This window comes from Coffea arabica, chromosome 9c (genome assembly GCF_036785885.1).
Source record: "Coffea arabica cultivar ET-39 chromosome 9c, Coffea Arabica ET-39 HiFi, whole genome shotgun sequence".
Taxonomy (NCBI): domain Eukaryota; kingdom Viridiplantae; phylum Streptophyta; class Magnoliopsida; order Gentianales; family Rubiaceae; genus Coffea; species Coffea arabica.
Genome location: NC_092326.1, coordinates 714,848 through 786,936, shown reverse-complemented (window position 1 = coordinate 786,936; position 72,089 = coordinate 714,848). Strand labels below are relative to the sequence as shown.

The following is a 72,089-nucleotide window of genomic DNA, read 5'->3' as shown; positions in this document are numbered from 1 at the left end:
TTTACTTTTACAACTTATTGTTTCCTGGAATTCTGCTTGTGAATTGTAGGTTTGTGGCCATTTGTTCCTTCGTTTTTTGTCTTGGAAGGTTCTTCGTCCTTTCTTTGATTTATTGATTGATTTTGTGAGATTCCGACGTTACTTCCGCCACGTAATTTTTTGTGCTAATAAAAGTTAAAACAATACATTAAAGCCAACCACTATGCACAGGGTAAAATACCTTTTGCCCCCTGTAGTTTGATATTTTACCACATAAATTGTGATGATTTTAAAATTCATATATAACCCTCTCATAATTTGGATTAAAGTGTCACCATGAGTTTTTTCGTTAAAATTAATGGTGAATAGGGAAAAGTCAAAACTAAACTAATAAATGAACAAATTTACCCTTTGATTACTTCTTTTTTCCCCTTAAAAATAAAAAAGAAGAAATTGAAACAACAAAAAGAGATAAATAATAAATATAAGATACCATTAAAGATTTGGTTTGAAAACCTATAATGATAGTTGTAGTGAAAAAAATATTTCGTAATAAAGCCTCTTGGAAAGCCTTATCCCATGCTTGCCATGTTTCACAAGAAAGTGCCGACAAAATAATTTGAACAACAATGCAGTGAGCTAAACATAAAAGTAAGAACCAAATAGTTACAAGACCATTTTAAAGCACTCAACCCAATATCTTTTGTTATGTTAACACTTAGAAGATGATTTTCCATCCATGTTAAACACGAGTAATTCATTTTCAAGGTTTCCATGCAATGGTGTGATGCATAGTTTTCAATCCCATCACGCATATGCAATAAAGAAGGAATCAAAACCTGCAAGTCATGGAAAACAAAGATGAAACTATAATCAGTAAGTGTAAGATGAAACTTGGAAATGGGCAAGTTGCAACAGTAAATAACCACTTGTTTATTACAAAATTGGTAAAGAGGAAAAAGCCATGTGTATTTACCACTATGACTGCCTCTTTTAACTTATCACTAAACATAGAATATTGTAGAAGGTATCAGCCCAATCCTTCCCATAATAGGAAGACTATGATTCTTCCCGGAACCAACGTAGTTTAGCCTTCAATTTTATGGGTTTCCATTTCGGCAATGCTCTTCGGGATTGCAGCCTCTATTGTAGCCATTTACTGGTTTTCCTGGTCTACAATTTTCTTTGTTCTGTCCGTTGCACGGAGTTCTATCTGCATTCATAGCACCATTTGAGATTGAATCATTCGCATATGAAGATGGTGCACTCACCAAAAGCGCAACAATGCAAAGCAAAAGGATTTTATTGCAAGATTTCACCATCTCGAATGAACAACGAGATGGTCTTTTTGACTTGCAATATCAAAATCCTCTAAGCTTTTTGGGTTCGAGTTGAATGTTGCTCGTTATAGGCTTATATAGTGGTAAAAGGTTAAATTATATAACGACTTTGCTTGTTTTGTGGAATAATTTGAGAGGGTCAGAATCACATTCTAGAAATAGAAAGTAAACATGAAGTATTTGTCACTGGAACCACCTCCTTCATAGGGAATTGAATACGTAGCCTACAATAAGAAATTTCTTCCACATTTACTATCAGTAACAAAAATTTGCAATATTTCCTGCACAATTACTATCAATAATCAGGATAACCAAACCCAAAAATTTTACAAACATAATTATTGATTAGACTTAAATGAGACGAACTTGAGAATTTAAGGGGTAAAGATCTAAAATTAAAGTTTTAAGATACAAACTGTCCAAAAGTAATACTGAATGTTCAAAATGATACAAGTTTAAGAGTGCAAAATAGAGTTCGTCCTAGAGCTTTCAAAGAAACATATTGAATTTTAGTTATATCTCTCTGTTAATACAACGCAAATAACTTTCAAGTCACTGTTGATCTCTTTTTTGTAACAATCGTACTAGCATGCAATAAATATCAAAAAGCATAGAATTAGTCCCAAATGAATCGATAGAAAAGGTATCATTCTAGAAACTAATCAAATAAGATTTTGGGTAGAAACGATTTATAGTAAGCATAGAGTGTATAGAGTTCACATCTGTACTTTTATATCTGTCAATTGTATCGAAGCACACAGAGATTTGGAAAATATGAGGTTGTTAGTTTCTGCACTTGAACAATGTCGTGGGTATTATATCAATCCTTGCCATAATCCAGAACCTTGTTTTTTTTCCCAAACATACGAGTAGTGCAGCCTTAAATCTTTATCTGGAGGTCCTGATCAGCAACAAAAATTAGGGTCTTATCTCAGTACAAACGCCAACAAAAAGAAAAATCAAAGTATAAGAAAAGAAGCTGCATACAAATTTGTACTAGATCATTGAGACCAAATGACCTCGTATTTGTTGTTCATCATTCGAATTGTTAAAATAGAAATTAACAGGAGTAACAAATAGCAATATACCAAAAAAACATGGCAAAAGCAAAATTTAGTATTAACTGTGCATTATAAGTTTATAACTACATCCATCATAATAAGATTTCATAACAATACTACGTTTAACTAAATATATCTTGAAGTTACCCGAAACTGAGCAAATTTCAACATATGCTTGGATCTTGCAACATTGCCTTCGTGTGACAATGAGAAGGCAGTAACTCGAACTTGATATAGTGCCATGCTTTGCTACAAAAATAAGGTAAATATGTTAAGCGAAAAAAATTTCTTATTTTTGAAGATAAGTGTAGTGATAATAGCATTGTAACCTTCAAAAACCCAGCAAAAGGATTCACTTTTTTAACGTTTCGAACTTTACAGGAATTAAATCAGGCACGAACCATGGTCACGCTCGTGAGGCCAAGAACACACATGCAGGCACATAGCTCAGGTAACAAGCCCAAGAAACAATTCAAGTAATAATTTGAAAGTAATTAATAATGCCAACAAAATGTAACCAAAAACAATTCAAGGATATGGTAGCTCTCGGGAGCTAAGTTCCACATTTTGCCGATGCCATTCGTATATCTCCCCACGATGACTCTCCGTCAACCGGGTCGATATTTCATATACGTAGTTCACCACTTACTTCTTATCCGTCCACCATATACCGCTTCGGGCCCGCACGACATTTATAAGGCGATACTTCACGAGTATGCCAAGCAAGATCTCTCAATAGATCAAGCTTATCATGTGAATCTCATGACTCACCTAGGTTCCCGACCAAGCCCATGCCGGCTCGAGTTCCAAGGTCAGCCTATGAGTTTGGGCGTCCCTCATGTATCATGTAAGTGTCGAGGAAATTCACTCCAACGACGTATGCAGTCATAGCATACTATGTCATGTATTCAAGCATTTGACAGGTTTAAACATGCATTTCAGGTCATATAAACCAAGCAAAGCATGTTAGGCATGAGTCATTTGTTTCAAATGAGAACAAGTGCGATTAAGTACACACTCGACTCCTTTTTTTTTCAAAACCAAATAGGCTAAGCATGTAATCAGGTAAGTCAAGCATGAATCAATTCTATAGAGTTCAAGTAGTCATACACTTGACACTCACCAAGATATGCAAGCAAGTAGGTTGGATTGAGAGTTCAAACTTTCACGGTAGGGTCCTCTTGGAGGTCCTCGTGCGTGCCTGAGTATCGAATAGTAGACAATTTCTATAAGTCCCCAAGTGGCGAGAAAGATTGAACACGAGTAGGGTTCAGAAATATTTTGAAAATTTCGGTTAAGCTTGTCTTTGAAGTTGGATTCTCAAAAGGGTGCAGGACTCGAGTAAAATTGGATTATTATTCTCGAAATTATTGGATGGAAATGAGTACGTGTGAATAAATCTCGAAACGAGTGACCGAAATTGAAAGTAGACTGGTCACGTCACAATCCGGCCGGATTTCTGGCCAGATTGGAGGCAGTAGCCATTCTCATTTTTTTCAAATCCCAACTACAATCTGGCCGCCTATCTGGCCAGAAACTGGCCGGATTCAAGGCCGGATTCTAGAAGAATGCTTCCCGCGCGGATTTCTTTTGAAATTCCAGAATTTTCGATTTTTGGTAAAATCTTTGAAAAATCATAACTTCTTTTCTACTAGTCAAACATTTATAAACTTGGTACCGTTGGAATCGTCTTTGAAAGTACTAAATGTTCTTAGAAGACACTATTCCATGAATCTAAATGGAAAGTATTCAAAAATGAGCTTAAAATTGCTGTTCTAGATCACCCAGGATTGAGCCGGGGTTGGTTTTTCGCTAACTTTGGAAATTCGGCAGAATTCACCCGTTGCAAACCAATCCTTGAAGTTTATAGCTCAATTAGAGGTGTAAGTAAGGTTTAGGACAGAACAAGCGGATCGAGAATCGGAGTTTCGAGCACCAAGATATGGTAACTCAAAGTTGGGAAAAATTCAAGACCGTTGAACAATTTCCAGATTTGGGTTTCCGACTTTGGACCTTTAGTTAAGTGTTGAAACAGACTTGGATTGGTACCAAATTTTGTAGTATAGTATTCCAATATGAAGGGTATTTCTCTATCAAATTTTGTAGAAAAATACCTTCGGGAAGGTGGTTAACCAATCAACCAAAGTTTAGAAATACTAAGGCAAAACTGCCTTTAACTCCCTTTCTCTCCGTTTCCAAACATTCGGCTAAGGAAAACCTCCAAACATGGTTCATTTGTGCAAGAAAAGTCTAAGAAACATTCATGGTACATTTGGTAGGTGTTTAGCACCAAGAAATTCATTTAGTAAGACCACAACAAGTCTCACATCAAATCTGTCTAAATCCAAGGTTTTCAAGAACAAGGCAGTCACAGTATTTTGATCATAACTCACTCAATTTAACTCAAATTTGAGCATGGTGGATAGTGTTAGAAACTACATTCATAGAGCTATAATTTCACAGAAGAAATTTTTTTAAGATTCAGCATGCAACTGGCTCGAAATTAAGCCTAAAGTTGCAGCATCATCAAATCATTCCAGCAGAACAGAGAAACAGGGCAGCCTTCTTAAAACGATTGGTTTGACTCACGCACTTGGAACCAAAATGTGCATTTTATACCGTTGGAAAGGTGGAAACGTCTAGTATCAAATGCCACTGACGGCACTTGATTTTGACATCGGAGCACAGAGTTATGGATGAAATACGAACACTGGTCTGGTCATTACGAAAACAGTTTCCAGATTAGTAGCTTTGGGAAATAAATTCATTTGACCAATCAAAACTCAATATTTTCCAATGAAATTTTTTACACAACTAATAAAACATATAAACATCATATTCAAGCCATTAGATCATCAAAAATTGGCCTTAAAATAACCGGACAGGCAGGGGTAAAATCAAAAATTTCTATCCCATGAGTTCCTTGAGGTTTCTACTAATTAAACTCCATTAATCCACCATTTCAAACACTAAATCAACATTATAAACAGCATCAATCACCATATCAGCCATCAAGACAGAGGTGGGAGTTCATAGAGCCCACCTTCCATTTTTTTTCCAACATCAACAACAACCCATAAGAAATTAAGAGTTAAAAGATATACTAGAACTTCCAAAAATTGAAGTTAGAAGGCTAAATTAAAACTTACTCTAGTTGATGTCTCACTTTTCACTAATCAAGCTTTTAAGAAAATAATTCTTGAAATGAAACGCTTTAAAAATATAACGAAACTATAAAACCATGTACTTAGGTCTAATAAGGTTAGAAAATATTATTCGTAGCAAAAATTCAAATAAATAATTAATTAAGCCAAAATTAGGGATTTTAAAATAATCAAATTTTCGAGTCCTCACATCCTTTCCCCCTTATGAAATTTCGTCCTCGAAATTTACCTTGATTGACGAACAGGTTTGGATACTTTTCTCGAATTGCTTTTTCGACCTCTCAAGTTGCTTCCTCCAACCCATGATCCTTCCAGAGAACCTTTACTAATGGTATATGTTTATTTCTCAATTCCTTTACCTTCCTATCCAGAAGCTTAACCGGTTTCTCCTCATAGGTCAATGTCTCATCAATCTCAATATTCTCTGGTTGTAAGACATGTGATGGGTCCGGATGATACTTCTTAAGTATAGATACATGAAATATATTATGGATTCGAGATAAACTCGGTGGTAATTCCAACTTATAGGCTACACTCCCTACACGTTGGATAATCTGGTAAGATCCTACAAACCTTGGCTGCAACTTCTTTCCTTTTCCAGACATCAACCTTGCTTTCAAAGGTGTAATCTTGAGAAATACCAAATTTCCAACAGTAAACTCCAAATCCTTTCTTCGATTATCGGCATAACTCTTTTGGCGACTCTGGGCAGCCTGAATTCTCTGGTGTACCAATTTTATCTTTTCATTGGCTTCCTCAATCCAAGATACTGTGGTCGGGTCTAAAATCTTCCGTTCACCTATTTCGTCCCAACAAATTGAAGACCTACATTTCCGACCATAAAGTGCCTCATACGGGGCCATCTGAATAGAAGAGTGGAAACTATTGTTGTAGGCAAATTCCACTAAAGTCAAAAACTTACTCCAATTTTCTCCAAAGTCCAGAACACAAGTCCTTAACATGTCCTCAAGTGTTTGAATTGTCCTCTCCGACTATCCATCAATCTGGGGATGATAAGTGGTACTAAAGTTCAACTTAATCCCCAATACCTCTTGAATCTTTTGCCAGAACCTCGAAACAAATTTCGGATCCCTGTCGGACACGATACTCACAGGTATTCCATGCAACCTAATGATCTCATCCAAATACAACCTGGTCAATTTCTCCAATGGGTACTTCATGTTAATCGGCAGGAAATGGGCCGACTTGGTCAATCTATCCACTATTACCCAAATAGCATCATGGCCTCTCTGTATCCTTGGTAATCGCGACACAAAATCCATAGTGATATTCTCTCATTTCCACTCAGGTATTTCTAGAGGTTGCAAAAGTCCTGATGGTTTATGATATTCGGCTTTAACCTGTTGACAAATTAAACATGTTTGGACAAATTGGGCAATTTCCTTTTTCATGTTCTCCCACCAATACAGACTCTTTAAGTCTTGGTACATTTTATTCCCTCCTGGATGTACCGTAAACTTTGATCGGTGTGCATCTTCTAAGATTTCCTTTCTAAGCCCTTCATCTTTTGGCATAATTACCCGATTCCGAAACCTCAATATTCCATCTGACCCCAAATTAAATCTGTCTTGTCTTCCAATTTTCCCCTTTCCGCCCATTTTTGCACTTCCGTGTCCTTTTCTTGAAATTCCTTAATGCGTTCCAATAAAGTGAAAGTTACTATAATATTCCCCAAAATTACCTTCCTTGGTTCCAATCAAGGATTCCAGTAACTCACTTCTTCCAATAATTGAAACTCCTTAATCATCAATCCAACCATTTATACTTGACGACTCAAGGCATCGGCCACTACATTAGCTTTCCCTGGATGGTACTTGATAGTGCAATCATAGTCCTCCAAAAATTTCATGTGAGGACTCGCAAAATTTACTTATTTAATCTCCTATTTCTAGCTTATTTAATTATTTATTTGGTCTTTTACTCCGAATATTATTTTCTAAACTCTTGAGACCTAATTACATGGAAATATAGTTTCATTATATTTTTAAAATGACTTGCTTCAAAAATTAATTTTCGGAAGCTCGTTTAGTGGAAATAGTGAACACGTCTTTGGAAATCTAGATCGATTGAGAGTATAATAGGTTTGAAATATTGGAGACATGTACAATGGACCTAAATTAGGCATTTTAATGTTTAGATACTCAAGTGATAGTTATTAGTACTATCGTTATAAGAATTTTTCAGAAATTTCATCTTATCGCGCATAAATTGGAAGTGCGCGTTTTTACGCGCGCGATTTAATTTAGGAACTTTAGACCTTTATTTTGGGACAATTGAGAGTGAATAATATTTATATGAATATAAGTGCATTAGAGGTTTAGTGCACTAGTGAACCAAACGCGCGAGAAATCGAGCCCTAATCGCGCCAAACGCACCCTAATGTGAGTTGACTAATGGGTGATTTGAGGCCACAAGTTAGTGTCTTCTTTTGGAAGCTTAGAAATCTGATCACACTCTCTCTCTTGCTCCCTCATCTGGCCGAACAACAAGCAAGAAAAACAGCTCAAGAGTTCTTCAAATTCCTCCATCAAATCTTCACCAAATCTTCTCTAATTCACTTCAAATTTCACCCACACTTAGTATAACACTTGAGGAGTATTTTGTGCTGCAAAAGGGAGCTGAAAAGTCACGGTTTTCTGGAGCAAAGAGTGACCAAAATTTCTGATCTAGTCATCCAAGAAGGTAGCAAATCATCCAACCCATAGATCTTAGTTTTTGTAAGATATATTGCACATATAAGGTTATATAATCATGTGGGTAGTCTTGTTTATGGTATAAAATGTGAAAGTGGGCTCTATGAACTCCCACTCTTGGGTTGTTGCTGATTTGATGATTGATGGTGGATATATTGTTGGTTTAGTGGTTAAAATGATGGATTAATGGTGTGTAATTGATAGAAACTTCATTGGGTGCAAGAAGCAAAAGTTTCCGATTTTGCCCCTGCCTTGTCCGACCATTTTGTGCACAATTTTGAGGTTCTAATGACTTGATTATGTTGTTTACATGTTATTGTGAGTGTGTACAAAATTTCATTGAAAAATAACATGATTTGGTTGGTCAAATGAGTTGATTTCCAAAGTTAGCAAAACTGAAAAATGAATCCCGTATTGCCCAGGCAGTCATTTTGTATCGGCTATAACTCTTTACTCCGACGTTGAAATCAAGTGCTGTTTGCGGCATTGGAAACTAGACATTCCCAGCTTTCCATTGGTACCAATTTCACGTTCTGGTTCCACTTGAGTGAGTCACACCATTCGATTCAAAATCACTGTCCTGTTTCGTTTCTCTCCAGGAGACAGGACAGGACTTGTATCTTGATGCTCAAAAACGAGCTGTTTGTGGATATAATTTAAAAATGGTTTCTTCTGATAAAATTCAACTTTATGAGAGAGCTTTCCAACGCCATCAACCACGATCAATTCCAAGTTTAATTGAGTGAGTTGTGGCCATATTTCAAAACTGATGCAGTGAGTAAAAATCCTCTTTTGACTAGTTGAATGGCCTAGCTTGATTTGGGACTTGTTGTTTTGGAAACTTTGATGTCCAACATCTACCAAACTTTATATTAGATGTTCCTTGGACTTTGTTTTACAAATAAACCAGATTTGGGTTGGTTGCATTGGACAAAATGTTTAAAAAGAAAGAAGAGCTAGAAGACAGTCTTGCCTTGGGAAATTTCTTGAACTTTGATGGTTTAGTTAACTACCTTCTCGTGTGAATTTTCAAATGAAATTTGATAGAGGAGTGCTCCTCATATGGAGGTTTAATTGTACAAAATTTGGTGATATTCTAAGACCATTTTGATATGCAAATGATGCCCCGAAATTGCTCTTCGAATCTGGAAAACTTTTTCTTTTCTCTTAGCCGATTAGCCAATCTTGACTTGGGACTTGTCATTCGAAATTCTTGGTATAAATCACCTACCAAATACAGCTTGGATGTTTCTTAGGCATTATCTACGCAAATGAACCATATTTGAGAGGTTTTTAGTGGCCAAATGTTTGAGAAACGGAAAACAAAGGTACGAGGCAGATTGCCTTGGAAATTCTTGAAAACTTCAACACTTTGTTAATTGTATTTTCGTGCTAGATTTTGCTTGAAAATTTGCAGAGGAATAACCCCTATATGGTAGTGTAATACTGCTAAATTTGGTGCCATTCCAAGTCCGTTTCAGTATTCAACCAACGTCCCAAAGTTCATGTTTAAATCTGGAAATTCTTGATCGAGGAGGAAATTTTAGCCAACTTTGAGCTGCTATATCTTGGCGCTCAAAACTTTGATTCTTGTTCCGTTTCTTTTGTTTTAAACTTTGATTGTAGCTCTAATTGAGTTCTAAATTTCGGAGGCTAGTTCGTATTGTGTGAATTTTGCTGGATTTTCAAAGTTGGTCAAAAACCAACCCCGAAACTGTCATAATGGTCCCAAGCAGCAACTTTGAGTCAATTTTTGAATATCTTCCGTTTGGAATCATGGAAAAGTATCTTCTAGGAACTTTTAGTGCTTTTGAAGAAGTTTCCAACGGTATCAAGCTTTCTAATTATGGACCTACATAGTGCGAGATACGATTTTTCTAAATTGACACCCAAAGCTGAAATTTGCCAATTTCTTAGAAAATGAGATTTTGGAAACTTGCCTTCTTTTCTCGATACCGATTGAACATTTTGAACTCGATTTCATGGAAAATGTTAGTCTCTCTCTTTAGACTTTAAAACTTTACTCTTGAACCTCGATTTACGAGTAATTGAGGTTCATTTTCATAAGATTTCCTTAGATTGCAGTAGCGTACAATCTTCCTCGATAATTAGAGATTCGTAGTGATATTGAGTGGTACTTGATTATTGTTTACTCAGGCACTCGAGGGAATCTCCAAGAGGAACTCGGAGCGGACACCTAAACGCTTGTTTGAAAACTACTCGCTTGTTTTGACTAGGTGAGTGTTCCATATAGGAATACGTAATTGAATAAGTCTAGAACATGCTTATTTCATGATTATTAAGTGTTAAGTGCTATGTGTTAAGTATTTACCATACTCATGCCTATTTAAGGAATGTATACTTGCATTGTATATCTACATGAATTGGTTAAATGATTAACCATATCAAATGACCATATGAACTCGATACATGCTTAACTTGCTAGATTGTTTATTTAGCCTACTTGATTTTGAGAAATGGAGTCGAGTGTGTAATTTATCGCACTCGTTCTCTTTTGAGATGAATAACTCATGCTTGGAAATGCTCGAATAACATGACTTGGTATGCTAATGTTGCATACGTCGTTGGAGTGAATCTCCTCGACTCTCACATGGTAAAAATGGGATAACGGCTAATGATGGCCTATTCATATGACAAATGCCTGTCAATTAACCGTCACTACTTAACCGTCAACCGTTAACCGTGAACCGTTAACCGTGAACCGTTTACCAACTACATGACTACTTGATTACTTGACTATTTGCTCACATGATTTCCAATCTACATGACTATTCGATATCCGTGAATTACATGCTCCCATGAAATCAACTTGTATTGCTTACGTGCTTACGTGGTAAGTATCTACTTGATTACTTGATTATCATGAATCACATGTTATATGAAGCTGTCCATCATTATTAGGCGAGTGTGTACTTTACCTCACTCGACCTACTCAAATGATGAATTTTACCTTTTGTCGAATTACTTGGTTACCTGTGCATGTTGTAAGCTCTAAGCTGAACTTGGGCCCTGCCCTTGATTACTGACCTACTCGAGCCAGGACTGGGCTCGGTCGGGTAGGTTGGAACCCTGGGCCACCGTTTCGGTATACTCGAGTATTACCACTGGAGGGATAAGGCGATGGCCAGACCGTACCGTGGGGATCTGGAAGTCATAAGGTGCAGATGACCAACAGAGTTCCACTGGAACACCGTATCCTACAGTATATATTTACCTTGTGTCATGATAATTGTTTCATGCTAAAATGCCAACATGAAATCCTGAGCCATGCCTGTGTTATGCTCCATACCTGTTACCTGTCCAATGTACTTATATCATGATACCTGTTTCATGTTAATGCTCCATACCTGTAACATGCTTAATTACTCGCACCTGTAATAAGCTCCAATCACTCGTGAACTATACATGTCAATGTCTTGAACCATGATAACTGTCTCATGATAAATGTCTCAAATTACCCGTACAATGATTATCACCTCATGATAACACGACATTGTGTAACATTGAACCATGCATATGATATGCCCAACTTACTTGATTTATTTGAACTGTTAGAGTGTCTTGGAACCTCACTGGGCTGCGTAGCTCATCCCACGTTGTGATTTTCTTTTACAGGGTTCGAGACCAAGGGTGCTCGTGAGTAGTACTAGAATATTTTCTTTTGAAGACTTTAAGTTATATTATAACAGATGGCTATTGTACCATTTTTCGTTGGCTTGTATTTAAGCTTGAAAGTTACATAATTGTAAGTGTGAGATATTTGAAATACTTTAATTATGTATTGAAGTTACTTAAGGTATTTCGGGCTTTTGAATGATGGATTGTAGTGAGTCCTGACGAGAGTTGGGCAGGCGTCCCGCGGATACCCTTTGGTTCGCCTTAGGGAGAAGTGGGGGTGTTACATTCCATCCATCTACGTTGCCTCAAATTCAGCTCCTTTTGAGAAAATAAGTACTTAAGGCTTTTGTGATCTGTAAAAACCTCAAATGTTACTCCATACAAATAATGTCTCCATTTCTTCAAAACAAAGACCACAGCCGCTAACTCCAAATCATAAGTCGGGTAATTCCATTCCTGCGGTTTCAATTTCCTAGAGGCATATACTATTACTTTGCCATTTTGCATTAAAACACATCTTAATCCTTCCTTAGAAGCATCTATGTAAACCACAAAACTATCTTTTCCGTTTGGCAAAGCTAACACAGGTGCCCTTGTTAATCATCTTTTCAATTCCTGAAAACTTTCCTCACACCTAGGACTCCATATAAACTTCCCATTTTTCTTGGTCAATTCAGTCATGGGTCCAGCAATTTTCGAAAAATCCTGAATGAATCTCCGGTAATACCCTGCTAATCCAATAAAACTCCGAACCTCGGTAGGATTTTCCGGTCGTTTTCATTTTGAAACAGCTTCAACTTTAGCTGGATCCACTTTAATCCCATCCTTAGAAATTATGTGTCCCAAGAAAGTCACTTCTTTTAACCAAAACTCACACTTGCTAAACTTAGCATACAATTGGTGCTCCTTTAAGGTCTGCAAAACAACCCTCAAGTGTTTCTCATGGTCTTTCACATTCTTAGAATACACCAATATGTCATCAATAAAGACCACCACAAATTGATCTAGATAAGGTTTAAAGACCCTATGCATTAAATCCATAAAAGCAGCAGGAGCATTCGTTAACCCAAATGGTATCACGGCAAATTCAAAATGCCCATATCTCGAGTTAAAAGCAGTCTTGGGTATGTCCTTCTCTAAAATCCTCAACTGATAATAACCCGGTCTCAAATCCAACTTAGAGAATACTACAGCCCCTTGTAATTGGTCAAACAGCTCGTCAATGTGGGGCAGTGGGTATTTATTCTTAGTTCTAACATCATTCAAGCCTCTATAGTCTATACATAACCTCAAACTCCCGTCCTTTTTCTTAACAAACAAAACTGAGGCTCCCCACGGAGAATCACTCTCTTTTATAAAACCCCTTTCTAGCAAATCTTGCAGTTGCAATTTTAACTCCTTTAATTCCGCTGGATCCATTCGATATGGCGTCCTAGAAATAGGAGTTACTCCCGGAATTACATCGATCTTAAAGGCTATTTCCCGTTCCGAGGGTAGGGACTCCAATTTTTCAGGAAAAATATCAGGAAAGTCTTCCACTACAGGCATGTCCTCCAAATTCACCTTATCACTAGGGGTGTTAATAAGAAAAGCCAAATATCCTTGAACTCCTTTACTTAACAACTTTCTAACCCGAATTCCTGAAATAAGTGCAGACGAAGCTAATTTATCATTTACATCCAGTTTTAGGGTTGCTTCTCCTGGAATACGTAACTCCATAACTCTCGTCCTACAGTTTAGTTGAGCATTATAACGGGCTAACCAATCCATCCCTAAGATTACATCGTATCCCTTAATCATCAATCCCATCAAATCAGCCGATAATTTTCGTTCTCCAATCTAGACTTCACAATCTTGATACACCAAATTAGCAATTAGACTTTGATCCCCAGTAGGCGTTTTAACCTCTAGATCATATGGTAACTTAATTGGCTTCAAATCTATCCCACTCATGAAATTAGGGTTTACAAAAGAATGTGTAGCACCTGAATCAATTAAAACCCTAGCTAAACGGTGAAAGATTGGAATTGTACATTCTACCACCTCAGTTGCCTCAGGAAATTGTTGATAATCCAGTGCATAAACCTTGGCCGGTACTTTCGGTTGACTCCCTCCGGCATTGGTTTGCTTAGAAGCTGACTTTTCTGGTCTTTAGATATCACCTCCCGTCTTCATTTTATTTGGACAGTTCGCGAGCTGATGCTCGGTACTACCGCAAGCCAGGCACTTCCCAGACTTCTTCCAACAGTCATTTTCAGAATGGTTGGTTTCCCGCAGTAACCACACGAAACTTGAAAGGTCACCGCTGAACCACTAGAAGGCGCCTTTCTTGCCTGTGTCAGTCCACTATGACCTCCTCTAGATAAAACTCCTCTCGAAGGTCCAGCAGTCCTTGGTCCTCCCACTCCTTTTTCCATTTTGAAAGGCTGCACACTTTTACTAGCTTGTCCAGAAGCATGGCTAGAAAAGTTTCTCTTTCCACTATGGAAGTCTCTCACTTGAAATCTTGCACTCTCAGCCCTTTGTGCCTTCTCTAAAGCTTCAGTAAACGTAGAGATTTGGGTTGCGGCCAGACCCTCTTGTATCTCCACATTAAGTCCCTGAACAAACCGTCTAATCCTTTTTCGCTCATTGGTCACCAGTTCGGGAGCGTACTTTGAAAGTTTAGTAAATTTTCCTTCATACTCCGCTACACTAAGAGTTCCCTGTTTCAGTTTAATAAATTCATCCTCCCTCTTCTCTTGGAATAAGGGCGGAAGAAACTTTTCATTAAATTCCCTTGTGAAATTCTCCCAAATCCAAGGGGTTTGAATCCTCTCCCATTTTCCTTTTATCAGATCCCACTAAGCAAGGGCTACGCCCTCAAATTGGAAAGCAGCGAAATTCACTCGCCTATCTTCGGTGTAGTCTAAAGCAGCGAATATGTTAGTCATCCTCTCCAACTAATTCTCCGCCACCTCAGGATCAGGTTCGCCAAGAAACTTAGGCGGGTTAAATTTCAAGAATCTCTCTAAGACTCTATTCTCTCCTCTTTCTTGACCCCCAGGTTGGTTGAATGGCCCAGGGTCTTGTCTATCAGCCAAGCGCTCTAGGATACCAGTCATCCTATTAATGGCAGTAGCCACTTGATTACCCTCAATATTTTCCTAACCTTGGATCGGTGCAGTTGACGATCCCTGGTAACCCCTTTGAGGTTGGGCCTATCTAATCCCTCGCCCACGACCTCGACCATGGTCTCGACCACGGCCTCGACCACCTCTTAGTCCTTCCATAACCTAGGCGTGCTTAGTGCAAGAAATAAATAAATTATGCAATGCATAACAAAAAGCAGGGACCAATCAAGAAAACATTGGAATTAACAATAATTTACATTCATTAACATATCAAGTTCATACAATTAGCAAATTATGGGGTAGTCACAAAAAATATAGCACACAAGTGCCATAAGAGTACTTTTAGTCACAGAAGACTAAAGTAAAAGCAAGTGCTTCCAAAATAAGCCACACAGTCATGCAAAATACAATGGCCTCAGCACTTAACATCACCTCTGCTAATTCTAGCTATACTAGTCAAAAGAGTCAAAAGAGTGGTCAAACTGCCTAGACCTAGTCCACAGTAGGTCTATCAGGAGGAATTTCCTTCTCAGGATCCTCCTCCTCAGGACTAGGAGCTACCTCCATTGCATCCTCCACTAGCCTAGTGGTATCAACTACGATATCGGAAGCCCGACTACGGACCTCCTCTCTCAACCTAGTAAGCTGAGCCCTAGTGCTCCGAAGCTCCTCATTAACCACAGCAGACGTAGCTACCTCGCCCTGAAGTACCTCCTCGATCTCGGCGATCCTCTCGCCCTGGGCGCTAACCATCTGTCAAAACTCATCCACCTCAGCCTGAAGATCCCTATTACGATCCACTAGCTGACGACGCTCGTCGTCCAGAGCAAGCACAAGGTAGTTCGGGTAAGCAAAGGTAACCCTACAAGCACATTGGGGGTATCGAGTAGCAGGCGAGTAGCGTACACGAGCTCCCCCACCTAAAGCTCGATAGTAGATAGGCTTAGGAGGCACTACATGACCATTCGCATGGCCATTCCCGTTAGCTGCCGGAATTCCATTTCCGTTTTCCATCCCTGCAAAATAATAGCACCTTTAGGGTTAGAAATTTAAATCACTATTTAGTTCGGATATCCTGTAATGCATGCTTACCTAATCACTAATTCGTCTCCAAATATCACTCTAGGTAAAACTAACTTAGCTGCTAGTTCTCCCCGAGTATCATTTTAGGTATGACTAAGTCATCCCATATCGAGTCTTAAGGGTAGAGTATCTAATATGTCCCCCATATAGATCTCTAACCTAGCGCTCTGATACCAATTGTGACGCCCCCACTTCTCCCTAAGGCGAATCAAAGGGTATCCGCGAGACGCCTGCCTAACTCTCGCCAGGACTCAAGCAATTCCGTTCAAGCTTATTACCGGACCACACAATACGAGTCAATAACTTAGATACAATAAATGCGCAAGCGTTCAAGTTTAATAAAAGTCATCCGTTATCCAACTCGCACATCGGGTGTTCAACAACCATCATAAATCCCAAATGTACATCATGCCCCAAAAGTTACATTCGGATTCCAAAAATACAACCCAAAAGCCAGGACATAGTCAAAAGTAATTGAAACCCTAAACAAAAGCGTACCAAGAAGGTTTCTTCGATACCTCGTCAAGTTCAATCTTGTTAAGGAAAACAAATCTACAGGGTGAACAAAACGCTCTTGAGGCCAAGAACACACATGCAGGCACATAGCTCAGGTAACAAGTCCAAGTAACAATTCAAGTAATAATTTGAAAGTAATTAATAATGCCAACAAAATGTAACAAAAAACAATTCAAGGATATGGTAGCTCTCGGGAGCTAAGTTCCACATTTTGCCAATGTCATTCGTATATCTCCCCGCGATGACTCTCCGTCAACCGAGTAGATATTTCATATCCGTAGTTCACCACTTACTTCTTATCCGTCCACCATACACCGCTTCGGGCCCGCACGACATTTATAAGGCGATACTTCACGAGTATGCCAAGCAAGATCTCTCAATAGATCAAGCTTATCATGTAAATCTCATGGCTCATCGAGGTTCCCAACCAAACCCATGCCGGCTCGAGTTCCAAGGTCAGCCTATGAGTTTGGGCGTCCCCCATGTATCATGTAAGTGTTGCGGAGATTCACTCCAACGACGTATGCAGTCATAGCATACTATGTCATGTATTCAAGCATTTGACAGGTTTAAACATGCATTTCAGGTCATATAAACCAGGCAAAGCATGTTAGGTATGAGTCATTTGTTTCAAATGAGAACGAGTGCGATTAAGTACACACTCGACTCCTTTTTTTTTCAAAACCAAATAGGCTAAGCATGTAATCAGGTAAGTCAAGCATGAATCAAGTCTATAGAGTTCAAGTAGTCATACACTTGACATTCACCAAGATATGCAAGCAAATAGGTTGGATTGAGAGTTCAAACTTTTACAGTAGGGTCCCCTTGGAGGTCGTCGTGCGTGCCTGAGTATCGAATAGTAGACAATTTCTATAAGTCCCCAAGTGGCGAGAAAGATTGAACATGAGTAGGGTTCAGAAATATTTTGAAAATTTCGGTTAAGCTTGTCTTTGAAGTTGGATTCTCAAAAGGGTGCAGGACTCGAGTAAAATTGGATTATTATTCTCGAAATCATTGGATGGAAACGAGTACGTGCGAATAAATCTCGAAACGAGTGACCGAAATTGAAAGTGGACTGGCCACGTCACAATCCGGTCGGAACCTGGCCGGATATCCGGCCGGATTTCTGGCCGGATTGGAGGCAGTAGCCATCCTCATTTTTTTCAAATCCCAACTACAATCCGGCTGCCTATCTGGCTAGAAACTGGCCGGATTCAAGGCCGGATTCTAGAAGAATGCTTCCCGCACGGATTTCTTTTGAAATTCCAGAATTTTCGATTTTTGGTAAAATCTTTGAAAAATCATAACTTCTTTTCTACTAGTAAAAAATTTATAAACTTGGTACCGTTGGAATCGTTTTTGAAGGTACTAAATGTTCTTAGAAGACACTGTTCCATGAATCTAAATGGAAAGTATTAAAAAATGAGTTTAAAGTTGCTGTTCTAGATCACCCAGAATTGAGCCGGGGTTGGTTTTTCGCTAATTTTGGAAATTCGGCAGAATTCACCCGTTACAAACCAGTCCTTGAAGTTTATAGCTCAATTAGAGGTGCAAGTAAGGTTTAGGACAAAACAAGCGGATCGAGAATCGGAGTTTCGAGCACCAAGATATGGTAGCTCAAAGTTGGGAAAAATTCAAGACTGTTGAACAATTTCCAGATTTGGGTTTCCGACTTTGGACCTTTAGTTATGTGTCGAAACGGACTTGGATTGGTACCAAATTTTGCAATATAGTACTCCTATATGAAGGGTATTTCTCTATCAAAGTTTGTGGAAAAATACCTTCGGGAAGGTGGTTAACCAATCAACCAAAGTTTTGAAATACTAAGGCAAAACTGCCTTTAACTCCCTTTCTCTCCGTTTCCAAACATTCGGCTAAGGAAAACCTCCAAACATGGTTCATTTGTGCAAAAAAAGTCTAAGAAACATTCATGGTACATTTGGTAGGTGTTTTGCACCAAGAAATTCATTTAGTAAGACCACAACAAGTCTCACATCAAATCTGTCTAAATCCAAGGTTTTCAAGAATAAGGCAGTCACCGTATTTTCATCATAACTCACTCAATTTAACTCGAATTTGAGCACAGTTGATAGTGTTATAAACTACATTCATAGGGATATAATTTCACAGAAGAAATTGTTTTAAGATTCAGCATGCAACTGGCTCGAAATTAAGCCTAAAATTGCAGCATCATCAAATCATTCCAGCAGAACAGAGAAACAGGGCAGCCTTCTTAAAACAATTGGTTTGACTCACACACTTGGAACCAAAATGTGGATTTTATACCTTTGGAAATATGGGAACGTCTAGTTTCAAATGCCGCTGATAGCACTTGATTTTGATATCGGAGCACAGAGTTATGGATGAAATACGAACACTGGCCTGGTCATTACGAAAACAATTTCCAGATTACTAGCTTTGGAAAATAAATTCATTTGACCAACCAAAACTCAATATTTTCCAATGAAAATTTTTACACAACTAATACCACATATAAAAATCATATTCAAGCCATTAGATCATCAAAATTTGGCCTTAAAATAACCGGACAGGCAGGGGCAAAATCGGAAATTTCTATCCCATGAGTTCCTTGAGGTTTCTACTAATTAAACTCCATTAATACACCATTTCAAACACTAAATCAACATTATAAACCGCATCAATCACCATATCAGCCATCAAGACAGAGGTGGGAGTTCATAGAGCCCACCTTCCATTTTTTTCCAACATCAACCACAACTCATAAGAAATTAAGAGCTAAAAGATATACTAGAACTTCCAAAAATTGAAGTTAGAAGGCTAAATTAAAGCTTACTCTAGTTGATGTGTGACGCTCCCACTTCTCCCTAAGGCGAACCAAAGGGTATCTGCGGGACGCCTGCCCAACTCTCGCCAGGACTCACTACAATCCATCATTCAAAAGCTCGAAATACTTTAAGTAACTTCAATACATAATTAAAGTACTTCAAATATCTCACACTTACAATTATACAGCTTTCAAGCTTAAATACAACCCAACGGAAAAGGGTACAATAGCCATCCGTTATAATATAACTTAAAATCTTCAAAAGAAAGCAATATAGTACTACTCATGAGCACCCTTGGTCTCGAGCCCTGTAAAAGAAAACCACAACTTGGGATGAGCTACACAGCCCAGTGAGGTTCCAAGACACTCTAACAGTTCAAATAAATCAAGTAGATTGGGCATATCATATGCATGGTTCAAGACATTGGCATGTATAGTTCACGAGTGATTGGAGCTTATTACAGGCATAGCTCAGGATTTCATATTGGCATTTTAGCATGAAACAATTATCATGATACCAAGTAAACATATACTGTAGGATACGGTGTTCCAGTGGAACTCTGTCGGTCATCTGCACTTTATGACTTCCAGATCCCCACGGTACGGTCTGGCCATCGCCTTATCCCTCCAATGGTAATACTCGAGTATACCGAAACGGTGGCCCAGGGTTCCAACCTACCCGACCGAGCCCAGTCCTGGCTCGAGTAGGTCGGTAACTAAGGGCAGGGCCCAAGTTCAGCTTAGAGCTTACAACATGCACAGGTAACCAAGTAATTCGACAAAAGGTAAAATTCATCATTAGAGTAGGTCGAGTGAGGTAAAGTACACACTCGCCTAATAATGATGGACAGCTTCATATAACACGTGATTCATGATAATCAAGTAATCAAGTAGGTACTTAGCACGTAAGCACGTAAGCAATACAAGTTGATTTCATGGGAGCATGTAATTCACGGATATTGAATAGTCATGTAGATTGAAAATCATGTGAGCAAATAGTCAAGTAATCAAGTAGTCATGTGGTTGGTAAACGATTCACGGTTAACGGTTAAGTAGTGACGGTTAATTGACAGGCATTTGTCATATGAATAGGCCATCATTGGCCATTATCCCATTTTTACCATGTGAGAGTCGAGGAGATTCACTCCAACGACGTATGCAACCTTAGCATATCAAGTCATGTTATTCGAGCATTTCCAAGCATGAGTTATTCATCTCAAAAGAGAACGAGTGCGATAAAATACACACTCGACTCCATTTCTCAAAATCAAGTAGGCTAAGTAAATAATCTAGCAAGTTAAGCATGTATCGAGTTCATATGGTCATTTGATATGGTTAATCATTTAACCAATTCATGTAGATATACAATGCAAGTATACATTCCTTAAATAGGCATGAGTATGGTAAATACTTAACACATAGCACTTAACACTTAATAATCATGAAATAAGCATGTCCTAGACTTATTCAATTACGTATTTCTATATGGAACACTCACCTAGTCAAAACAAGCGAGTAGTTTTCAAACAAGCGTTTAGGTGTCCGCTCCGAGTTCCTCTTGGAGATTCCCTCGAGTGCCTGAGTAAACAATAATCAAGTACCACTCAATATCACTACGAATCTCTAATTATCGAGGAAGATTGTACGCTACTGCAATCTAAGGAAATCTTATGATAATGAACCTCAATTACTCGTAAATCGAGGTTCAAGAGTAAAGTTTTAAAGTCTAAAGAGAGAGACTAACATTTTCCATGAAATCGAGTTCAAGATGTTCAATCGGTATCGAGAAAAGAAGGCAAGTTTCCAAAATCTCATTTTCTAAGAAATTGAAAAATTTCAGCTTTGGTGTCAATTTAGAAAAATCGTATCTTGCACTATGTAGGTCCATATTTAGAAAGCTTGATACCGTTGGAAACTTCTTCAAAAGCGCTAAAAGTTCTTAGAAGATACTTTTCCATGATTCAAATGGAAGATACTCAAAAATTGACTCAAAGTTGCTGCTTGGGACCATTATGACAGTTTCGGGGTTGGTTTTTGACCAACTTTGAAAATCCAGCAAAATTCACACAATACGAACTAGCTTCCGAAATTTAGAACTCAATTAGAGCTACAATCAAAGTTTAAAACAAAACAAACGGAACAAGAATCAAAGTTTTGAGCGCCAAGATATAGCAGCTCAAAGTTGGCTAAAATTTCCTCCTCGATCAAGAATTTCCAGATTTAAACATGAACTTTGGGACGTTGGTTGAACACTGAAACGGACTTGGAATGGCACCAAATTTAGCAGTATTACACTACCATATAGGGGTTATTCCTCTGCAAATTTTCAAACAAAATCTAGAACGAAGAGTCAATTAACAAAACTGTTGAAGTTTTCAAGAATTTCCAAGGCAATCTGCCTCGTACCTTTGTTTTCCCTTTCTCAAACATTTGGCCACTAAAAACCTCTCAAATATGGTTCATTTGCGTAGATAATGCCTAAGAAACATCCAAGCTGTATTTGGTAGGTGATTTATACCAAAAATTTCGAATGACAAGTCCCAAGTCAAGATTGGCTAATCGGCTAAGAGAAAAGGAAAAGTTTTCCAGATTCGAAGAGCAATTTCGGGGCATCATTTGCATATCAAAATGGTCTTAGAATATCACCAAATTTTTCACAATTAAACCTCCATATGAGGACCACTCCTCTATCAAATTTCATTTGAAAATTCACACGTGAAGGTAGTTAACTAAACCATCAAAGTTCAAGAAATTTCCCAAGGCAAAACTGTCTTCTAGCTCTTCTTTCTTTTTAAACATTTTTAAACACTTTGTTTATTTATAAAACAAAGTCCAAGGAACATCTAATATAAAGTTTGGTAGATGTTGGACCTCAAAGTTTCCAAAACAACAAGTCCCAAATCATTGTTAGTTACAAAACTGTCCAAGTGGAAAATTCTATCACTGTAGCAGTTTCAAACTTTGGCCACAACTCACTCAATTCAACTTGGAATTGGGCGTGGTTGATGGCGTTGGAAAGATCTCTTATAAAGCTGAATTTTATCAGAAGAAACAATTTTCAAATTCTATCCACAAACAGCTAGTTTTTGAGCATCAAGATACAAGTCCTGTCCTGTCTCCTGGAGAGAAACGAAACAGGACAGTGATTTTCAGTCGAATGGTGTGACTCACTCAAGTGGAACCAGAATGTAAAATTGGTACCAATGGAAAGCTGGGAATGTCTAGTTTCCAATGCCACAAACGACACTTGATTTCGACATCGGAGCAAAGAGTTATAGCCGATACAAAATGACTGCCTGGGCAATACGGGATTCATTTTCCAGTTTTGCTAACTTTGGAAATCAACTCATTTGACCAACCAAATCATGTTATTTTTCAATGAAATTTTGTACACACTCACAATAACATGTAAACAACATAATCAAGTCATTAGAACTTCAAAATTGTGCACAAAATGGTCGGACAAGGCAGGGGTAAAACGGTCACTTTTGCTCCAAGCACCTCCTTTGATTTTCTACCAACAATACAACATTAATCCACTAATTTAAGCACTAAACCACCATTAATTTCATCATCAAGCATGATATCAGTCCCCAAGACAAAGGTGGGAGTTCATAGAGCCCACCCATTTCATTTTACACCATAAACAAAGCTACCCACATGATTATATAACCTTATATGTGCAATATATCTTACAAAAACTAAGATCTATGGGTTGGATGATTTGCTACCTTCTTGGATGACTAGATCAGAAATTTTTGGTCACTTTGAGCCTCAAGAAAACCGTGGAAATGAAGCTCCTCTCCTTGCCTAGATGAATCTCCAAGTTGTTGTGAGTTTGTGGTAGAAATTTCAAGTGATTTGGTGCAAGTTTGAGAAGTGAATGAAGAAGGAATTTTGGTCTCCTTCTCTTGGTGTTGCACGGCTGGTTTGAGAAGGAAAAGAGTCAGAAATTGAGGCAAGTATGTGGAGAGTTTTAATCTAGTGTGATGCGCCCATGTGAAACTAAAATGTGTGGCTCTCATTGATTCAAAGGTCAACTCTTTTTCCCGCGCGTTTCGTGTTCGATTCCTCTCGAATTTGTTTCACTAGTGCACTAAATCTCTAATACACTTATATTCATATAAATATTATTCACTCTCAATCGTCCCAAAATAAGGGTCTAAAGTTCCTAAATTAAATCGCGTGCGTAAAAACGCGTACTTCCAATTTATGCGCGATAAGACGAAATTTCTGAAAAATTCTTATAACGATAGTACTAATAACTATCACTTGAGTATTTAAACATTAAAATGCCTAATTTAGGTCCATTGTACATGTCTCCAATATTTCAAACCTATTGTACTCTCAATCGATCAAGATTTCCAAAGACGTGTTCACTATTTTCACTAAACGAGCTTCCGGAAATTAATTTTTGAAACAAGTCATTTTAAAAATATAAAGAAACTATATTTCCATGTAATTAAGTCTCAAGAGCTTAGAAAATAATATTCGGGGTAAAATCCCAAATAAATAATTAAATAAGCTAGAAATAGGAGATTAAATAAGTAAATTTTGCGAGTCCTCACATGATGTCTCAGTCAGAGATTCGGTCCCTCGTTGCTCCTAAGTGAGCCGTGAAAATCCTCCCCTTTTTAGCTAGACGTGAACTCCAAGGCTTAGGCTAAGTAGTGCTAAATTTTGAGAAGATTTGGTGGTGATTTGAGTGAGTTTTGTAGAGGAAATGGTGAAGAGCTGCAGTTGTTCCTTTGCAGTCAGCTATCCGTTCATGGCAGCTAGGAGAAATGAAATGTTGGTCTAATTCCTTTGCGTACAAATGAAGCTTGACGTCTAATATTTTAAGGCCACAAAAGTCAACCGTAATTGGTGCACATACGCGCGCGTTTTGTGCTCGATTTCTCTTAAGTTTATTGCACTAGTGCACTAAACCTCTTAGGCACTTACATTCATATAAAAATTATTCATTCTTAATTATCCCAAAATAATGGTTCAAAGTCCCTCAATTAAGCGCGTATGTGAAAACACGTATTTCCAATTTAGGCGCGATAAAATAAAACTTTCGAGAAATTCTTATAACGATCGTACCACTAACTATCACTTGAGTACTTAAACCTAAATTTGCCTATTTTAAGACCATTGAATATGTCTCAAATTTTCTCAATTGGCTAAAGTTTTCAGACACGTTTTCACTTTTCACTAATCAAGCTTTTAAGAAAACAATTCTTGAAATGAGAGGCTTTAAAAATATAACGAAACTATAAAATCATGTACTTAGGTCTAATAAGGTTAGAAAATATTATTCGTAGCAAAAATTCAAATAAATAATTAATTAAGCCAAAATTAGGGATTTTAAAATAATCGAATTTTCGAGTCCTCACATTTCCTACACAATTACTATCAATAATCAGGATAACCAAACCCAAAAATTTTACAAACATAATTATTGATTAGACTTAAATGAGACAAACTTGAGAATTTAAGGGGTAAAGATCTAAAATTAAAATTTTAAGATACAAACTGTCCAAAAGTAATACTGAATGTGCAAAATGATACAAGTTTAAGAGTGCAAAATAGAGTTCGTCCTAGAGCTTTCAAAGAAACATATTGAATTTTAGTTATATCTCTCTGTTAATACAACGCAAATAACCTTCAAGTCACTGTTGATCTCTTTTTTGTAACAATCGTACTAGCATGCAATAAAAATCAAAAAGCAAAGAATTAGTCCCAAATGAATCAACAGAAAAGGTATCATTCTAGAAACTAATCAAATAAGATTTTGGGTAGAAACGATTTATAGTGGTGGATTACGATGTTAATAGAACTCAAGCATAGAGGGTATAGAGTTCACATCTGTACTTTTATATCTGTCAATCGTATCGAAGTACACAGAGATTTGGAAAATATGAGGTTGTTAGTTTCTGCACTTGAACAATGTCGTGGGTATTATATCAATCCTTGCCATAATCCAGAACCTTGTTTTTTTTTCCAACATACATGTAGTGCAGCCTTAAATCTTTATCTGGAGGTCCTGATCAGCAACAAAAATTAGGGCCTTATCTCAGTACAAACACCAACAAAAAGAAAAATCAAAGTATAAGAAAAGAAGCTGCATACAAATTTGTACCAGATCATTGAGACCAAATGACATCGTATTTTTTGTTCATCATTCGAATTGTTAAAATAGAAATTAACCGGAGTAACAAATAGCAATATACCAAAAAAACATGGCAAAAGCAAAATTTAGTATTAACTGGGCATTATAAGTTTATAACTACATCTATCATAATAAGATTTCATATCAATACTACGTTTAACTAAATACATCTTGGAGTTACCCGAAACTAAGCAAATTTCAACATATGCTTGGATCTTGCAACATTGCCTTTGTGTGACAAGGAGAAGGTAGTAACTCAAACATGATATAGTGCCACGCTTTGCTACAAAAATAAGGTAAATATGTAAAGCGAAAAAATTTTCTTATATTTGAAGATAACATATGCTTGGATCTTGCAACATTGCCTTTGTGTGACAAGGAGAAGGCAGTAACTCGAACATGATATAGTGCCATGCTTTGCTACAAAAATAAGGTAAATATGTTAAGCGAAAAAATTTTCTTATATTTGAAGATATGTGTAGTGATAATAGAATTGTAACCTTCAAAAACCCAGCAAAAGGATTCACTTTTTTAACGTCTCGAACTTTACAGGAATTAAATCAGGCACGTACCATGGTCACAGCTACAAATTATCCATAATATTACATCAAAGTTAATCACTAAAAAGTTTTGTGGTAATTTCTATGCCACTACGGACTTGAAAACAAAAACATATAGAAAAACAAAAAAGTGGGCGTCATACTGGTAAAATCTTGTATGTTTCCCTTGGCATAGGATTTGCGAAAATAGAGAAAAAACATTATTACTACATAACATCAAAGATGGAATGTAATGTACTAAACTCTCACTAGTTTATTAATAAATTTAAGTAGTGCAAAGGTTGGCTGACTACTTACAGAGCGAAGAATGTCTCAACTACAATTTCGGCAATCTAAAATTAGCTTTATGCACAGTTAATATGAAATCTGTGCATATGTATATGACTGATTGCGTATTTGCTATATATTTAAAAAGTCATTGGAGACCATATATTTAATCACAGTATATATCACGTATCGCATATCACAACTAACTTTATAAATACTCTACCTTACTTGAACACAATTTTAACTCCTGCAATATTATGGGAGAATAAAATTTGTATAATAATAATATCAAACAATCAATCATGGCATACACTATATAACATATATTAAACTTCACAATTATTTTTCACACTCCCCCTTTATATTTAATGATTTAACATTCACACTTCTATATTTCATTTTTACACTTGATCACCATTGAGATTGGTATGTGTGCACATAAATGTATTGCTCTATGCTTACTATTACGTTTACATGCACTTTTTTAATGAATTGCTCATTTCCTTTATCAGCCTCACCTAATGACCGATCACTAACAATTGCTAGAATCTGATTCAAATGGACACCGAAAGTTGTTGGCAAAAAAATTAAACCAAGCTATTTAGGATTTTAATAGTTTTAGAAGTTGATTTGTTATTTGGTAACTGGATTAGAATTTGTGTCAAAGTTGGTTTTGGAAATATAGTTGGGTTGTGTTTAAAAATTTGTATTGGAATAGGTGTTACGGTTTTATGGGTCTATTTAAAGACTTGATTCTGACTTTTGTTATTGGAGGAATTGTGATTTTTGAATTATCAAATTATTTCCTCTCCAGCATAATACTTTGCCATCCTCCATCCGTAAGGGTGATTAGACAATTGAGGGTACGAAACTTTGTTGTTATATTTTTACTTTTACAACTTATTGTTTCCGGGAATTCTGCTTGTGAATTGTAGATTTGTGGCCATTTGATCCTTCGTTTTTTGTCTTGGAAGGTTATTCGTCCTTTCTTTGATTTATTGATTGATTTTGTGAGATTCCGAGGTTACTTCCGCCACATAATTTTTTGTGCTAATAAAAGTTAAAACAATACATTGAAGCCAACCACTATCCACAGGGTAAAATACCTTTTGCCCCCTGTAGTTTGATATTTTACCACATAAATTGTGATGATTTTAAAATTCATATATAACCCTCTCATAATTTGGATTAAAGTGTCACCACGAGTTTTTTCGTTAAAATTAATGGTGAATAGGGAAAAGTCAAAACTAAACTAATAAATGAACAAATTTACCCTTTGATTACTTCTTTTTTCCCCCTAAAAATAAAAAAGAAGAAATTTAAACAAAAAAAAGAGATAAATAATAAATGTAAGATACCATTAAAGATTTGGTTTGAAAACCTATAATGATAGTTGTAGTGAAAAAATATTTCGTAATAAAGCCTCTTGGAAAGCCTTATCCCATGCTTGCCATGTTTCACAAGAAAGTGCCGACAAAATAATTTGAACAACAATGCAGTGAGCTAAACATAAAAGTAAGAACCAAATAGTTACAAGACCATTTTAAAGCACTCAACCCAATATCTTTTGTTATGTTAACACTTAGAAGATGATTTTCCATCCATGTTAAACACGAGTAATTCATTTTCCAGGTTTCCATGCAATGGTGTGATGCATAGTTTTCAATCCCATCACGCATATGCAATAAAGAAGGAATCAAAACTTGCAAGTCATGGAAAACAAAGATTAAACTATAATCCGTAAGTGTAAGATGAAAATTGGAAATGGGCAAGTTGCAACAGTAAATAACCACTTGTTTATTACAAAATTGGTAAAGAGGAAAAAGCCATGTGTATTTACCACTATGACTGCCTCTTTTAACTTATCACTAAACATAGAATACTGTAGAAGGTATCAGCCCAATCCTTCCCATAATAGGAAGACTATGATTCTTCCCGGAACCAACGTAGTTTAGCCTTCAATTTTATGGGTTTCCAGTTCGGCAATGCTCTTCGGGATTGCAGCCTCTATTGTAGCCATTTACTGGTTTTCCTGGTCTACAATTTTCTTTGTTCTGCCCGTTGCATGCAGTTCCATCTGCATTCATAGCACCATTTGAGATTGAATTATTAGCATATGAAGATGGCGCACTCACCAAAAGCGCAACAATGCAAAGCAAAAGGATATTATTGCAAGACTTCACCATCTCGAATGAACAACGAGATGGTCTTTTTGACTTGCAATATCAAAATCCTCTAAGCTTTTTGGGTTCGAGTTGAATGTTGCTCGTGATAGGCTTATATAGTGGTAAAAGGTTAAATTATATAACGACTTTGCTTGTTTTGTGGAATAATTTGGGAGGGTCAGAATCACATTCTAGAAATAGAAAGTAAACATGAAGTATTTGTCACTGGAACCACCTCCTTCGTAGGGAATTGAATATGTAGCCTACAATAAGAAATTTCTTCCACATTTACTATCAGTAACAAAAATTTGCAATATTTCCTGCACAATTACTATCAATAATCCGGATAACCAAACCCAAAAATTTTACAAACATAATTATTGATTAGATTTAAATGAGACGAACTTGAGAATTTAAGGGGTAAAGATCTAAAATTAAAATTTTAAGATACAAACTTTCCAAAAGTAATACTGAATGTGCAAAATGATACAAGTTTAAGAGTGCAAAATAGAGTTCGTCCCAGAGCTTTCAAAGAAACATATTGAATTTTAGTTATATCTCTCTGTTAATACAACGCAAATAACCTTCAAGTCACTGTTGATCTCTTTTTTATAACAATCGTACTAGCATGCAATAAATATCAAAAAGCAAAGAATTAGTCCCAAATGAATCAACAGAAAAGGTATCATTCTAGAAACTAATCAAATAAGATTTTGGGTAGAAACGATTTATAGTGGAGGATTACGATGTTAATAGAACTCAAGCATAGAGGGTATAGAGTTCACATCTGTACTTTTATATCAGTCAATCGTATCGAAGTACACAGAGATTTGGAAAATATGAGGTTGTTAGTTTCTGCACTTGAACAATGTCGTGGGTATTATATCAATCCTTGCCATAATCCAGAACCTTGTTTTTTTTTCCAAACATACATGTAGTGCAGCCTTAAATCTTTATCTGGAGGTCCTGATCAGCAACAAAAATTAGGGCCTTATCTCAGTACAAACGCCAACAAAAAAAAAATCAAAGTATAAGAAAAGAATTGGCGTACAAATTTGTACCAGATCATTGAGGCCAAATGACATCGTATTTGTTGTTCATCATTCGAATTGTTAAAATAGAAATTAACAGGAGTGACAAATTGCAATATACCAAAAAAACATGGCAAAAGCAAAATTTAGTATTAACTGTGCATTATAAGTTTAAAACTACATCTATCATAATAAGATTTTATATCAATACTACGTTTAACTAAATACATCTTGAAGTTATCCGAAACTAAGCAAATTTCAACATATGCTTGGATCTTGCAACATTGCCTTCGTGTGACAAGGAGAAGGCAGTAACTCGAACATGATATAGTGCCATGCTTTGCTTCAAAAATAAGGTAAATATGTTAAGCGAAAAAATTTTCTTATATTTGAAGATATGTGTAGTGATAATAGAATTGTAACCTTCAAAAACCCAGCAAAAGGATTCACTTTTTTAACGTCTCGAACTTTACTGGAATTAAATCAGGCACGTACCACGGTCACAACCACAAATTATCCATAATATTACATCAAAGTTAATCACTAAAAAGTTTTGTGGTAATTTCTATGCCACTACGGACTTGAAAACAAAAACATATAGAAAAACAAAAAAGTGGGCGTCATACTGGTAAAATCTTGTATGTTTCCCTTGGCATAGGATTTGCGAAAATAGAGAAAAAACATTATTACTACATAACATCAAAGATGGAATGTAATGTACTAAACTCTCACTAGTTTATTAATAAATTTAAGTAGTGCAAAGGTTGGCTGACTACTTACAGAGCGAAGAATGTCTCAACTACAATTTCGGCAATCTAAAATTAGCTTTATGCACAGTTAATATGAAATCTGTGCATATGTATATGACTGATTGCGTATTTGCTATATATTTAAAAAGTCATTGGAGACCATATATTTAATCACAGTATATATCACGTATCGCATATCACAACTAACTTTATAAATACTCTACCTTACTTGAACACAATTTTAACTCCTGCAATATTATGGGAGAATAAAATTTGTATAATAATAATATCAAACAATCAATCATGGCATACACTATATAACATATATTAAACTTCACAATTATTTTTCACACTCCCCCTTTATATTTAATGATTTAACATTCACACTTCTATATTTCATTTTTACACTTGATCACCATTGAGATTGGTATGTGTGCACATAAATGTATTGCTCTATGCTTACTATTACGTTTACATGCACTTTTTTAATGAATTGCTCATTTCCTTTATCAGCCTCACCTAATGACCGATCACTAACAATTGCTAGAATCTGATTCAAATGGACACCGAAAGTTGTTGGCAAAAAAATTAAACCAAGCTATTTAGGATTTTAATAGTTTTAGAAGTTGATTTGTTATTTGGTAACTGGATTAGAATTTGTGTCAAAGTTGGTTTTGGAAATATAGTTGGGTTGTGTTTAAAAATTTGTATTGGAATAGGTGTTACGGTTTTATGGGTCTATTTAAAGACTTGATTCTGACTTTTGTTATTGGAGGAATTGTGATTTTTGAATTATCAAATTATTTCCTCTCCAGCATAATACTTTGCCATCCTCCATCCGTAAGGGTGATTAGACAATTGAGGGTACGAAACTTTGTTGTTATATTTTTACTTTTACAACTTATTGTTTCCGGGAATTCTGCTTGTGAATTGTAGATTTGTGGCCATTTGATCCTTCGTTTTTTGTCTTGGAAGGTTATTCGTCCTTTCTTTGATTTATTGATTGATTTTGTGAGATTCCGAGGTTACTTCCGCCACATAATTTTTTGTGCTAATAAAAGTTAAAACAATACATTGAAGCCAACCACTATCCACAGGGTAAAATACCTTTTGCCCCCTGTAGTTTGATATTTTACCACATAAATTGTGATGATTTTAAAATTCATATATAACCCTCTCATAATTTGGATTAAAGTGTCACCACGAGTTTTTTCGTTAAAATTAATGGTGAATAGGGAAAAGTCAAAACTAAACTAATAAATGAACAAATTTACCCTTTGATTACTTCTTTTTTCCCCCTAAAAATAAAAAAGAAGAAATTGAAACAAAAAAAAGAGATAAATAATAAATATAAGATACCATTAAAGATTTGGTTTGAAAACCTATAATGATAGTTGTAGTGAAAAAATATTTCGTAATAAAGCCTCTTGGAAAGCCTTATCCCATGCTTGCCATGTTTCACAAGAAAGTGCCGACAAAATAATTTGAACAACAATGCAGTGAGCTAAACATAAAAGTAAGAACCAAATAGTTACAAGACCATTTTAAAGCACTCAACCCAATATCTTTTGTTATGTTAACACTTAGAAGATGATTTTCCATCTATGTTAAACACGAGTAATTCATTTTCGAGGTTTCCATGCAATGGTGTGATGCATAGTTTTAAATCCCATCACGCATATGCAATAAAGAAGGAATCAAAACTTGCAAGTCATGGAAAACAAAGATGAAATTATAATCCGTAAGTGTAAGATGAAACTTGGAAATGGGCAGGTTGCAACAGTAAATAACCACTTGTTTATTACAAAATTGGTAAAGAGGAAAAAGCCATGTGTATTTACCACTATGACAGCCTCTTTTAACTTATCACTAAACATAGAATACTGTAGAAGGTATCAGCCCAATCCTTCCCATAATAGGAAGACTATGATTCTTCCCGGAACCAACGTAGTTTTGCCTTCAATTTTATGGGTTTCCAGTTCGGCAATGCTCTTCGGGATTGCAGCCTCTGTTGTATCCATTTACTGGTTTTCCTGGTCTACAATTTTCTTTGTTCTGTCCGTTGCACGGAGTTCCATCTGCATTCATAGCACCATTTGAGATTGAATTATTAGCATATGAAGACGGCGCACTCACCAAAAGCGCAACAATGCAAAGCAAAAGGATTTTATTGCAAGACTTCACCATCTCGATGAACAACGAGATGGTCTTTTTGACTTGCAATATCAAAATCCTCTAAGCTTTTTGGGTTCGAGTTGAATGTTGCTCGTGATAGGCTTATATAGTGGTAAAAGGTTAAATTATATAACGACTTTGCTTGTTTTGTGGAATAATTTGAGAGGGTCAGAATCACATTCTAGAAATAGAAAGTAAACATGAAGTATTTGTCACTGGAACCACCTCCTTCGTAGGGAATTGAATACGTAGCCTACAATAAGAAATTTCTTCCACATTTACTATCAGTAACAAAAATTTGCAATATTTCCTGCACAATTACTATCAATAATCAGGATAACCAAACCCAAAAATTTTACAAACATAATTATTGATTAGATTTAAATGAGACGAACTTGAGAATTTAAGGGGTAAAGATCTAAAATTAAAATTTTAAGATACAAACTTTCCAAAAGTAATACTGAATGTGCAAAATGATACAAGTTTAAGAGTGCAAAATAGAGTTCGTCCCAGAGCTTTCAAAGAAACATATTGAATTTTAGTTATATCTCTCTGTTAATACAACGCAAATAACCTTCAAGTCACTGTTGATCTCTTTTTTATAACAATCGTACTAGCATGCAATAAATATCAAAAAGCAAAGAATTAGTCCCAAATGAATCAACAGAAAAGGTATCATTCTAGAAACTAATCAAATAAGATTTTGGGTAGAAACGATTTATAGTGGAGGATTACGATGTTAATAGAACTCAAGCATAGAGGGTATAGAGTTCACATCTGTACTTTTATATCTATCAATCGTATCGAAGCACACAGAGATTTGGAAAATATGAGGTTGTTAGTTTCTGCACTTGAACAATGTCGTGGGTATTATATCAATTCTTGTCATAATCCAGAACCTTGTTATTTTTTCCAAACATACGAGTAGTGCAGCCTTAAATCTTTATCTGGAGGTCCTGATCAGCAACAAAAATTTGGGCCTTATCTCAGTACAAACGCCAACAAAAAAAAAATCAAAGTATAAGAAAAGAATTTGCGTACAAATTTGTACCAGATCATTGAGACCAAATGACATCGTATTTGTTGTTCATCATTCAAATTGTTAAAATAGAAATTAACAGGAGTAACAAATAGCAATATACCAAAAAAACATGGCAACAGCAAAATTTAGTATTAACTGTGCATTATAAGTTTATAACTACATCTATCATAATAAGATTTCATATCAATACTCCGTTTAACTAAATACATCTTGGAGTTACCCGAAACTAAGCAAATTTCAACATATGCTTGGATCTTGCAACATTGCCTTCGTGTGACAAGGACAAGGCAGTAACTCGAACATGATATAGTGTCATGCTTTGCTTAAAAAATAAGGTAAATATGTTAAGCGAAAAAATTTTCTTATATTTGAAGATATGTGTAGTGATAATAGAATTGTAACCTTCAAAAACCTAGCAAAAGGATTCACTTTTTTAACGTCTCGAACTTTACAGGAATTAAATCAGGCACGTACCATGGTCAAAACCACAAATTATCCATAATATTACATCAAAGTTAATCACTAAAAAGTTTTGTGGTAATTTCTATGCCACTACGGACTTGAAAACAAAAACATATAGAAAAACAAAAAAGTGGGCATCATACTGGTAAAATCTTGTATGTTTCCCTTGGCATAGGATTTGCGAAAATAGAGAAAAAACATTATTACTACATAACATCAAAGATGGAATGTAATGTACTAAACTCTCACTAGTTTATTAATAAATTTAAGTAGTGCAAAGGTTGGCTGACTACTTACAGAGTGAAGAATGTCTCAACTACAATTTCGGCAATCTAAAATTAGCTTTATGCACAGTTAATATGAAATCTGTGCATATGTATATGACTGATTGCGTATTTGCTATATATTTAAAAAGTCATTGGAGGCCATATATTTAATCACAGTATATATCACGTATCGCATATCACAACTAACTTTATAAATACTCTACCTTATTTGAACACAATTTTAACTCCTGCAATATTATGGGAGAATAAAATTTGTATAATAATAATATCAAACAATCAATCATGGCATACACTATATAACATATATTAAACTTCACAATTATTTTTCACACTCCCCCTTTATATTTAATGATTTAACATTCACACTTCTATATTTCATTTTTGCACCTGATCACCATTGAGATTGATATGTGTGCACATAAATGTATTGCTCTATGCTTACTATTACGTTTACATGCACTTTTTTAATGAATTGCTTATTTCCTTTATCAGCCTCACCTAATGACCGATCACTGACAATTGCTAGACTCTGATTCAAATGGACACTGAAAGTTGTTGGCAAAAAAATTAAACCAAGCTATTTAGGATTTTAATAGTTTTAGAAGTTGATTTGTTATTTGGTAACTGGATTAGAATTTGTGTCAAAGTTGGTTTTGGAAATATAGTTGGGTTGGGTTTAAACATTAGTATTGGAATAGGTGTTACGGTTTTTTGTGTCTATTTAAAGACTTGAGTGTGACTTTTGTTATTGGAGGAATTGTGATTTTTGAATTATCAAATTATTTCCTCTCCAGCATAATACTTTGCCATCCTCCATCCGTAATGGTGATTAGACAATTGAGGGTACGAAACTTTGTTGTTATATTTTTACTTTTACAACTTATTGTTTCCGAGAATTCTGCTTGTGAATTGTAGATTTGTGGCCATTTGTTCCTTCGTTTTTTGTCTTGGAAGCTTATTCGTCCTTTCTTTGATTTATTGATTGATTTTGTGAGATTCCGAGGTTACTTCCGCCACGTAATTTTTTGTGCTAATAAAAGTTAAAACAATACATTGAAGCCAACCACTATCCACAGGGTGAAATACCTTTTGCCCCCTGTAGTTTGATATTTTACCACATAAATTGTGAAGATTTTAAAATTCATATATAACTCTCTCATAATTTGGATTAAAGTGTCACCATGAGTTTTTTCGTTAAAATTAATGGTGAATAGGGAAAAGTCAAAACTAAACTAATAAATGAAAAAATTTACACTTTGATTACTTCTTTTTTCCCCCTAAAAATAAAAAAGAAGAAATTGAAACAAAAAAAAGAGATAAATAATAAATATAAGATACCATTAAAGATTTGGTTTGAAAACCTATAATGATAGTTGTAGTGAAAAAATATTTCGTAATAAAGCCTCTTGGAAAGCCTTATCCCATGCTTGCCATGTTTCACAAGAAAGTGCCGACAAAATAATTTGAACAACAATGCAGTGAGCTAAACATAAAAGTAAGAACCAAATAGTTACAAGACCATTTTAAAGCACTCAACCCAATATCTTTTGTTATGTTAACACTTAGAAGATGATTTTCCATCTATGTTAAACACGAGTAATTCATTTTCGAGGTTTCCATGCAATGGTGTGATGCATAGTTTTAAATCCCATCACGCATATGCAATAAAGAAGGAATCAAAACTTGCAAGTCATGGAAAACAAAGATGAAACTATAATCCGTAAGTGTAAGATGAAACTTGGAAATGGGCAGGTTGCAACAGTAAATAACCACTTGTTTATTACAAAATTGGTAAAGAGGAAAAAGCCATGTGTATTTACCACTATGACAGCCTCTTTTAACTTATCACTAAACATAGAATACTGTAGAAGGTATCAGCCCAATCCTTCCCATAATAGGAAGACTATGATTCTTCCCGGAACCAACGTAGTTTTGCCTTCAATTTTATGGGTTTCCAGTTCGGCAATGCTCTTCGGGATTGCAGCCTCTGTTGTATCCATTTACTGGTTTTCCTGGTCTACAATTTTCTTTGTTCTGTCCGTTGCACGGAGTTCCATCTGCATTCATAGCACCATTTGAGATTGAATTATTAGCATATGAAGACGGCGCACTCACCAAAAGCGCAACAATGCAAAGCAAAAGGATTTTATTGCAAGACTTCACCATCTCGATGAACAACGAGATGGTCTTTTTGACTTGCAATATCAAAATCCTCTAAGCTTTTTGGGTTCGAGTTGAATGTTGCTCGTGATAGGCTTATATAGTGGTAAAAGGTTAAATTATATAACGACTTTGCTTGTTTTGTGGAATAATTTGAGAGGGTCAGAATCACATTCTAGAAATAGAAAGTAAACATGAAGTATTTGTCACTGGAACCACCTCCTTCGTAGGGAATTGAATACGTAGCCTACAATAAGAAATTTCTTCCACATTTACTATCAGTAACAAAAATTTGCAATATTTCCTGCACAATTACTATCAATAATCAGGATAACCAAACCCAAAAATTTTACAAACATAATTATTGATTAGATTTAAATGAGACGAACTTGAGAATTTAAGGGGTAAAGATCTAAAATTAAAATTTTAAGATACAAACTTTCCAAAAGTAATACTGAATGTGCAAAATGATACAAGTTTAAGAGTGCAAAATAGAGTTCGTCCCAGAGCTTTCAAAGAAACATATTGAATTTTAGTTATATCTCTCTGTTAATACAACGCAAATAACCTTCAAGTCACTGTTGATCTCTTTTTTATAACAATCGTACTAGCATGCAATAAATATCAAAAAGCAAAGAATTAGTCCCAAATGAATCAACAGAAAAGGTATCATTCTAGAAACTAATCAAATAAGATTTTGGGTAGAAACGATTTATAGTGGAGGATTACGATGTTAATAGAACTCAAGCATAGAGGGTATAGAGTTCACATCTGTACTTTTATATCTATCAATCGTATCGAAGCACACAGAGATTTGGAAAATATGAGGTTGTTAGTTTCTGCACTTGAACAATGTCGTGGGTATTATATCAATTCTTGTCATAATCCAGAACCTTGTTATTTTTTCCAAACATACGAGTAGTGCAGCCTTAAATCTTTATCTGGAGGTCCTGATCAGCAACAAAAATTTGGGCCTTATCTCAGTACAAACGCCAGCAAAAAAAAAAATCAAAGTATAAGAAAAGAATTTGCGTACAAATTTGTACCAGATCATTGAGACCAAATGACATCGTATTTGTTGTTCATCATTCAAATTGTTAAAATAGAAATTAACAGGAGTAACAAATAGCAATATACCAAAAAAACATGGCAACAGCAAAATTTAGTATTAACTGTGCATTATAAGTTTATAACTACATCTATCATAATAAGATTTCATATCAATACTCCGTTTAACTAAATACATCTTGGAGTTACCCGAAACTAAGCAAATTTCAACATATGCTTGGATCTTGCAACATTGCCTTCGTGTGACAAGGACAAGGCAGTAACTCGAACATGATATAGTGTCATGCTTTGCTTAAAAAATAAGGTAAATATGTTAAGCGAAAAAATTTTCTTATATTTGAAGATATGTGTAGTGATAATAGAATTGTAACCTTCAAAAACCTAGCAAAAGGATTCACTTTTTTAACGTCTCGAACTTTACAGGAATTAAATCAGGCACGTACCATGGTCAAAACCACAAATTATCCATAATATTACATCAAAGTTAATCACTAAAAAGTTTTGTGGTAATTTCTATGCCACTACGGACTTGAAAACAAAAACATATAGAAAAACAAAAAAGTGGGCATCATACTGGTAAAATCTTGTATGTTTCCCTTGGCATAGGATTTGCGAAAATAGAGAAAAAACATTATTACTACATAACATCAAAGATGGAATGTAATGTACTAAACTCTCACTAGTTTATTAATAAATTTAAGTAGTGCAAAGGTTGGCTGACTACTTACAGAGTGAAGAATGTCTCAACTACAATTTCGGCAATCTAAAATTAGCTTTATGCACAGTTAATATGAAATCTGTGCATATGTATATGACTGATTGCGTATTTGCTATATATTTAAAAAGTCATTGGAGGCCATATATTTAATCACAGTATATATCACGTATCGCATATCACAACTAACTTTATAAATACTCTACCTTATTTGAACACAATTTTAACTCCTGCAATATTATGGGAGAATAAAATTTGTATAATAATAATATCAAACAATCAATCATGGCATACACTATATAACATATATTAAACTTCACAATTATTTTTCACACTCCCCCTTTATATTTAATGATTTAACATTCACACTTCTATATTTCATTTTTGCACCTGATCACCATTGAGATTGATATGTGTGCACATAAATGTATTGCTCTATGCTTACTATTACGTTTACATGCACTTTTTTAATGAATTGCTTATTTCCTTTATCAGCCTCACCTAATGACCGATCACTGACAATTGCTAGACTCTGATTCAAATGGACACTGAAAGTTGTTGGCAAAAAAATTAAACCAAGCTATTTAGGATTTTAATAGTTTTAGAAGTTGATTTGTTATTTGGTAACTGGATTAGAATTTGTGTCAAAGTTGGTTTTGGAAATATAGTTGGGTTGGGTTTAAACATTAGTATTGGAATAGGTGTTACGGTTTTTTGTGTCTATTTAAAGACTTGAGTGTGACTTTTGTTATTGGAGGAATTGTGATTTTTGAATTATCAAATTATTTCCTCTCCAGCATAATACTTTGCCATCCTCCATCCGTAATGGTGATTAGACAATTGAGGGTACGAAACTTTGTTGTTATATTTTTACTTTTACAACTTATTGTTTCCGAGAATTCTGCTTGTGAATTGTAGATTTGTGGCCATTTGTTCCTTCGTTTTTTGTCTTGGAAGCTTATTCGTCCTTTCTTTGATTTATTGATTGATTTTGTGAGATTCCGAGGTTACTTCCGCCACGTAATTTTTTGTGCTAATAAAAGTTAAAACAATACATTGAAGCCAACCACTATCCACAGGGTGAAATACCTTTTGCCCCCTGTAGTTTGATATTTTACCACATAAATTGTGAAGATTTTAAAATTCATATATAACTCTCTCATAATTTGGATTAAAGTGTCACCATGAGTTTTTTCGTTAAAATTAATGGTGAATAGGGAAAAGTCAAAACTAAACTAATAAATGAAAAAATTTACACTTTGATTACTTCTTTTTTCCCCCTAAAAATAAAAAAGAAGAAATTGAAACAAAAAAAAGAGATAAATAATAAATATAAGATACCATTAAAGATTTGGTTTGAAAACCTATAATGATAGTTGTAGTGAAAAAATATTTCGTAATAAAGCCTCTTGGAAAGCCTTATCCCATGCTTGCCATGTTTCACAAGAAAGCGCCGACAAAATAATTTGAACAACAATGCAGTGAGCTAAACATAAAAGTAAGAACCAAATAGTTACAAGACCATTTTAAAGCACTCAACCCAATATCTTTTGTTATGTTAACACTTAGAAGATGATTTTCCATCTATGTTAAACACGAGTAATTCATTTTCGAGGTTTCCATGCAATGGTGTGATGCATAGTTTTAAATCCCATCACGCATATGCAATAAAGAAGGAATCAAAACTTGCAAGTCATGGAAAACAAAGATGAAACTATAATCCGTAAGTGTAAGATGAAACTTGGAAATGGGCAGGTTGCAACAGTAAATAACCACTTGTTTATTACAAAATTGGTAAAGAGGAAAAAGCCATGTGTATTTACCACTATGACAGCCTCTTTTAACTTATCACTAAACATAGAATACTGTAGAAGGTATCAGCCCAATCCTTCCCATAATAGGAAGACTATGATTCTTCCCGGAACCAACGTAGTTTTGCCTTCAATTTTATGGGTTTCCAGTTCGGCAATGCTCTTCGGGATTGCAGCCTCTGTTGTATCCATTTACTGGTTTTCCTGGTCTACAATTTTCTTTGTTCTGTCCGTTGCACGGAGTTCCATCTGCATTCATAGCACCATTTGAGATTGAATTATTAGCATATGAAGACGGCGCACTCACCAAAAGCGCAACAATGCAAAGCAAAAGGATTTTATTGCAAGACTTCACCATCTCGATGAACAACGAGATGGTCTTTTTGACTTGCAATATCAAAATCCTCTAAGCTTTTTGGGTTCGAGTTGAATGTTGCTCGTGATAGGCTTATATAGTGGTAAAAGGTTAAATTATATAACGACTTTGCTTGTTTTGTGGAATAATTTGAGAGGGTCAGAATCACATTCTAGAAATAGAAAGTAAACATGAAGTATTTGTCACTGGAACCACCTCCTTCGTAGGGAATTGAATACGTAGCCTACAATAAGAAATTTCTTCCACATTTACTATCAGTAACAAAAATTTGCAATATTTCCTGCACAATTACTATCAATAATCAGGATAACCAAACCCAAAAATTTTACAAACATAATTATTGATTAGATTTAAATGAGACGAACTTGAGAATTTAAGGGGTAAAGATCTAAAATTAAAATTTTAAGATACAAACTTTCCAAAAGTAATACTGAATGTGCAAAATGATACAAGTTTAAGAGTGCAAAATAGAGTTCGTCCCAGAGCTTTCAAAGAAACATATTGAATTTTAGTTATATCTCTCTGTTAATACAACGCAAATAACCTTCAAGTCACTGTTGATCTCTTTTTTATAACAATCGTACTAGCATGCAATAAATATCAAAAAGCAAAGAATTAGTCCCAAATGAATCAACAGAAAAGGTATCATTCTAGAAACTAATCAAATAAGATTTTGGGTAGAAACGATTTATAGTGGAGGATTACGATGTTAATAGAACTCAAGCATAGAGGGTATAGAGTTCACATCTGTACTTTTATATCTATCAATCGTATCGAAGCACACAGAGATTTGGAAAATATGAGGTTGTTAGTTTCTGCACTTGAACAATGTCGTGGGTATTATATCAATTCTTGTCATAATCCAGAACCTTGTTATTTTTTCCAAACATACGAGTAGTGCAGCCTTAAATCTTTATCTGGAGGTCCTGATCAGCAACAAAAATTTGGGCCTTATCTCAGTACAAACGCCAGCAAAAAAAAAAATCAAAGTATAAGAAAAGAATTTGCGTACAAATTTGTACCAGATCATTGAGACCAAATGACATCGTATTTGTTGTTCATCATTCAAATTGTTAAAATAGAAATTAACAGGAGTAACAAATAGCAATATACCAAAAAAACATGGCAACAGCAAAATTTAGTATTAACTGTGCATTATAAGTTTATAACTACATCTATCATAATAAGATTTCATATCAATACTCCGTTTAACTAAATACATCTTGGAGTTACCCGAAACTAAGCAAATTTCAACATATGCTTGGATCTTGCAACATTGCCTTCGTGTGACAAGGACAAGGCAGTAACTCGAACATGATATAGTGTCATGCTTTGCTTAAAAAATAAGGTAAATATGTTAAGCGAAAAAATTTTCTTATATTTGAAGATATGTGTAGTGATAATAGAATTGTAACCTTCAAAAACCTAGCAAAAGGATTCACTTTTTTAACGTCTCGAACTTTACAGGAATTAAATCAGGCACGTACCATGGTCAAAACCACAAATTATCCATAATATTACATCAAAGTTAATCACTAAAAAGTTTTGTGGTAATTTCTATGCCACTACGGACTTGAAAACAAAAACATATAGAAAAACAAAAAAGTGGGCATCATACTGGTAAAATCTTGTATGTTTCCCTTGGCATAGGATTTGCGAAAATAGAGAAAAAACATTATTACTACATAACATCAAAGATGGAATGTAATGTACTAAACTCTCACTAGTTTATTAATAAATTTAAGTAGTGCAAAGGTTGGCTGACTACTTACAGAGTGAAGAATGTCTCAACTACAATTTCGGCAATCTAAAATTAGCTTTATGCACAGTTAATATGAAATCTGTGCATATGTATATGACTGATTGCGTATTTGCTATATATTTAAAAAGTCATTGGAGGCCATATATTTAATCACAGTATATATCACGTATCGCATATCACAACTAACTTTATAAATACTCTACCTTATTTGAACACAATTTTAACTCCTGCAATATTATGGGAGAATAAAATTTGTATAATAATAATATCAAACAATCAATCATGGCATACACTATATAACATATATTAAACTTCACAATTATTTTTCACACTCCCCCTTTATATTTAATGATTTAACATTCACACTTCTATATTTCATTTTTGCACCTGATCACCATTGAGATTGATATGTGTGCACATAAATGTATTGCTCTATGCTTACTATTACGTTTACATGCACTTTTTTAATGAATTGCTTATTTCCTTTATCAGCCTCACCTAATGACCGATCACTGACAATTGCTAGACTCTGATTCAAATGGACACTGAAAGTTGTTGGCAAAAAAATTAAACCAAGCTATTTAGGATTTTAATAGTTTTAGAAGTTGATTTGTTATTTGGTAACTGGATTAGAATTTGTGTCAAAGTTGGTTTTGGAAATATAGTTGGGTTGGGTTTAAACATTAGTATTGGAATAGGTGTTACGGTTTTTTGTGTCTATTTAAAGACTTGAGTGTGACTTTTGTTATTGGAGGAATTGTGATTTTTGAATTATCAAATTATTTCCTCTCCAGCATAATACTTTGCCATCCTCCATCCGTAATGGTGATTAGACAATTGAGGGTACGAAACTTTGTTGTTATATTTTTACTTTTACAACTTATTGTTTCCGAGAATTCTGCTTGTGAATTGTAGATTTGTGGCCATTTGTTCCTTCGTTTTTTGTCTTGGAAGCTTATTCGTCCTTTCTTTGATTTATTGATTGATTTTGTGAGATTCCGAGGTTACTTCCGCCACGTAATTTTTTGTGCTAATAAAAGTTAAAACAATACATTGAAGCCAACCACTATCCACAGGGTGAAATACCTTTTGCCCCCTGTAGTTTGATATTTTACCACATAAATTGTGAAGATTTTAAAATTCATATATAACTCTCTCATAATTTGGATTAAAGTGTCACCATGAGTTTTTTCGTTAAAATTAATGGTGAATAGGGAAAAGTCAAAACTAAACTAATAAATGAAAAAATTTACACTTTGATTACTTCTTTTTTCCCCCTAAAAATAAAAAAGAAGAAATTGAAACAAAAAAAAGAGATAAATAATAAATATAAGATACCATTAAAGATTTGGTTTGAAAACCTATAATGATAGTTGTAGTGAAAAAATATTTCGTAATAAAGCCTCTTGGAAAGCCTTATCCCATGCTTGCCATGTTTCACAAGAAAGCGCCGACAAAATAATTTGAACAACAATGCAGTGAGCTAAACATAAAAGTAAGAACCAAATAGTTACAAGACCATTTTAAAGCACTCAACCCAATATCTTTTGTTATGTTAACACTTAGAAGATGATTTTCCATCTATGTTAAACACGAGTAATTCATTTTCGAGGTTTCCATGCAATGGTGTGATGCATAGTTTTAAATCCCATCACGCATATGCAATAAAGAAGGAATCAAAACTTGCAAGTCATGGAAAACAAAGATGAAACTATAATCCGTAAGTGTAAGATGAAACTTGGAAATGGGCAGGTTGCAACAGTAAATAACCACTTGTTTATTACAAAATTGGTAAAGAGGAAAAAGCCATGTGTATTTACCACTATGACAGCCTCTTTTAACTTATCACTAAACATAGAATACTGTAGAAGGTATCAGCCCAATCCTTCCCATAATAGGAAGACTATGATTCTTCCCGGAACCAACGTAGTTTTGCCTTCAATTTTATGGGTTTCCAGTTCGGCAATGCTCTTCGGGATTGCAGCCTCTGTTGTATCCATTTACTGGTTTTCCTGGTCTACAATTTTCTTTGTTCTGTCCGTTGCACGGAGTTCCATCTGCATTCATAGCACCATTTGAGATTGAATTATTAGCATATGAAGACGGCGCACTCACCAAAAGCGCAACAATGCAAAGCAAAAGGATTTTATTGCAAGACTTCACCATCTCGATGAACAACGAGATGGTCTTTTTGACTTGCAATATCAAAATCCTCTAAGCTTTTTGGGTTCGAGTTGAATGTTGCTCGTGATAGGCTTATATAGTGGTAAAAGGTTAAATTATATAACGACTTTGCTTGTTTTGTGGAATAATTTGAGAGGGTCAGAATCACATTCTAGAAATAGAAAGTAAACATGAAGTATTTGTCACTGGAACCACCTCCTTCGTAGGGAATTGAATACGTAGCCTACAATAAGAAATTTCTTCCACATTTACTATCAGTAACAAAAATTTGCAATATTTCCTGCACAATTACTATCAATAATCAGGATAACCAAACCCAAAAATTTTACAAACATAATTATTGATTAGATTTAAATGAGACGAACTTGAGAATTTAAGGGGTAAAGATCTAAAATTAAAATTTTAAGATACAAACTTTCCAAAAGTAATACTGAATGTGCAAAATGATACAAGTTTAAGAGTGCAAAATAGAGTTCGTCCCAGAGCTTTCAAAGAAACATATTGAATTTTAGTTATATCTCTCTGTTAATACAACGCAAATAACCTTCAAGTCACTGTTGATCTCTTTTTTATAACAATCGTACTAGCATGCAATAAATATCAAAAAGCAAAGAATTAGTCCCAAATGAATCAACAGAAAAGGTATCATTCTAGAAACTAATCAAATAAGATTTTGGGTAGAAACGATTTATAGTGGAGGATTACGATGTTAATAGAACTCAAGCATAGAGGGTATAGAGTTCACATCTGTACTTTTATATCTATCAATCGTATCGAAGCACACAGAGATTTGGAAAATATGAGGTTGTTAGTTTCTGCACTTGAACAATGTCGTGGGTATTATATCAATTCTTGTCATAATCCAGAACCTTGTTATTTTTTCCAAACATACGAGTAGTGCAGCCTTAAATCTTTATCTGGAGGTCCTGATCAGCAACAAAAATTTGGGCCTTATCTCAGTACAAACGCCAGCAAAAAAAAAAATCAAAGTATAAGAAAAGAATTTGCGTACAAATTTGTACCAGATCATTGAGACCAAATGACATCGTATTTGTTGTTCATCATTCAAATTGTTAAAATAGAAATTAACAGGAGTAACAAATAGCAATATACCAAAAAAACATGGCAACAGCAAAATTTAGTATTAACTGTGCATTATAAGTTTATAACTACATCTATCATAATAAGATTTCATATCAATACTCCGTTTAACTAAATACATCTTGGAGTTACCCGAAACTAAGCAAATTTCAACATATGCTTGGATCTTGCAACATTGCCTTCGTGTGACAAGGACAAGGCAGTAACTCGAACATGATATAGTGTCATGCTTTGCTTAAAAAATAAGGTAAATATGTTAAGCGAAAAAATTTTCTTATATTTGAAGATATGTGTAGTGATAATAGAATTGTAACCTTCAAAAACCTAGCAAAAGGATTCACTTTTTTAACGTCTCGAACTTTACAGGAATTAAATCAGGCACGTACCATGGTCAAAACCACAAATTATCCATAATATTACATCAAAGTTAATCACTAAAAAGTTTTGTGGTAATTTCTATGCCACTACGGACTTGAAAACAAAAACATATAGAAAAACAAAAAAGTGGGCATCATACTGGTAAAATCTTGTATGTTTCCCTTGGCATAGGATTTGCGAAAATAGAGAAAAAACATTATTACTACATAACATCAAAGATGGAATGTAATGTACTAAACTCTCACTAGTTTATTAATAAATTTAAGTAGTGCAAAGGTTGGCTGACTACTTACAGAGTGAAGAATGTCTCAACTACAATTTCGGCAATCTAAAATTAGCTTTATGCACAGTTAATATGAAATCTGTGCATATGTATATGACTGATTGCGTATTTGCTATATATTTAAAAAGTCATTGGAGGCCATATATTTAATCACAGTATATATCACGTATCGCATATCACAACTAACTTTATAAATACTCTACCTTATTTGAACACAATTTTAACTCCTGCAATATTATGGGAGAATAAAATTTGTATAATAATAATATCAAACAATCAATCATGGCATACACTATATAACATATATTAAACTTCACAATTATTTTTCACACTCCCCCTTTATATTTAATGATTTAACATTCACACTTCTATATTTCATTTTTGCACCTGATCACCATTGAGATTGATATGTGTGCACATAAATGTATTGCTCTATGCTTACTATTACGTTTACATGCACTTTTTTAATGAATTGCTTATTTCCTTTATCAGCCTCACCTAATGACCGATCACTGACAATTGCTAGACTCTGATTCAAATGGACACTGAAAGTTGTTGGCAAAAAAATTAAACCAAGCTATTTAGGATTTTAATAGTTTTAGAAGTTGATTTGTTATTTGGTAACTGGATTAGAATTTGTGTCAAAGTTGGTTTTGGAAATATAGTTGGGTTGGGTTTAAACATTAGTATTGGAATAGGTGTTACGGTTTTTTGTGTCTATTTAAAGACTTGAGTGTGACTTTTGTTATTGGAGGAATTGTGATTTTTGAATTATCAAATTATTTCCTCTCCAGCATAATACTTTGCCATCCTCCATCCGTAATGGTGATTAGACAATTGAGGGTACGAAACTTTGTTGTTATATTTTTACTTTTACAACTTATTGTTTCCGAGAATTCTGCTTGTGAATTGTAGATTTGTGGCCATTTGTTCCTTCGTTTTTTGTCTTGGAAGCTTATTCGTCCTTTCTTTGATTTATTGATTGATTTTGTGAGATTCCGAGGTTACTTCCGCCACGTAATTTTTTGTGCTAATAAAAGTTAAAACAATACATTGAAGCCAACCACTATCCACAGGGTGAAATACCTTTTGCCCCCTGTAGTTTGATATTTTACCACATAAATTGTGAAGATTTTAAAATTCATATATAACTCTCTCATAATTTGGATTAAAGTGTCACCATGAGTTTTTTCGTTAAAATTAATGGTGAATAGGGAAAAGTCAAAACTAAACTAATAAATGAAAAAATTTACACTTTGATTACTTCTTTTTTCCCCCTAAAAATAAAAAAGAAGAAATTGAAACAAAAAAAAGAGATAAATAATAAATATAAGATACCATTAAAGATTTGGTTTGAAAACCTATAATGATAGTTGTAGTGAAAAAATATTTCGTAATAAAGCCTCTTGGAAAGCCTTATCCCATGCTTGCCATGTTTCACAAGAAAGCGCCGACAAAATAATTTGAACAACAATGCAGTGAGCTAAACATAAAAGTAAGAACCAAATAGTTACAAGACCATTTTAAAGCACTCAACCCAATATCTTTTGTTATGTTAACACTTAGAAGATGATTTTCCATCTATGTTAAACACGAGTAATTCATTTTCGAGGTTTCCATGCAATGGTGTGATGCATAGTTTTAAATCCCATCACGCATATGCAATAAAGAAGGAATCAAAACTTGCAAGTCATGGAAAACAAAGATGAAACTATAATCCGTAAGTGTAAGATGAAACTTGGAAATGGGCAGGTTGCAACAGTAAATAACCACTTGTTTATTACAAAATTGGTAAAGAGGAAAAAGCCATGTGTATTTACCACTATGACAGCCTCTTTTAACTTATCACTAAACATAGAATACTGTAGAAGGTATCAGCCCAATCCTTCCCATAATAGGAAGACTATGATTCTTCCCGGAACCAACGTAGTTTTGCCTTCAATTTTATGGGTTTCCAGTTCGGCAATGCTCTTCGGGATTGCAGCCTCTGTTGTATCCATTTACTGGTTTTCCTGGTCTACAATTTTCTTTGTTCTGTCCGTTGCACGGAGTTCCATCTGCATTCATAGCACCATTTGAGATTGAATTATTAGCATATGAAGACGGCGCACTCACCAAAAGCGCAACAATGCAAAGCAAAAGGATTTTATTGCAAGACTTCACCATCTCGATGAACAACGAGATGGTCTTTTTGACTTGCAATATCAAAATCCTCTAAGCTTTTTGGGTTCGAGTTGAATGTTGCTCGTGATAGGCTTATATAGTGGTAAAAGGTTAAATTATATAACGACTTTGCTTGTTTTGTGGAATAATTTGAGAGGGTCAGAATCACATTCTAGAAATAGAAAGTAAACATGAAGTATTTGTCACTGGAACCACCTCCTTCGTAGGGAATTGAATACGTAGCCTACAATAAGAAATTTCTTCCACATTTACTATCAGTAACAAAAATTTGCAATATTTCCTGCACAATTACTATCAATAATCAGGATAACCAAACCCAAAAATTTTACAAACATAATTATTGATTAGATTTAAATGAGACGAACTTGAGAATTTAAGGGGTAAAGATCTAAAATTAAAATTTTAAGATACAAACTTTCCAAAAGTAATACTGAATGTGCAAAATGATACAAGTTTAAGAGTGCAAAATAGAGTTCGTCCCAGAGCTTTCAAAGAAACATATTGAATTTTAGTTATATCTCTCTGTTAATACAACGCAAATAACCTTCAAGTCACTGTTGATCTCTTTTTTATAACAATCGTACTAGCATGCAATAAATATCAAAAAGCAAAGAATTAGTCCCAAATGAATCAACAGAAAAGGTATCATTCTAGAAACTAATCAAATAAGATTTTGGGTAGAAACGATTTATAGTGGAGGATTACGATGTTAATAGAACTCAAGCATAGAGGGTATAGAGTTCACATCTGTACTTTTATATCTATCAATCGTATCGAAGCACACAGAGATTTGGAAAATATGAGGTTGTTAGTTTCTGCACTTGAACAATGTCGTGGGTATTATATCAATTCTTGTCATAATCCAGAACCTTGTTATTTTTTCCAAACATACGAGTAGTGCAGCCTTAAATCTTTATCTGGAGGTCCTGATCAGCAACAAAAATTTGGGCCTTATCTCAGTACAAACGCCAGCAAAAAAAAAAATCAAAGTATAAGAAAAGAATTTGCGTACAAATTTGTACCAGATCATTGAGACCAAATGACATCGTATTTGTTGTTCATCATTCAAATTGTTAAAATAGAAATTAACAGGAGTAACAAATAGCAATATACCAAAAAAACATGGCAACAGCAAAATTTAGTATTAACTGTGCATTATAAGTTTATAACTACATCTATCATAATAAGATTTCATATCAATACTCCGTTTAACTAAATACATCTTGGAGTTACCCGAAACTAAGCAAATTTCAACATATGCTTGGATCTTGCAACATTGCCTTCGTGTGACAAGGACAAGGCAGTAACTCGAACATGATATAGTGTCATGCTTTGCTTAAAAAATAAGGTAAATATGTTAAGCGAAAAAATTTTCTTATATTTGAAGATATGTGTAGTGATAATAGAATTGTAACCTTCAAAAACCTAGCAAAAGGATTCACTTTTTTAACGTCTCGAACTTTACAGGAATTAAATCAGGCACGTACCATGGTCAAAACCACAAATTATCCATAATATTACATCAAAGTTAATCACTAAAAAGTTTTGTGGTAATTTCTATGCCACTACGGACTTGAAAACAAAAACATATAGAAAAACAAAAAAGTGGGCATCATACTGGTAAAATCTTGTATGTTTCCCTTGGCATAGGATTTGCGAAAATAGAGAAAAAACATTATTACTACATAACATCAAAGATGGAATGTAATGTACTAAACTCTCACTAGTTTATTAATAAATTTAAGTAGTGCAAAGGTTGGCTGACTACTTACAGAGTGAAGAATGTCTCAACTACAATTTCGGCAATCTAAAATTAGCTTTATGCACAGTTAATATGAAATCTGTGCATATGTATATGACTGATTGCGTATTTGCTATATATTTAAAAAGTCATTGGAGGCCATATATTTAATCACAGTATATATCACGTATCGCATATCACAACTAACTTTATAAATACTCTACCTTATTTGAACACAATTTTAACTCCTGCAATATTATGGGAGAATAAAATTTGTATAATAATAATATCAAACAATCAATCATGGCATACACTATATAACATATATTAAACTTCACAATTATTTTTCACACTCCCCCTTTATATTTAATGATTTAACATTCACACTTCTATATTTCATTTTTGCACCTGATCACCATTGAGATTGATATGTGTGCACATAAATGTATTGCTCTATGCTTACTATTACGTTTACATGCACTTTTTTAATGAATTGCTTATTTCCTTTATCAGCCTCACCTAATGACCGATCACTGACAATTGCTAGACTCTGATTCAAATGGACACTGAAAGTTGTTGGCAAAAAAATTAAACCAAGCTATTTAGGATTTTAATAGTTTTAGAAGTTGATTTGTTATTTGGTAACTGGATTAGAATTTGTGTCAAAGTTGGTTTTGGAAATATAGTTGGGTTGGGTTTAAACATTAGTATTGGAATAGGTGTTACGGTTTTTTGTGTCTATTTAAAGACTTGAGTGTGACTTTTGTTATTGGAGGAATTGTGATTTTTGAATTATCAAATTATTTCCTCTCCAGCATAATACTTTGCCATCCTCCATCCGTAATGGTGATTAGACAATTGAGGGTACGAAACTTTGTTGTTATATTTTTACTTTTACAACTTATTGTTTCCGAGAATTCTGCTTGTGAATTGTAGATTTGTGGCCATTTGTTCCTTCGTTTTTTGTCTTGGAAGCTTATTCGTCCTTTCTTTGATTTATTGATTGATTTTGTGAGATTCCGAGGTTACTTCCGCCACGTAATTTTTTGTGCTAATAAAAGTTAAAACAATACATTGAAGCCAACCACTATCCACAGGGTGAAATACCTTTTGCCCCCTGTAGTTTGATATTTTACCACATAAATTGTGAAGATTTTAAAATTCATATATAACTCTCTCATAATTTGGATTAAAGTGTCACCATGAGTTTTTTCGTTAAAATTAATGGTGAATAGGGAAAAGTCAAAACTAAACTAATAAATGAAAAAATTTACACTTTGATTACTTCTTTTTTCCCCCTAAAAATAAAAAAGAAGGAACAACAATGCAGTGAGCTAAACATAAAAGTAAGAACCAAATAGTTACAAGACCATTTTAAAGCACTCAACCCAATATCTTTTGTTATGTTAACACTTAGAAGATGATTTTCCATCTATGTTAAACACGAGTAATTCATTTTCGAGGTTTCCATGCAATGGTGTGATGCATAGTTTTAAATCCCATCACGCATATGCAATAAAGAAGGAATCAAAACTTGCAAGTCATGGAAAACAAAGATGAAACTATAATCCGTAAGTGTAAGATGAAACTTGGAAATGGGCAGGTTGCAACAGTAAATAACCACTTGTTTATTACAAAATTGGTAAAGAGGAAAAAGCCATGTGTATTTACCACTATGACAGCCTCTTTTAACTTATCACTAAACATAGAATACTGTAGAAGGTATCAGCCCAATCCTTCCCATAATAGGAAGACTATGATTCTTCCCGGAACCAACGTAGTTTTGCCTTCAATTTTATGGGTTTCCAGTTCGGCAATGCTCTTCGGGATTGCAGCCTCTGTTGTATCCATTTACTGGTTTTCCTGGTCTACAATTTTCTTTGTTCTGTCCGTTGCACGGAGTTCCATCTGCATTCATAGCACCATTTGAGATTGAATTATTAGCATATGAAGACGGCGCACTCACCAAAAGCGCAACAATGCAAAGCAAAAGGATTTTATTGCAAGACTTCACCATCTCGATGAACAACGAGATGGTCTTTTTGACTTGCAATATCAAAATCCTCTAAGCTTTTTGGGTTCGAGTTGAATGTTGCTCGTGATAGGCTTATATAGTGGTAAAAGGTTAAATTATATAACGACTTTGCTTGTTTTGTGGAATAATTTGAGAGGGTCAGAATCACATTCTAGAAATAGAAAGTAAACATGAAGTATTTGTCACTGGAACCACCTCCTTCGTAGGGAATTGAATACGTAGCCTACAATAAGAAATTTCTTCCACATTTACTATCAGTAACAAAAATTTGCAATATTTCCTGATCATTGTTGTTCTTCTATTAAAACTAATGGTCAACCGTAAAAAGTTAAAATCAAACTAATAAATTGATAAATTCGTCCTTTAGCTACTTTTTTCTGTTTTCTTCTCTCTCTCTTTCTCTCTCTATGGGAAGAGAAGAGATGATTTTGAAAACCTATATTTTGGCTTACAAAATCTTAATTAATTTTTTCTAAATACAAAATAGATGGAAGGAAAATAAAAAAATAAATAAGAAACAAAAAAGATAGAAGGGAAATATAAAACAAATAAATAAGAAACAAAAATACCAAATCTTTTTTTGACTACAAATACCAAATCTTTAATGGCATTTTCTATTTCTCATTTATATATTTTCATTTCAATGTCTTTTTTTTTTGTTAGGAGGGAAAGAAGAAGTGATGAAAGGGTATTCCATGGCCAACCATAGCGAAATAAATAAAAACACATTCCCACCCTTTACCCGCATGTTGTGGCATAGCCTGCCACGACAAACTGAAACGTTTGTGGCAAACCATCAGTGAAGAATTTGCGTATGGGGAGGGAGGGATTCATCAGTTGCCCTGCCAATGGCATGACAGATTATTGAGTATATATATTGATCGTGGAAACGAGGTCACACAGGGATTTGTCGATGATGACAGTACAGAAACAACTGAGCATACAATTCAGTGTAGAGCTGACTCGCTCCATATAACAACCATCTAACTTATTTAAGGGTTGTGTACTGTAGACGAGTGGTAGTACTTTAGAGGCATATTGACTAAGGTCTCTTTTGGATCAAGAGGAAAGAAAAACGGATATAACTCATAACGGACGATGCAGCTACCGTGGAGAACTCGGCATCCTTTCTTGTTATTGCAGAAGATAGGGAAGTTCCCAATTGCTATGGCCAAGCACTGATCGCAAGAAAGCGGCGTGAGGTCCCTAGTGCATTGAGCCAGTTCATATAAAGTCAGAAAAGGTGACAACTGTTTCTTTCCTCTCCCAAGCCCTTTGTTTCCGGGCTTAACAGCCTCTGAACTGATCTTATCTGACAAACTTACCAGTTCTTTGTTGAAAGAATCAGGATCGGTTACATTCTCAACATTGTAGAAGATTATCCCAACTGATGTATCAACTTGTCCGAAGAATTTGTTGGTACCATATCTCATAAAACAGTAATCATACCAAATTCGAGCATCAGATTGACTTGGGCAAAGTTTGCGAATTTGTTTTGATGCATCTTCAACGCAGCTCGAGCAGTCTTCGCTGCTCACATCTCCTCTGCATTGTGCCAGGCCAAAGACTTGGTCTTCGGCTTTGCCGTAGGAGATGGTGCTGAAACCATTCTGGACAGTTCCTGACATCAATTCAGCCAATAAACTATCGATGTTTGCTGACAACTGGGTACTATTTATTTGAGAATTGTGATTGCAAAACTGACTCCAAAGCTCTGCGGATTCAGCTGTGCAGATGCAGAGTATTGTAAATAAGAGAAGAAGTCTATGAAAGGAAGCCATGATGATATGAACTGAATGTCAAGTGGGGTGTCCACTCTCCAGCAGGCTAGGGACCCTTTATATTGGGTTAAATATCTTGCTAACCAGTTCTTGGATTGAATTGATCGAGGATGATGAAGCTAGCAGACATTTTTGACTTGGGAGGAGCAAATTAGCAGTGCCATTCATGTCCCGGTAAAACCATAAAAGTTGACGAGTTATATTCTTCTAGAGAAAGAGAGATAGAGAGAGAGAATGTGTGTGTCTTCTGCAGGAAAGGTGGCAGTCTGCAGTATTTGGTGCAAGATCTTCAAAAGTTTTTGGAAACAAAAACCTTTCTTCAGAACACTCTACCTTGCCAAAACATTTTAGTCAATTAGACTGAATCAAATTATTAGCGTTTGTTGCCACTGATCCTTGACCAGTTGTATCATCTAGACGTTTGGATCCAGTAAAAGCTTGAGCTGGATGAATATTTTGTTTGTTTACTTCTCTCCCAAGAACAAATTAAGAAAAGGTTCTCTCCTAAGTAGAGGTGGCAAAATGGGCGGGACGGGCAGAATTTGTTTGGATTTGAAATGGAACCAAGTTATATGGGTTTAGAACCAACCTTACCCATATGTGTTTTGGGACTAACTTGGACGGGATCACTTTGGGATGAGTTTAGATTGATCCCGCTCAATACCCAAATCTATTTTCTATATTTTTTTTCCTTTAATTCATTTTTTATTTTTTAAATAACTTTAATTTTTTTATTTATTAAATTTCTTTTAGTCTTATTGTGAATTTATATTTCCATGAATTCATTTTACACTCTATGCAAAGTTCTTAGGACAACTACTCAGCTGCCTTGATACTCGATAACATAAAACATTTGATTAAAGTTATGCAATTGAATAGAAAATTACAAGATAAGATTGCAGCAAGAAGGGATCCTTCTCTTTGATCACCCAAAGCGAAATTGCATTCCTGGATGTAAGTTAAGCCTATGTGAGCGCTGCTTCAATTTCTTTGTACAATATTGGAACATTTAAAATACAAAGAAAATGACAAGAAAAATCTATTGAGATCTACCATGTAGAAATTTTGTCAGCCTCAACATTTCCGTTGTTTTATTTCATGATTCTAATCAGGGATTTCACTCTGGATACAACACAAAGTATTCAGTGGAAGTCATGTCAAAGTACTTGTTCATACACCATTAGTCCCATTCTCAATGAGTAGGATCCGGATTAAATTTTACAGATTCCCGCCAAATGAGCTCCTTGATATTCTCTTCAGTGAAGGATGGCTACTCAAAATAAAAAACGAAAGGTTTAGGACAAACAAGCTCCTCATTGATATCATGAAGAGGTGCCAAATATGGGTAGGGAGAAATTTAGGCCCAATGGGTACCCAAGTATTTCCCAACATTTCCTATCAATTAATGAGTACAATTGGGATATGTCCCATTTTAAACCCAATATCAAATTATAATACCCATTCCGCCCAAAGTCCCTTTGGGTATGGGTAGCCCATTGAGATTTGAGACAAATTGCCACCTCTACTCCTAAGTCCTGACAGCTAGGTGTGTAATTAAGAAAAAGAATTTCTTACAGCATTAATAGAAAAATCTTGCTTCAACTTGGGGAAAAGTTAGTAAAATATGCACATGCTATGGCAGGCCAAAATGTCCCTACCAAAGACCTTGAATTTGATCATTGGAAGATTATATCACACACTCACGCATTGCAACAGGAGGATGCATGGTGAGGGTGGTCATTTCGGCCAAGCTCCACCATGGAGGTTCCACCTCCCCGAACTCCACCTCGGCCTTTAGGCCGATCCGAGGTGAAATATTCTTGAGGTTCTAGTATTTGTCCCGTTCACCTCGGCTATCGTGGTGGCCACTATGAGGTGCCACTGTGGCTAATGGGACGGCTGAAATCAGGTCACAGACTGACACTTGCAGGGGAACAAGACGTCTGATAAAGCGTGTCTGATAGACCCATCAAGACAGACTGACACGTCAGTTTGTCAAGTCTTAGGAAGTTGAACCCAATCGTCATTCCTTCCCAATTATTTCCTATAAATACAGAAATCTCACTCAAAGACTAAGGAGATACACTGTAAGCACTATACTCTAAAAACTCTCTTACAACTTTCCTCTTAATCTAGACTAACTAGATCGTTGAAGGTAAACTAGGGGATTTTACCTCACGTCTGGTAATTTGAGTAGGTGACTTCCGTGAAACCGTACCCACTTCCGGAGAATTACTCCGTCGCCTAGGTACCTCCTGTTGAATCCGAAAATTACTTCTTTAATTGGCGCTATCTGTGGGAACTCGAAGACATCAAAGAATGAAACCCACACATTTTAGGGACAGGAAGGTTCTCACCATTAGGGCTGCGCCCAGTGCTACAGCCCAGCAAGAAAATGCTTCTGAAGAACAGGGGTCTTCTGAAACTCAACCCACTAACGGAGAAGCCATGTCCCAAATGGCTGAGTTCGTGGCTAAGAACCCTATCATCTTTGAGGAGTTGGAAAGATATCTCAAGAGATAAGGCAAGCAAAAGGCCGAATCCTCCAAGAGAAGATCAGAAGAATCCCCTGAGATCCCATCCAAGGAAGAATCTGATGGGAGACATTCCCTTAGAAATACCCCCGAAACGAGCTTTATCTAAGGCTACTTCTAGAATAGCCTCCATCTCCAAGGCTCTTTCATGAGGTTTGATAGGAAAACGAGTTGAGGAAGATCCTCGGCTCCTGAGGAGATTAGAAATGGATTATATGAGGGCTCCACCTTTCACGGACGACATCAACGAGGAGAGGCTTCTCTCAAACTTCAAATTACCCGTCATACCATCTTATGATGGCCGATGTGACCCTGAGTATCACATTCACGTGTTCATCTCGGCCTTCCGATTATACTGTATTTCCGACCCAATTATTTGTAGGACGTTTTCAGTATTTCTGCAAGGGACTACTCGAAAATATTTCTGGGGTCTAGAACCTAGGAGCATCTCCATCCTGGGAGAGTTGGTGGACAAATTCCTCCATCGATTTATATCTTCCACGCCGACGATAAAGACCTCGGCTTACTTGCTAAATATACAGCAGAATTCGGGGGAGTCCCTCCGTACTTATGTGCAGAGATTTCAAGATAAAAACGTGCAAATACTTGATCCCAAGGAGCAGGTAACTATAGCTGCCTTCACCAACAGGCTCACCGCCGGAGTGTTCAACACCGGGGCACATAAGAAATTCCCTCGTACACTTCGAGAGTTCTGGCAAAAGGTCAAAAAAAGCATACAACCCGAGGACCTAAACTGCATGAAAAGAGAAGCTCAGGTAACTCCCTCGAGAACTGATTCCCGAAGGAAAAAAGAATCAAGCCGAGGTGAGGCTAGCACCGCTGGCAGATTCCAAAGTCCTAACCGAGATCGCCGAAGTGTATTCGATAGAACTGCCAAGAGAAAGTTGTCTGTCCCTGATTCTGAACTCATTCCGTTAAAAACCAACCGATCTTATATCCTGTCTGTCATGGAGCAGAACCCCCTCAGGCGTTCTCCCCCAAGGATGGTCGGAAAGAAGGAAAAGAGGAATTTCAACCTTTGTTGTGCTTATCATCGAGATATCGGGCATGAGACTGAAGATTGCAACAATTTAAAGAAAGATATTGAGGACTTAATCAAGCGGGGGTACCTGAAGCAGTTTGTTCGTAGTGATGGAGAATGCCAGAGGAGTGACACCTGCCAAGACTGTCAAGGAGAGTCCTGTCGAGAAAATAACCGAGGCGAGTCCCGCTGAGAAGGTGGTCCAGGAGCAGTTGCCGACCTTTTGAAGATCTTAGGAAGACGAGAAGACCTCCTCGAGATGGATCCCCTGGTTATGGGTCAAACATAGTCGGGATCATCAACACCATAATCGGGGTCCGACAGGAGGAGATAGTCAAAACTCCTGTAAAAGGACCTATTGACAAGCTAATCCAGACCATGTTGAGGCGAGCTCCCGTCTTACTGAGACAAACACATATGGTCCAAGTGATCCTGTCCCAACCGCTTCAAGTAGTCACGAGGTCTTGGTAATTGAATTATTGACCAATAACTATAGAGTGAAAAAGGTGTATGTTGACCTCGGAAGTTCGGTAGACGTCATATACTACCGGACTTTTGAAAGTCTGAAGTTGACCAGAGATCTACTCATACCCGTGAAGACTCTTCTAGTGGGGTTCAGGGGACACGTTGTCCACTCGGAAGGGATGATTACGCTGACGGTGACAGTCGGACAGCACTCTCGGTGCCGAACCGTCCCTATCAATTTTGTTGTGATCAAAGTTGATTCCCCGTATAATCTGCTTATGGGGCGACCCACCTTGAATGCGTTGCGGCTTGTGTACTCAACGTACCACTTAAGTTTCAAAATTTTCACGCTAGCAGGCATAGCTGAAGTAAGCAGCGATGTCTGCGCTACAAGAGAATGCTACCTCGCTACTATAATGTTCGAGTCAGATACCTTCGGTTTAGCTCGGGAGACCTTGTCCTACGCAAGAATTCAGTCAGTCGATCAGAGCCCTAGGACAAATTAATTCCGAAGTGGGAGGGGCCATATTGAGTAGTTGAGGCCAACCAGAATGGCTATTGTATGTTAGCTTACCGAGATGGTACTCTGGTACTCTGAACTTGGCATGCCGAGAATCTTAAATTGTATTATCTTTAAAATATCTATGTTCCACTCCGGACTACTTGTGATGTATCTTCTGTTTACCTAGTTATTTTCTTAGCATCACTATTTCGTGTTGTTAAAGAAAATAAGAGGACAAGTAGAGGTGGAAGAATAAGTGGAAGAAGAAGCAGAAATAAGAACAGAAGAAGTGACTTCATTGAAAATATAACCATTACAAGAGTAGAAAAATTCCAAGTGCAAAATGCCGAGGTTGAAGGCTCTTATAAGAGCCCCACGCCTCGGCTGAACCCTCTCCTGCGCCGGTCTCTCCTACTGCCCCGTCGCTGAGCTCGCTACCCTCTGGATTCAACTCGAAATCGGCCATCTTGCAGTTGAATTCCTCCCGCACTTTAGTCAGGTTCTTCCCGACCTGGGTACCCTCAGCCATGCGGTCACATAACTCCTTGGCATCTTCATTGTAGTTGTTCTTATCTTTGAGCAAGTCCAATTGTTCTGAGGTGAGATGGGGAGCAGCATCTTGGACAGCTGAGGTATAGCCAAACATGAAACTCGACAGGGTCAATTCGCCAAGATCACGCGTAAGGGCCTCGGAGGTGCGGAAAGCCTCCACAGCCAAGCTCCCAACCTTGTCAATAGCCTCATTTGAAGACTGCTCCTCTTTAAGACATCGGTTCTTCTCTTTTTTCAAGGCAGTTTTCAAGGAGTGCATCGTGGTCTCAACTTGCTCCATCTCGGCCACCGCGATGTCTCTTTGCTTGAGGGCCTGATCTCTTTTTGTCTCGGCCAACTTCAACTATTTTTCAGCAGAAACACTATCTAAAAGTTCGGTTGAGGGCTGATTCTCAACCATATTGGTGTACCTTTACATCACCTCGGAGAAAAATGCCGAAGTAGAAGCCCAAGCAATTGAAGCACTTTGCATCAGTTTGTCAGAATTGAACCTTGTGGCAAAGGCATGGTCCCGGGGCAGACTGGAGTGGACCAAAAGATGATGGGCCACCTTAGGGTCCTTGCATCAGTCATTGATACTGATATCCCACTCCGGACACCAGCGCCACCCGAGATGCTTCTTGTCTTCTCCAGCGGGTTGGGGTGACACGAGATACTGGTTCCAAAGGGATGACCCCGTGACTTGCACCTTGGTAGTTTGAAACTGCTTATTCCGGCCCGGCTGAGGAGCGGTAATTGTTACACCTCGAGTAGCCACTCTTTCACCTCGGGTAGCCACTCCTTCGGAAATTGTAGAAATCCGCGAGGTGCCATTGGGGACGACTGTTACTGGTGTGCTGGCTATGGCACCCGAGGTACCTTTTTTCTTCTGTGCTCCCGAGATCTGAACAGGAGCTCTCCACTTTTGTGAGTTCTTGGCCACTGTAGCTGTGCCCGAGGTGATAAGGTCCGAAACTCTCACCACTGCAAAAGGAAAAGGATTACTACTTAGAATCAAGGGAAAGAAAAAATAAAATAATGAATTGAAGAATATAATATTTTTCGAGTCGAGTAGAGAAATGGAGAGGACGGTCCGATTTGATTAGAGTTCGGCCGATCCCGCCGTCCATAAGAGCCGTTTCGGGATATGCCTAATTATTGATCCTGAGATCCGATCCGAGAAGTTTGCAAAAACTCTCCTCTTCATGCTAACCTGAGGAAGGATCCTTGGCTGAGGTAGGCAGCCTCTACCAGAAACTCTTAGGGAAGTCCTCGACGGGGACGAATACAAAATTTCGTTTCCACTCCTTTATTGATGAACGAGAGTCCACTACCAACTTCAGCATGCTCTTGCTTCGGTTGTCGAAATGAAACTGTCGCGCCCCATTTTTTGAATAAATAAAATAAAATGGTTAAAAAATGTATTTTTGATTCGATTTTTTGATTGGAAAACGAATTTTGATTTAAAAGAAAAGTGGGCCTCAATGGGGGTTTTGAGAATGCGACGATTTGACCCAAAATTATAGTTTAAAAAGGGTTTTTTTGAAATAAAGAAATCGGAGTCGCCACTTGGTAATGAGTTAAGGTGTACCAAGTCACCTAAAAATGAATTTTTAAAGAAAAATAGGAAAAAGTAGTAAGAAACCCCTTTTAAACGACTCCTAATCTACGTAAACCAACGAAAAAGGTTCGGGAGCCACATTTGACGAAGGGGAAGGCAAAGATACAATCCAAGGCACCCCTTTGACCTAGCCAAGGCTAGTTGCGTGATTTAATCAAAGATTTTCTCGTTTTAACCAAAGAATTTATTACATTTGGATGTACTACATGAATGCAAATCCTAGACCTAGGGGTATTGGGAAAAATTCTCTTCAAAGGTTGAGTGGTGCCAATCATATTAATTGTGAAGCCCAATAATGACCCTTTGGAGAGGTCACACAGTCCTAAATGACGTAAAAGTGAGTGAAATGAATGCATGCTATGTGAAAACGTGAGTTTGTGTGAAGTAAGAGAAAAAATAATAAAAAAAATAGGATGTAAGTGGAGGTGTGCAAATGTATTTACAAGTGTTCGTGTGCAAGTGAAGGGATAAAAAAGGTGTACGTGTGCAAATGGGAGTGAAAGTGAAAGTGTAATGATAGAGTGGATTTAGAATGCATGAGCCTAGGGAATGCATGCATATTGGGCACGGGGAGACCTAAATCGTGACTCAATTTTTTCTTTGATAGAGGGAATACAATCGTGCTAAAGCTTAGAAAAAGCCACACTCGTCTATATCCCATATTCAAGGAGTTTCCCTAGTCTAATCAGGCAAAATGCACTAATCTACCCCCTACTTTCCTAAATGTGATGCAAATCTAAATGTTATATATACATAGGGGTAAGGGGATATTCTATTAGGGGAGATAGTATGTGAAAATGATAAGAATCCTAAAATGGAAAAATATGCATGAAGTGTAATGTAATCATACAAACATGATCTAGCGAAGGGGTCCCTAAGGGTCTAGCGTTGGACTAGCCCATGTCTAGAATTTCCCACTAGCATTGGACTAGTGAGGTGACGTCCATTTGCATTCACCATATACAAGTAAATAGGCGTAATTAAAGCAAGTAAACATGTGAGCACGTAATTCACATAACACATAAGCATGCATATCTAGATGCCAAAACCTAAGAAAACGATTAAACATATAGCACATAGACATGCAAGACACATAAGGTAATTAAGGCCCTAACTATTACATTTTGAGGGGGAGTAGGCCTACTACAATCTAGGAGGGGGAACGGAATAAAAAAAAAAATAACCTAGCTATTACAACTTGGCATTCAAGTGCCTTCAAATGACTTGCAAATTAAGAAAAATGAAATAAAAAGAAAGCGAAATAGGCAATTAAACATGAAATGGAAAGCGACTTAAAGCATGCATATTCACACATAACACATAGGAGCACGTAGAGTCAAATAAAGTAAGGAATAAAGGATTAGATATACCTCCCTTGAGTCGATGCCCTAATGAGGTGAAACTACTAATTTATCCTCCAAAACAATAAATGGGTCAAGGTACCACTTTAATTATCAAATAATCACATGAAACAACCATTAAACACAAAAGTGGAAATTAAACACGAAACGAAAATCAAATATGGAATAGATCATGCACGTGCAAGCAAAACTCGATCTCAAATAAAAGGTCTCAAGAATCTAAAGTGGAGTGTTAAATTGAAATGCTTAAGGGGGAATCCATCACAATCAAATGCAAAAAAAAAAAAAAAACAAAAAGAGAAAAAACTATTCACAGAAATTATTTGTTATGATTAAATAACAAAATTATCTAAGAAAGACTGAATCAAATGAAACCAAGACTATGAATTCCTCCAAATTATTAAGCCTTCACGATTTTATCCTAGAAAACCATTGAAAATTATCCACCATTCACATGAAGACATGTCAAGGCAAGTTATCATGTAAAAAGGGATTCGGTTGCAAACATTTAATCAGTCATATGAGTCCAACTAGAACATTTAAGCACTTCGAAGGTTCAAGAGTAATGAAAAGGCCAAGTCATGATTCAGATTGCAAGTTCTTTAGGACTCAATTGCAAAAAATTAAAATATAATTGGGCCTCAGTGCAACAAAGGGAACTTGGGGGATCAAAAGGCAAAAATTCAGACAACATTTTCATGCAGCTCATGCAACATACGCAGAATCTGTTTCTGTAACTTAACTAGCTGCAACTTTCATTTTTACAAATACATATCAACCTCAACATCAATCGTGACCCAAAACCTTTCAACAAAACACCCAAAAACGGATCTAAACACCACAACACACAATTTTAGCATTCAGATCAACTCAAACATAGAAGAAAATTCATGCCAATGCTGGAAAAATCTATGCAAAAGGGTTCGGCAATCCTGACTTGCTATTTCACAGCAAGCATTCGATCATAGCTAGCTCAAGTTTTTTCCTTTTTTAGACCTCTACTTGCAAACTCAAACATCAAAATCCCATTCCTTCCCTTAGACATAAGATTAGACATGCGAATTAAGTGTAAAGATTCATGGAAAAGAAAGACAGCAATAAGAATGCAACAGCTTTCTGCTTTGCTACGAGTTTTGCAGCTTCAAACTCATGCTAATGAAGTGCCAAACGCACACTGATCAAACATGGTTTCAACTTAACAACAAAGGGATTATGAGAATACTTTCATGCAAGTTTCATATAACAAAAGAAAGCAAAAAGCTTCTGCAACAAAACAAACCAAACTGCTGCATTTTTTGGTTTCCAAACTTGCGGCAATTTTCCAGCCGCAACTCTACTCATTCTATCATGCAAAACAGGTTTGTCATATAGCAGGTTTCTACCTCTCCATCATCGACTAAACATGCAACTTCATTGAAGGGTGGAAACAAAGGATTGGGGCTGACCATTAAGGGGAGAAACTAACAGCAACAGAAGAAAGAAGAAAACTTGCAGCAAAGCCTTCTATAATTCGGCACTTTGCAAATTCAGCCTTCAAGCACACCCAAAGCCAAACACAACTACCCAAACCTCTCATTTCGCATCATGAACTTGCAGATGTAGGCACCAAGAGTCAAACAACAGGCATGCAAAAATTTAAACAGTTCAAGCAACTTCATGCAAGGTTTACAAAACTTTCTGTAACATTGACATCTTAGGCAATGCGGTCCACCACTTAGTATTTCATCCAAAACAAAAGAAAGACTGGAATCAAAATATAGAAACACCAGGCATCGTTCTTCATGTTCAATACAAAGATTCAAGAAAACATGCAAATCTGGAAGTAAAACTAATTCACAGCAAACGGCAATCTCTTCGAAACAAAAGTAAGACCTTATGCATCCTATCATCAAAACCCAGTCATAAATGATGCATTTCCCAGAATTCTCCAAACCAGATTATCGAATGAAGTGCAAAAGAAAAAACAGAATTGATTCCAGATTTTAGAAAACAAAAATGGTAATAAAAAACAAGTGCCATCAGCCCTGGCTATGTCCGACACAGAAAACAACAAAAAGGAAACAACTTTGGTTGATGAAATGGAAATGGATGCAAGAAAAACGACGGACTGCCTCCTAATACATCCAAGCATCAAACTTTACTCCAGTAATTCAACATCTAAACGCAAGTAAAAGCCTAAGATCTCTGGTTACACAGACCAGATTCCATCTGAAAAGAAATGAACGATAACAAGGATTGAAGACTACCTGTTTCACCTTTGGACTTGAAGCTCGGGTTCGATGAAGAAATCAGTCACTGACTCCGATGAAGAAAACTGAGATTGGGTTTTGAATCTTGAACCTCATCTTTTTCGGATCTAGTAGCTTTCCAGTTCTTTTACAACCGTTAACTCAACAAGCCTCCCGTAGCTTTTGCTTTCTACAGTCGTCCCTCTCTCTGTTTCTTTTCCTCAATCTAGCCGTTAGCCTCTCAAGCTCTCCCTTTTCCTCTTTAGTTCTTCTCTTTTCCTCGGCAGATGCCTCTCTCAATACCAGCCCGTCACTTCCCCTTTTCTACTTTCTGGTTTATCCAAAGCTCAGCCTTCCTTTCCTTTTCCTCTCAAACTATGGCTACCTCCCCTCTCGGCTCCCTCTCTTTCACTCTCTCTCAGCCTTTCTTTCACTCAGCCGCCAACTTCAGCTCTCTCTGGTTTTTTCCTAGCCGTCAGTCTCTCTTGTTTTCCTTTGCCGTCAACTCCAAAATAAAACCCTTGCGGCTGCTGTTTCTCGTTCCTTTTATATGAACTCCCCAATCTCTTAAACCCTCACATGAAGGGTGCTGATGAGGGGTTTGTCCTTGCCTTCACATCCAGCCCTTCGATGGGCATCTGTGATCGTCCTTTGCAAGCTGCAAAAATATGCAGCTTGCATGCCGCGGCCATCCTTTTTTTTTTATTTTAATAATAACTAATTAATATAGATAACTAATAAATAAATAAATAAATAAATAAATAAAACTAATGAAGAAATGCTAATTAAGATAAAAATGAAATGCTAATTTTCCTTTTTCTCTTTTTTTTTTTCGAGAAAACATTATATTAAAACGACTAAAGCATATTTTTGAATGATTTTCCTTCTTTTTCTTTTTTCTTCAAAGAATTATTTGAAACAAAATAAATTAAATTTGAATCTAAAAGAAAAATAAAACATTTTTGTGAATGATTTTTCCTTTTCGATAAATTCTACGCTAAAACCTTAAAAATAATAAAAAACTAACTAAAAAGTGAATAAAATTTAACACGACAAATAAAAACTAAGAAATAAATAGTAAATGAAATCACGCTAAAATTTGGTGTCTACAGTTTGCCCCTCTTTATCTGAGTTTTGGAAAAACTTGAGACAAAGAAGTAGACACCAAATACCTACCTGTGTTATTTGGCTGCAAAAGGATCTCAACGAACTGGAATTCTAAAATGGGACTGACCCAAACATGAACTTAAAACGGGACTGGCTCGAACGAGAATTTAAAACGGAACTGACCCGAACAGAAATTTAAAACGGGACTGACCCGAACAGGAATTTTAAACGGGACTGACCCGAACAGGAATTTAAAACCCCGAACAGGAATTTAAAACGGGACTGACCCGAACAGGAATTTAAAACGGGACTTCACTGGGGAAGTTTAAACCATGAATTGAGTTTTTTATTTGAGAGTAGTTCAACTTTTGTACCAAGAGGGAAATTTGGATCTCTGTGACTGAAGCGATAGCTGATGTTGTTTCTTATGATCGAGCTTTGCAAATAACATCGATCGTTGCTTACTGGGAAGCTTTGTCTGTCATTGATTTAGGTGCCAAAAGGAGAGTGGCCGCTTTTGTTTGTAAATGCAACGTTCCTGCAAGAAAAGAAAAAATAATGGACTTGCCACCATCATTTGATCCGGTTTGCCTTGAGAATCGTGTAACATGAGTCTTGTGATGCTTTTACTTCTGCTCTGCGGCGTTTGCCTTAGTCGAACTTGAAACCTTTCAATTTCTGAGACTGATAGAATACGGATTTACCACGTCACCCAATCTAGGTGGCAGCTTTGTTGCATGTCACTCACTTGTAATAGATGATTGAATCCCCTATCTTTGCATAAACCTTAGGGTTTATCATTCATTTGAATTCAATGGTGAAATCAATGTATATGCAAGATGATTTCCTATGTCAGGCAAAGATGAGCATGCAAAAGAATGTAGACAATCATAAGCAGTCATGCACAAATAATTGAGAACAACCAAGAGGTTTATAAAAGATACATTTTGCAAAAGAATATTCGTATAGACAATACAAGTTTAGCCAACGAATATCATATTCAAGACTTTGGATATTTTCTCTTCGGAATCCGATACTGGCAGAAGTATCACAAATATGAGGAAAACCCTAAATGAACCAGGTCACCAGCTGTTCCTTCTCGAGCTCGTCTGCTGAGAAAACCTGCCTTGGCGCCCTTTCGGGTTTTCACCAAGGTTGCCCCCACCCTTTTTGTTTTTGTCTTTTCTTTTTCCTTTTTTTCTTTCTTTTCTCTTTCTTTTCTTTTCATTTTTTCATTCATTTTTCATTCATTTTTTTTGAGGCACCCTTGCGGGTTTTCACCTAAAGAACAGCAGAACTACCTAATTCCCGATCAACTGAGAAATGTGGTTAAAAGATTGTTGGTATCAGTAAAATGCACTTCCCTTATGAATTTTAGGTGAAGGCATTATGGACATCATTTGCCAGTTGATTAACAAATTTTCTAATAGAAATGCAGCAAATGACAAAAGCCAGGACTTTAGGCTTTTGTAATGAGGTCAGGTGGGGTGTTTTTCAAGAAAAGTTGAGGTTTGAAAGCAAATTTTGATGTAAGGGGTGAAATAACTTGAGATTGCATCATTTTGAAATTATCTCCAACTTTTAAACGAAACCAAGGAATTTTGCCCCAGTTTGATTGGATTTTCTCTCTTTGCATTTTCCTCACTTTTGCATTTTTCTTTAAAACTAAACTTGTCCCAGTGTAGGGTTCTCTTTTCCTTTTGATCATCTCTTCTTTCAAAAATGAATTTGCCCCAGTGTGGGGCTTGCAATTCTCAAGGGTTATCAAACGAAAATTTGTCAACTCTGATGGCTCAAAGGGGACAAGTAGAGGTAAAAATGTTTTGAGTGTAAAAGAAGATGGCCTGACTTGCATTTCGCCGTTTGCATCAATTTCTAAAGAAAATTTGCGTGATCAAATGAAAAACTTTTTGCACATATCTGAGTTGATGGGTTGAGGAAATGTTCGTCCATCCATTTCTGCCAAAATAAGAGCTCCGCCAGGTAATACCTTTTGGACAATGAACGGCCCTTGCTAATTTGGAGCAAATTTGCCTTTAGCTTCATCTTGCATTGGCAAAATCCGCTTTAGTACTTTGTCACCTTCTTCGAATGCACGCCGATGGACTTTTTTGTTGTAAGCCCGGGCCACACGTTTCTGATAGCACTGACCATGACAGATAGCATTGAGCCGTTTTTCATCGATCAAAGTCAATTGCTCATGGCGCTGCTTCATCCAATCAGCCTCCTCCAATTTAGCTTCCATGAGGATTCGTAGCGACGGAATTTCAACTTCAGCTGGTAATACAGCTTCTATTCCATACATGAGTGAATATGGCGTTGCCCCAGTCGATGTCCGAATAGAAGTTCGGTACGCCATCAATGCATAAGGCAACTTTTCATGCCAATCGCGATGCCTTTCTATCATTTTGCGGATAATCTTCTTCAAATTCTTGTTTGCGGCTTCTACAGCTCCATTCATTTGAGGCCTATAAATGGCAGAATTACGGTGTCTGATCTTGAACTGCTCGCATAGTCCATCTACCTTGTCATTGTTCAGATTCTTGGCATTGTCTGTAATAAGAGTTTCGGGTACTCCAAAGCGACAGATGATGTGATCTCTCAGGAAATTGGCAACTACCTTTTTCGTGACATGTTTGAATGACTCCGCTTCAACCCATTTAGCAAAGTACTCAATCGCCACTAATATAAATCGATGACCATTTGAAGCAGGAGGATCGATTGTACCAATCACGTCCATACCCCACATTGAACAGGGCCATGGGGCGGTCATGCTATGCAATTCAGTGGGTGGAGCACGTATAATGTCACCGTGCATTTGACACTTTATACATCTCCGGACAAAATCTATGCAATCATGCTCCATAGTAAGCCAGAAGTATCCGGTTCTCATGATTTTCATCGCCAGCAAATGGCCATTCATGTGAGGTCCACAAACGCCACTATGCACTTCTTTCATCATATATTGAGCTTCATCTTCATCAATGCACCTTAAAAGATTTAAATCCGAGGTTCTTTTGTATAAAACTTCTCCATTCAAGAAAAATTTTGAATCCATTCTACGCAGAAAACTTTTGTCCTTTGTATTAGCATGCAAAGGATAAGATCCTGTTTTGAGAAACTCCTTAAGATCATTATACCACAGAATTTTGTCGGAGGACTTGTCTACAACCCAACAGTGGGCAGGCTTGTTTTGAAGTTGAATCGGAATTGGCTCCATCCTCAATTCATCAGGATATTGGATCATAGAAGCTAAGGTGGCCAAAGCATCGGCAAATGCGTTTCGGGCTCGTGGAAGATGTCTGAACTCCAAATTTCGAAATTACTTGGCCAGAGTGAGCAGACTGCAATGATAGGGCGGAATTTTTGAATCTTTGGTTATCCACTGCTTCAAGGTTTGATGCACGAGCAAATCTGAATCACTGAAAGCTATCAACTCTTTGATTTCCATTTCTAAAGCCATTTTGAGACAAAAAATGCAGGCTTCATATTCAGCCATGTTGTTTGTGCAAGCAAATTGCAACTTGGCAGCGGCAGGGTAGTGCTTCCCTTCGGGTGAAACCAGAACAGCTCCAATTCCAATTCCGAGAGAATTCGAAGCTCCATCGAAGAAAAGCCTCCATTCAGGGCTTTGCTCACTTATATCATCTGTAGCGCCTACGAATAAAACTTTCTCATCAGGGAAATAAGTATGAAGTGGCTGATAATCTTCATCCCTTGGATTTTCCGCCAAATGATCCGCTATAGCTTGCCCCTTGACAGCTTTTTGTGAAGTGAAAACGATATCAAACTCTGAGAGAATTATCTGCCATTTTGCCAGACGTCCAGTTAACATCGGCTTCTCCAAAAGATATTTCAAAGGATCAGATCGGGAAATAAGATAAGTGGTATGGCTCAACAGGTAGTGTCTCAACTTTTGGGCTGCCCAGGCCAATGCACAGCAGTTTTTCTCAATGAATGAATAATTAGCCTAATACTGCATGAACTTCTTGCTTAGATAGTAGATGGCTTGGTCCTTCCTTCCAGAGTCATCATGTTGTCCAAGGATTTGACGACCCCACTTCTCCCAAGGGCGAACCCAAGGGTATCGGCGGGCCGCCTGCCTAGCTCGCGCCAGGACTCAAAACTTAAAGTTCGAAAGAGCACTAAATACAATATATACAATCCCAAAAGAGTTATAATTACATTCTCCAAAAGTATCGAGTCAAACCATCAAAACAAAAACAAACATCCTAACTGTTCAACTATTACAAGCCAATCTAACTATACTAGTATACGAGCCAAAAGTCCCCGCGTCGGCCCCTGCTAAGGAAAACAAAAGGAATGGGGTAAGCTATATGCTTAGTAAGTAAACAGGGGCGAAAGCATAAATTTCACGTAACAGTTACACAATAAGAGTAAAGCAAAAGCAGAAAAGTAACATCACATAATAAGGATACAGGTGGCTCCAAAGCCAACTCATGTGCCATGCGTGATCTCCTGCCGACACTCCGTCGACCGCAAATAATAGTCCGTAGAACTTCACTTGTACACCCACCGACACCTTATCACCCTCACTGGCCAGTCACCTCACAAACTTGCCCGGGCGAACGAAATCACAAACTTGAGCTTGAGTCACAAGCTCGGGTCACAAACTTGGTCACTTTCTCGGTGAACCGGATTCACAAAATTGGTTCATAACATGAACCTACAAACTTGGTGACCTCAGACTAAGTTGGACTGCCTTCGACCAAGCCCTTACCGGCTCGAATAGTCCAACCAGGTCAAGAGTTCGCCCCAAACTCACAAACTTCACAAAATTATTCAAAATCACAAACTTTGCAAACTTCACAAACTTTATTCGAAAGTCGCCCCGAGCCACAAGCTCAAGGGTTTTGGTTCCAAAAGGTTCATATACATATGCCAAGTACAATTATACATTCAAATTAGGGTTTAGGTCGAGTGCGATAAAGTATACACTCGCCTAAGTGCCCTTTTCACATATCTCAAACACATAGCAAAGAAAACACACCAAACTGGCCTGAATACTTACCCAGAAACTGAAATAGCAAAAGTACGAAGTCGGATCGAAATGAACAGCTAGTAGTGGGTCCCACCAGTTCCGCCCAACTCACCACCGTCTGAAATAGAGGATTGTGTCACATAATATCGCAAACGACTACTATCGTGCCTAAAACAAGCAAAACGGCAAAAACGGCACGCGCGCACGTAAATATGACGAACGGAAACGGAGACGGCCGTTAGCGGAAACGGCAGATTTGACACTCGTTTCTAGTTTATTCATAAGTTGAGTTACGAATATCGGATTAACGCGTATGAGACGCCATATCGAAGCTTAAAGGATGAACAACAACTGTTATGAAGACATCCAGAACTGAAACTGGAGGCTTTAGTCCCAAATGAATCAAACACAATCACTTACGAAATCTAGCCAATGCACAAATGGTCAGTTTTGAGTGCAAACTGTTTTCTATGCTACACACGTTCAAAAGAGCTGAAAATTGGCAGTTAGATAGTTCATTCCAAATGGAACAACTTTCATGAAGGTCGGCAATCCAAATTCGGAACGGAAATTGGTCATCAGGACCAAAACAGATTTCTGGTCATTTTCACGGGCAGGCCTTGTTTGCTCGGCTATATCTCAGGTTTTATAAATCCGATTCATGAAATTTCAAGGGCGTTAGAAAGCTCTGATATAGGGCTATAAGTTTGGTGTTTTGGTCGGAAGCCCAAACAGCTTGTAACTCAGTCAAATGTGAAGCCAAAGTTCCAGCCATAAACTTTCCAAAAACGTACCAGAATCACAAACCGTATTTGACCTCAATATGCGGTAATGGCACCAAATTCACTACGGTTATCGGATGGGGGTGTAAGACCCACCGTTTCGAAGCTAAGAAACAGGAGTACAACAATGTAGAAGGCCACTTAGTCCAAATCCTAGCACAACTAGGTCAAATATGCAAAATACAAATCCAGAATTACCAAAACAGGTTTGCAAATCACATAAAACTGTAATCGGTATATCTCAGTCCATACAAGTCCAAATGCCGAAATTCCAAAGGCATAAGTTACCTAAGACATCCAGCTACATTTCATCAGAAGAAACCAACTCTAAAATCCAAATCAATTCCAGTTAAAATGGCCAATTACTATCGCAGTTTTCGCATTCTGATCAAAGCAGAACAGCTACAGTAATTTCGTCATATCTCACTCTACACTAATCCAAATGACCTGAAATTTTACAGGCACCTCAAACACATCAATACCTACAACGTTCATGTTTTGAGCAAAGTCAAATTCGGCCTCTAACCCTATGATCCAAAACCGGACAGAATTAGGGATTATCAAACCCTAACTTTTCTCAATTCATTCCAAACCCAAAATTGATTGCAAATTCTTTTCAAACACACCTACTAGAGTCATTCCCCCTCATTACCAACCATCATAAACACCCACAACATCATAATCCAATTAAACCAGAAAATTCATCAATAAATTAAAAACTTCACCAATTCATCTCAAACCAAGATAAAAACCAGAAATTTCAGCACTTTAATCACTAATAAGCATAACTTAAGCTTCATTAAGTGCAAGAGTATGTTAAATCATCACTTACCTAGTATACAAGAGAAGAGGAGTTGTAGACCACCTTAGCTCTTCCAAACAAATCCACAAAACAACTCATAACCACCACTTGAAGATGTTTTATGGAGCAAAATCAAGGTTGGATGGTTGGTTTGATGATTTGGAACAAGATTGAAGTGTTTCTTCTTTGTACTTGGAGCAAGAGAGAGAGAAAGAAAGAGAGGAGA

At 36.4% G+C, this 72,089-nt stretch overlaps 2 protein-coding genes and 1 long non-coding RNA gene across 3 annotated transcripts; 1 reads left to right on the top strand and 2 right to left on the bottom strand.

The window, feature by feature from the left end:
• Positions 1-19,409: 19,409 nt before the first annotated feature.
• On the bottom strand, positions 19,410-23,332 carry LOC140014448 (uncharacterized). Its single transcript, XR_011821210.1, has 3 exons — positions 23,147-23,332; positions 20,914-20,993; positions 19,410-19,723 (listed from the first exon to the last, which is right to left on the bottom strand). It is a non-coding gene; the product is annotated as an uncharacterized lncRNA (long non-coding RNA).
• A 29,634-nt stretch (positions 23,333-52,966) lies between these two features.
• On the bottom strand, positions 52,967-53,886 carry LOC113708023 (cysteine-rich repeat secretory protein 55-like). Its single transcript, XM_027230452.2, has one exon. The coding sequence runs from the start codon at positions 53,884-53,886 to the stop codon at positions 53,098-53,100; it is 789 nt and encodes a 262-aa protein (XP_027086253.1). The 3' UTR covers positions 52,967-53,097.
• A 2,740-nt stretch (positions 53,887-56,626) lies between these two features.
• On the top strand, positions 56,627-58,433 carry LOC140014408 (uncharacterized). Its single transcript, XM_072065262.1, has 2 exons — positions 56,627-57,641; positions 57,838-58,433. Exons 1-2 carry the CDS (start codon positions 56,627-56,629, stop codon positions 58,431-58,433), a joined length of 1,611 nt encoding a protein of 536 aa, XP_071921363.1.
• Positions 58,434-72,089: the final 13,656 nt, after the last annotated feature.

Coding starts and splice junctions, on each gene's coding strand:
- LOC113708023 (XM_027230452.2), bottom strand. CDS start 53,886: ATGGCTTCCTTTCATAGACTTCTTCTCTTATTTACAATACTCTGCATC.
- LOC140014408 (XM_072065262.1), top strand. CDS start 56,627: ATGGATTATATGAGGGCTCCACCTTTCACGGACGACATCAACGAGGAG. Junction 57,642..57,837: donor CTGTCGAGAAAATAACCGAG/GCGAGTCCCGCT, acceptor AAGCTAATCCAG/ACCATGTTGAGGCGAGCTCC.